Source organism: Diabrotica undecimpunctata, chromosome 6 (assembly GCF_040954645.1).
Source record: "Diabrotica undecimpunctata isolate CICGRU chromosome 6, icDiaUnde3, whole genome shotgun sequence".
Lineage (NCBI taxonomy): Eukaryota > Metazoa > Arthropoda > Insecta > Coleoptera > Chrysomelidae > Diabrotica > Diabrotica undecimpunctata.
This window is the reverse complement of record NC_092808.1, coordinates 82,040,763-82,112,851: the sequence shown is the minus strand read 5'-3', so window position 1 is coordinate 82,112,851 and position 72,089 is coordinate 82,040,763. Positions and strand designations below refer to the sequence as shown.

The 72,089-nt window shown below is 32.4% G+C and overlaps 2 protein-coding genes across 3 annotated transcripts; both read right to left on the bottom strand.

Annotated features, from left to right (window-relative positions):
- Positions 1 to 33,656: 33,656 nt before the first annotated feature.
- Positions 33,657 to 33,986, bottom strand: LOC140444502 (uncharacterized). The gene has a single exon (XM_072536260.1). It carries the CDS (start codon positions 33,984 to 33,986, stop codon positions 33,657 to 33,659), a length of 330 nt encoding a protein of 109 aa, XP_072392361.1.
- Positions 33,987 to 39,504: 5,518 nt separating this feature from the next.
- On the bottom strand, positions 39,505 to 44,608 carry LOC140442698 (venom allergen 5 2-like). Of its 2 annotated transcripts, none has more exons than XM_072533685.1 (3): positions 44,284 to 44,608; positions 42,860 to 43,152; positions 39,505 to 40,170 (listed from the first exon to the last, which is right to left on the bottom strand). In XM_072533685.1, the coding sequence occupies exons 1-3, from the start codon at positions 44,593 to 44,595 to the stop codon at positions 39,747 to 39,749; spliced, it is 1,029 nt and encodes a 342-aa protein (XP_072389786.1). In that variant the 5' UTR covers positions 44,596 to 44,608; the 3' UTR covers positions 39,505 to 39,746. The 2 variants fall into 2 exon arrangements, with proteins under 2 accessions (XP_072389786.1, XP_072389787.1); XM_072533686.1 differs by lacking the exon at positions 39,505 to 40,170 and adding an exon at positions 40,213 to 40,849.
- Between the last annotated feature and the right edge of the window lie 27,481 nt (positions 44,609 to 72,089).

Here is a 72,089-nt window from a genome sequence, read left to right as displayed (position 1 = left end):
AATTGCGGTTAATTCCCATTAGAGATAGTAAATAACAAAAATGCCAAAAGGATACAGACTCAGAACTATTCTAAATATTCCGTCATGGACTTTATTCGTAAATTAGAAAGCTCCTAACCTAACCTCCCTGTAAGCAATGCACTGTTCAACATTAGGAAATTTGTACACAAAAAAATTCAAATCTAATGTGTAATTATAAATGTAATCCACGTACTTAGCCAGACACAGCTCGGAATTAATCCACGTCACAAAAAAGGCAAATGGGTTTATAGCGAATTTTAGTTTTCCCATTTTGTGAATTCTAACTAATAATAGTTTAGATATTAGAATACTACAATGAAAATACATGACCGTTAGTCAACTTGTTTGTTATTCAACCTTCAAACTACCCTTTATGGCAATATTCAAATTTGCAACGAAACTTTTAAGGTTATAAGCACAATAGCAGTATTGCTCAAGAACGCAGTTTAAATACGATTTATGTGTTTATCAATTCGTTTGCGACATTCTGCAGATATTATTTGTATTCTTCGCAGCCACCGAGGTAATAAAGATTTTAACGCGGCCGAAAATGTATGAAACTGTTCATGCACTTTATAATTTCTATTTTCTCGTTAATGAGACTTAAAGATTGCTTGAAGAAACTTAGTTTCTCCTGTTCAACTTCTTGTTACATTATGAAAATACCAAACTCAGTAAAGAATATAGGAAATGTCTAGACTTGATTATAATATACTACTATATAATATTATATAGTATCTAAATCTGTTATGGAGTATAATTGTTTTTGGTATTATTGCAAACAATTGTAATAAACACAAGGACACGTCAAGTCATTAATATGACTGTGTATTCTCTTTTTTTTTTATTTGTTTTTATTTATTTATGCATCAAACTAAAAGGATCATTGGCGTAGTACAATTTAAAGTTTTACAATTTATTTAGTACATTTCTGGAAATAGGTATGACGACAAATTTTTCATATGAGTTCCGTATCTTACCATTACTTGTAAGGTATCTGGTAATTTATATTGAAGTCTCTCCATGCAATATAAAGGACACTCTAGTAAAACATGGCGAACACTTAGTACAATATCACAGACTTAGCATTGTGGTTTTAATTCACTCTCCAGCAAATGTTGCTGGATGATGGCGGTGTGGCGTATTCGCAGATGAGATAGAATGGTTTGATGTAAATACTTATTTGGGATTGATTTCCAAGGTAATATGAAATGTTTTACTTCTCGTAGTTTGGGTGGAATGTTTTTGTTTTCTTCAGCTTCTGCACTCAAGACTGCTAGTTTTGCCTTACTTCTTCATTACCAACAATTCCGATATGTGAGGCAATCCATACAAAGTTGACATTTATTTTCATATTTTGGAGTTGGTTTATTGCTGATTTAATAAGTAGTAGACTTGGATGGCTAGAATATCTCTTTGCTTTTGAAGTATATTTCCTGATCACGTATGCTTATCCTTACACATAATGGTTTTGCGATTTCTATTACATGTATATTGTTGAGTTTACAAGCTATTTTATAGATGAAGTTCTTTAATCTCTCTTGTTTGTTATTAAGCTTGGTTTGCTAGAGTATATGTCAGCGTATTGGTTGTTTTGAATGTTGTACGACGTCAAGCACAAGATGTTGTACAAGATTACGTTTCATAAATGTACAATTATAAAACCCACATACTAACTTCGACTGAGTACAGATCCTATTCTGACACGTTTGTATACTTTAGCCGGACAGTCTCTATGAATACTCCAGCAATAGTCCACCATCATATTATTGTTAACAACGTCTTTCACAGCGCTCTTCTAACGTCATAAAATTTTGGTGAACTCCTTCTTTCATCACTGACATTCCCAAGATTAAACAGAGTATATATATATATATTATTTAAATTAACGTGCATATGACATCTATGGTCATTAGCACGAGTTACGATTTACATGGTAATATCATATAAATTACAAAATAATATAGTTAACATTTAACATAAAGAGAAAATAATAAAAACTTGTAATATAACATTTATATTTTGTTGAGTAGTTGACTTTTCTCGAGGAATTTGATAACCTTGTTAATTTGGTCTGTGCTGTTTAAGACCTCTTTGAAGTTAGTACTGATATCGAGCTGTTGGCGTATTGTGGCATAAAAAAGGGCATTCGATAAGTATATGCCTGATTCGGAGAGTCGTATTGCAGTGCTGACATTTTGGTTGTAGAGATGATGTCATCGGGTAGCCATGAGTTAGACGGGTATGTCCTATACTCTCCGTGTAATTGTCATATTTTTTTCGAGATAAACTGGGATAGGTAAGAAGGTTCTTTGACGGTTTAATTCCATGCAGCGCTGAAGTAACATTATTCCAGTGAACCTGCCAGGTGGATAGATTAAGCATCTTTAGTCTAGCTTTGAGATCGTTCCAAATTTGTATATTGATAATGGTGTCAGTGGATGACGCGGCTTTTTTGGCAAGGCAATCAGCTTTTTCGTTACCACTAATACCAACATGCGATGGTACTCATATCAGAGTGATAGTTGTATTTTGGTTTATAAGAAACTGATATGTGTCATGAATATCTTGGACGATAGGATGGTTGGTGGATATATCATTAATGGAGTGTATAGAGGAAAGTGAACCAGAGCATATGGCTATGTGTGTATTTGGATCTTGTTGGGCATATTTGAAAGCATGTGAGATAGCTAGAAGTTCACCAGTGTGGATACTACACCAAGGAGAAATTTTAGAGAGTTCGATAGGCTGTTGTACAGTGGCTACATAATATCCAACACCACTTTCAGTCTTTGACGCGTCAGTGTAAAGAACTATGTTATATTTATTTTTTTTTTTCAAGTTTTAGAAAGAGAATTCTTAATGTGCTAATACTGGTATCTTCCTTGTTAAATTTGGTGAAGGAAATATCATGATGTAGGTCCAATAAGGATTATTGGAGAATGGTAGAGTTCTGGTTTCAGACAAATATATATCTTTTAGTAACGGTTGTAGAAGACTAGAAATATGATGTATAATTAAGTTACATGGAAGGTTGTTATGAGGATGGTGTGATGACGTAATTAAATGATATACTGGGTTGGACGGATTGGAAGAAATTGCAGCAGCATAGGAGAGAAGAAGGTTTTCTCGCCTAAGTCATAGAGGAGGTTTATTAGCTTCACAGTAAAGACTTTCTGCCGGACTAAAACAGAATGCTCCAAGACATAGACGAATAGCCGTATTGTGTACTGTATTTAGTGAATTTAAGACTGATTTAGTACCAGACATATAGACGAAACATCCACAGTCGAGTTTGGAGCGGATTCAGTAACGTTGTAAACTTTCAGTAACGTAGTTTCTTCCGCGCCCCAATGATAATGTAAGAGTGTTTTGATTATAGTTAACATTTTTAGGCAAGCTCCTTTACGTTCTTGTATGTGTTGTTTCCAGATTAATCTTGAATCAAATATCAGCCCTAATATTTTGCAATTATCAACAACCGGTAATTTGAAGTTGTTGAAAGTGATTTCAGGATCAAAAGAACTCGTTTTTCTGCTAAATTTGATGACTTTGTATTTAGAGTGGAATAGGGTATGTCCTAGAGAAGTTACTTTGTTTTGTAGGTCATTTCCTCCTAATTGTAAAATATTACTGGTATTTGCGTTGGATTTACCATGACAGTACATTATTAGGTCATCGGCATATAATACGCATTTGATTGGTGGAGCTATATTTTCACTTAACTTGCTAATCGAAAGAATGAATAAGGATGTGCTTAAAACTGAACCTTGAGAAACTCCATCATGTTGGATGTGTGGAGAAAAAAGGAAGTTATTGACAGAAACCCTGAACGAAATATATGTTAGGAAGTTTTTGATAAATGCGTATATGTTGCCAGTAAGGTTACATTCAAAAAGTTTGTCAAGGATTGCATTTCTAAAGATGGTATCAAATGCGCCTTCTATATCAAAGATAGTTGCTATCAAATCTTGCTTGCAATTTATTGAGTTGGAGATATGGGTTTGGAGCATTACCAGATTATCTCTTGTGGAGCGCTATCTTTGGTAGATAGATTGTTCCTTTGGAATAATCTTGTGTTTTTCAAAATACCATAAAAGACGTTTGTTGATAATTTTTTCCATTAGCTTACACATAGTGCATGTGAGAGAGATGGTCCTGTAAGATTGTGGAAAGATAGTTGGTTGATTTGGCTTGAGTATTAGTATACCAATAGATTTTCTCCACTGAGATGGAAATTTATAGGAACTCCAGATTATATTGTAGAAATTAAGGAGTTTATTAAGACCATAATTAGTCAAATGCTTTAGGAATGCATAAGAATATCATCAGTCCCAGCTGCAGTGTTTCTACTATTAGCTAAGGCAGATATTAGCTCATGGATAATAAAAGAAGAATTAAGGGATTTACTATATTCAGATTATAACAGATGATTTTTGTGTGAATATAAGTCATGATGAGATAAAGTAATATTGCTTTTATTACTGAACTTTTCTTCGAAATGTTTGGCAAAAACGTTAGGAATAAGTTCATGTGAAGTGATCTCTATATCATTTGAAATGAAACAACTAATTTTATTATTAGCTTTGTGACCTTAAATTTGTCGTATTTTTTTTTCCAAAGTTTGCTAGGATGGGAGTTTTCGTTGATAGATGATACGTAATCTTGCCAGGATAATTTTTTTACTTTTTTTAACTATGTGTTTGGCTTCAGCTTTGAATTTTTTGTAATTTATTAGATTTTCAAGGCTTCTATTTTTTTGGTACTTATTTAAAGCTTTTTTGGATAGACGAATTGCCTCTTTACAAGAAGATTTCTACCAAGGAACTGCTTTATGATTTGGAGAGAATGATGTTTTGCCAATGTGAGTCTTAGCAGCTAAAAGAATAGTCTCTGTTATTGACGTTAAAAAATAGTCTACATCATTGATTATTAGATGATCGAGCAAGAGAGTGTCAACAGATTTTGAATACTCTGACCAGTTAGCTTTATTTAGGCGCCAATAGCTTTTGGCAGAGGCAGTCCCATTACAATTGTTGGAAATTACTATAGGATAATGATTGCTATCAAAGAGATCGTCAGCTGTTTGCCAGCTTAAAAAAGGTGCAGATTTAGGGTCACCAATAATAAGATCTATAGGAGAGAAAGATCCAGAGAGCATTAAAATGAGTATTAGATCCTGTGTTAAGAAGACATGAGTTTGTGCAGTTTATAATATTTTCAACTACTTTTCCCCGTTCAAATGTTGATTGAGAACCCCACATAATGTTATGTGCATTGAAGTCTCCTGTGAGTATAAACGGCTGTGGAAGTTGGAATATAAGGTCTAGGAGCTTCTTCCATTAGAGAATGGTTTGGGGGAATATATAGGGGAGCAGATGGTAAGTTTATTAGGGCAATATGTAGTTATGGCAATTATCTCAAGATTCGTTATTAATGGTAGCATTGTTAAGAAGTATTCGCTGGACGCAAATATTGATGCACCTCCACTAGCTCTGAAGCAGTCCTAATGAAGTGGTGTCCTTCAAAGGATTTAGGATAAGGAATATTCTTCTTCTTCTTCTTCGTCTAGCCATTCACGTCCACATTTTCCCACATTTTCCCGGCAGTCCTTTTCAGATCATCTGTCCATCTCATAGGTCTGCCTCTGGGTCTTTTGTGTTGGTATGGTCTCCAGATTAAAATTGATCTGTGCCATTTGTTTAGATCGCTCCTAGCTACATGTTCACCGTATTCCCATTTCAACTTTAATGATTTTTGCACCACATCGGTGACTTTGGTTTTCTGTCTTATCCATGTGTTTGTTTTCTTGTCCTTAAGTGATATACCTAGCATTGCTCTTTCCATCGCGTGTTGAGTGACTCTAAGTATATTCATATTCTTTTTTGTGATTGTCCATGTTTGTGCCGTATAATCGGAATAATTAGGAATATTAAGGAATATTAGTTGTATTAAAATTAGTCTCTTGGAGACAAAGAAAATCTGGATGGTAAATTGATATAAGATATTGAATGTGTTCAAGGCGCGGATAGTATCCGTCGCAGTTCCATTGTAAAATAGTGAATTTAAACATTTATGTAGTTAGTAGAAAGAATATACCTTGTACTAATTACGTAATTTTAGAAAAGATTGATATCATTGCAGTTAGAGTCATATGAATTATTGGACGTAAGACTGGTAAGTTCGTCAGCGTCTATAGAATTTAATGTGCGTTTTAGCATTTTCGTTATTCTTGTAATGCGAATTTTAAGTGATCTATCGGATACAGTTTGATATATCTGTGTAAGATGAGCTTCTTTGAGAGGATCACTACTACCAAAGAAATTTTCAAGGAAGGCAATTATTTGTAATGCTGATAACGAAAATTTTTCAGGATACACACAAATTAATTTTTCAATTCTTGAATGGGTAGATGAATTAATTTTACCAATTTCTTTGTCATCAGTTTTTGTTTTCTTTTTAGGAGCTGATTTAGGAGTTGCGAAGGTTGTTGTGTTTGGTGTGTTATTAGAGTTTAAGTTTAGGGTGCTAGTGGTAACCAGTAAAGAAGGTGATTCAAGAATTGTGTCAGTAGAATAAGTTCTTTTTATGCCAGAGTTAGAAGGGACAGATAATGGTGTTACAGACTGTTCGTTTGGGATTGTTATGTCAGTAGGTGGGTTATTGGAATCGATTTCTTCTTTTGAGTAGGGTGAAAGAGGAGATATACTAGATTGAAGGTTCAATTGGGATTTGGCTAGAAGTTGTATTTGGAGAGGAATTGCTAGATATTTCTTGAGGGTTAGGGCAGGAGTCTGCAGTGTGTCCAGATTGCTTACATAAAAAGCATTCAAGTTTGTCCGAAGTGATAAAGATCCTATAATTTGTATTTTCATATGAGATTACAATTGAAGTATTTAACTTAAAGTATTCTTAACCTGGTATTACAAAGACTGAGCGTCGAATACTGAAGGTGTGAGTATATTCGTCTTCTGGTGAACTACAACGGATAAGCGAGATAGGGGAAGCAAGTAATCCAAGTTTATTTTTAAGTGCTTGCTCTAGGAGTGCATTTGGGATCGAAGGACACACGTTGGAAAGTAGTAGCCTCTTTGCAGGTGTTATAAGTCTGCGAATAGATATTATTTGATTTCTAACAGAAATAGCCGGATTATTTTTTAAAAGATTATCTACTACGGTTACGGAAGAAAAATAGATGCATATACGCTGGTTAGAAGTACGTGAAGCAAAATTTATTTCTTTAGGGGCAACAATTTCGCCTATTGCCTTTATGTAATCAAATAGCACTACGTCTGGGATAGCGTTCATAACAATGGCTTGAGTTCTACTGGGATATGATGTTTCTGTTATAGATTTTTTTCTGTGTGATTTTGGTTACTGCAGCGAACATAGGTTGAGCTGTTTGTGATGATGATGCCATAATTTGATTTTAATATTTTGGATGCCAACAGAAAAAAAACAAAGGTAAAACAGAAGAGGGAGATCAATAAAAGAGTGGAACGGTGACATAGAAGAGGTATTACAAAATAAGGGCAAATCTTGGCAAGAAGCAACACAATTGGTGAATAACAAAAAAAGTACGAAAATTCAGAGAAAATTCATCAAAAGCAGTAGAAGAGGAATGATTATGTACGTATGTATGTCATTATATTTCTCTCTATCTCTCTTATATTTCTCATATACATTGAATGACCTACTTGAACTGATGCATACGTATTGCCATTATACACATTCTAGATTTCGCTGACTGCTATCCAAAAACAATTGTCATTCTTAATTTTTACGATTAGACACCTAAATTTCCAAAATCATTATCGTAGTAATAACAAAATTTTATATTTAAAAAAAAGGTAAAAAGCTGTCATCTGTTTTTCGGAAAAATATTTTCGTAGTGTAGTCAAGTAGATTTTTTTCTGTAACTTGGAGTCTAATAAGGAGTCTCCACTTGGTGAAACGTTCAACGGAATCTTAATATCATTATAGGCACTATCATCAGATGTATCAAAACCTTGAAATACTAAAACTAGGATTTCTTCAAAGGAAGAAATCGGTCAAACAGCAGAGAGATTATTCGGATAACGAATACTCTTGCTTATACCCTTTGTATGGATCGTGCAAAAATATAAGTTACTTATGGGGACTCCAAATAGCAGAATTTTCCTTTTCCTTTAGTTCATTCAGTAATTATTTCCTCACATTTATAATATGCATAAGCAAAAGCTCATTTCTTATCTTGATTACCCAGTGAAATTAAAAATAGAATTTATATACATGCCTAACAAACGGTGCAATATTTCGCTTTTGTTGAATTAGTGTGTAGCAGCCACACGCAACAAAATGCATCAGAACTCTGACGGTTTAAACAATTAAATCAACTAGATGAAACCATTTTCATAAATTTAATGAACGTCTACTTATTTACTTTTTTCACAAATAATACCAGCACTGAATGTATTAACGAGAATTATAAGTCACTTCTGTCAGCAGATCCGGTTTGGTGGAGAGAATAGTGTTAGGTGATGCAAAGAGTTATTGCCTTGTATAATTTTATCTAGGTATAAAAATCTATAACATAAAAATGGCCAGTGTATAGTACGTTGCGTTGACCTGAGATATTACATAATTCTTGTATATATACGTGTCATAAAATATTAAAATATACATTGTATTATTTGACTACGAAATACCCCAAATTATTTACAAAATTTAATGCCGCAGCACAAATTTTTTTCACATTCTACATTAATCAGATTTCCATATTTTACCAATGTAAACATTTTTGTGTCACAGTTTTTAGAAAGTATTTCAACAATTTAATTATATTCTATATCAAATAAATTAGTTTATTAAAAGAAATATTTCATTGCGACTATTTTCTTCCGTTTAAAATCTAATTCGCGTCGAACCATCTAGGTCTCTAAAAATAGCTTAAAGAAAATTCGAAGATGCGAAAAATAAAAGTGTTGAATGGAAAACGGCCTGAAAACGTCCAATTACCATTGCTATGCGAGTAAAATGTATTCAGTGACTATGATGAATAGAACTTCACGTTTTCATTCTATTCCGTTTCGCTTTTTAAAAATCCCCATTGTCACAGGACTGTACTAAACAAGTTTTGTTTAAAATCGTTCGATTTTCATGTTTTTCTTTTCTTTTACTTACTTCCAGGGAAAGCAAGCACTTCGTTTAATCTTAGTTTGTTTAATGTATTTTATCGTAGTTATCATACTCGCAGTTTGTGGTCTATTTTCGGGGTTCGAAACCCCATTGCATTACAATGGTCCAGTGGTTAATTTTACACACAACCGAATTTTGGTTAAACCACTCTGGGTTGATTTTTTATTTAATCATATATCCACAATATTATCTTAAATATATTGGATAAATAATCCAATCCAATAATTGGAAATAAATATAATGGATAAATAATCTGAATCTTTTGGCAAAGTATAAAAATAATTCGCATAATACAAAATTTCTATACAGAGGTTTTAGGTTAAAATCTAATAACAAATATACTAAATAATTTGAAAAAATGCAAGGTGTACTACAAAGAGAGTTTTCGGTCTACTTTTTTCTCTATTGTGTTTAACGCAAAAATTTAATTATTTAATAATTAAATTATTATTTAATAATTTAAAAATATATATTATTTTGATTTGCAAATTTGGACCTTTTATATGTTAAATTGATTTAATATCCCTTAGGATTATTTTGCAAAAACAAATAAATTTATTTTAATTAAGATTTGATCTCAGGACTCCTTTCATCGTTAATTATAATAACTGGCTTTAAAGTATTCTTTAAGCAGTTGCCTTTGAGGAAAGGATGGACAATACGAAAAAAAATTAAACCAGATAATTTTGTGATACTAAACTAATAAATAATTTATTAAAAAAGAATAAAAAAAATTATTAAAGTCAGACAATTTTACAGTTACTCAAAATCATATCATATGCGTTAATCCGTATAATTAAAATTACCAATTCATTAAAATTCTTAAACACATTATCAATGATTGTTTGGAGTTGTATTCAAATAAAAGATACCTTCTCTCTGTTTTCTTTTTTAAATTAAATCAAGACAAAAATTTTCTTTCAAGAAATATTACTTCTTTTAATTTTTTTATATCTGAATTAAAAGATTATATTTATTGTGAAGTAAAATATAAAAAATACCAAACTAACTATGATCTAATTATGATCGTGGTTGAGAGTCTTTGTTGATTATATGGTAAACTAATCTTTTATTTTCAAGAATTCTCTACTAGCTTCTTTTCTTCTTACGACTGTGATTTTCCCATCTTTTGCTCGTAATCTCGGTTGCTCTACACACGCCTGCTATCTTCTCTGTATATATATATATATATATATATATATATATATATATATATATATATATATATATATATATATATATATATATATATATTATTTGAATAGATCACATTCTCAGCACCTTCAAATGTTGTCACGTTTTTTTATTATCTTATTCGCGTATCGCTGAAAATATTACTATATTTATTTTATACTCTACAGGTGCTATCAAACCAAAATATTAATTTATTAGTTATATTAATATATTTAATTGTAATTCAAATATCAAGTGTCCATATCATTTAACAATAGCGTATAACAGAGATATCAACCAATTATTTTATATGTAGAAGCACTGAAAACTATTTATTAATGGCAACGGTGTTTACATTTCTCTGTCTAATGGCTCTACGTCAAACTTCAAATGATGTTCCATGTTCGATGTTTGTTTACTTTTGACCCTAGATGACGAAAAGTTGTTTTTCGATATTTTGGCTGTATTTTGAGTGATATTTGTTAATAGTGAAATAAACATTATTATAATAATAATTGTGCTACAGTGTTGCATTTGCAAAAAAATGAAATATTTACATCCCGATCGCTCATTTAATTTGTAAGTACTGTTTATTTACATTATTTAAGATCAGAAACTGAGGAAGCCTGTTTTTTTACATTTTAAAATATGTCTTTCATAAGCGTACCATTGGGTTGATTCATGTTCATTAATTCGTTGAACAAGATATTAGTTCATGAAATTAGTATAGACATTTTTAAATTGTAAGTAGACAAAAAGATCTGTTTAGTAGCTTTTTAATTTAATATTTCTCATGTATTCAAATAAATTAGTGAAATGAATCAAACTCATTTATTTTTCTATGTAGGTTTCCAAATCATATTGATTAATAATGAAATTTACTCTAAACTTCAACAGAGAAAACAGTATAAAAACCTTTCAAAAGCATCTTTTTTGGTTATTAAAACTTGTAAGGAAGCTGAAAAATATTTCAAATTTTTTAATAAAACTGTAAATATCTACAACAGAAGAGTTAAAAATCTTATGAATATTTTGATTAATAAAACCATACAAAATGTCCCAAAATCAATTTATGAGCATTTTGGTGACCATATGTATGATGAAGATGCAATCGATGGTCACTTTATGCAACTTTTAAAATTGGTTCTTGACAAATATTTTAAAATTGGAATTCATCATGAAACGAAGACTACTTTAGATGTTAACATCGTGCGCATAAGAAGCGTTCTTACTAAGACTGTTTTATTTCGCAATCAATAAATTTATTTCTGTACCAACGTCTTCTATTTTGTCTATTTACCATTTTTACATTAACATTTCTGTTCGCTAAATAGCTTTCCAATAATTTATACATTTTCACGCCTACTTTTTAATAAGTATATTTGAAATTACTATTTAAATGGGAATAAGCCACAATTAAAGGTTAAAGTACGTTTATTGACATTTCAATTTCCACTTCGGAAATCGTCCTCAAAATACAAACATTAGTAAATTAAACAAATTTTGTTTTTTTGTTACTTAGAGAAAAATTCTTCTAATAATTTAATTTTATCTGACTCATCTATATTGACAATTCACACATACATTATACATTTTAAAGTAGACGACTTTAAAATAATATTGCCAATATTGTTGAGTTGCGTTCCTGGGACGACTTTACTTATAAGATAGTTTATTCGATTACATGAAATCAACTTTAACTTGAGAATATCCGTCAGAAAAGATCATAGCATGTAATTCGTCTTTAAAAAGACAAATACATGCCATGATGACAGTAAAATTCTCCTGTTAGTGATTCCATAGTTAATTATGAGGGAAAAACCAGTAAAAAACCTCATAATACTATCCCGACATGTTAAATATTTGGTCGTGCATTTAGTTTACCTTCAATAAACACCAAATTCTGATTTTATATATGTTTGTTATTTAAAAAACATAAATGATGTATCATCTATATCTATATGTTACCGACTTACCAATACTGGTATTTTCCTTTTAATAACTTCCTCTTTTAATATGGGTAACCAGATCCTACTACATTCTGCCGAGGAATTCGCGACACAATTGGTCTCATTTAGCATAATTAGAGCCGCTTTATTGATTTTTCTCTTCTTACCATCCGTTTGTTTTAAGACTATATTTGAATCATTCCATTGAACCCTATGTTCATTATCCCATGCGTGTTTACATATTTGAGATATGTAAATATGTATCTATATGTATATTATTGAAGTATTATTATCAGTATTTGTACTAGTTTTCGAAATCTTAATTTAATTAATTTTATTCATACCTCTTTTTTGATTTTAGGAACAATAACTCATAATCATCATCATCAGTAGCTCGACAACCCTTTTTGGGTCCTGGCTTGTTCTAGTATTTTCCGCCATTCTGTTCTGTTCCTTGCTTTGTTTTTCCAGTTGGTAATCTTAAGTGTTTTCAGATCTTGTTCCACTTGTTCCATGTATCTAAGTTTGGGTCTTCCCTTTGACCTTCTTCCTACTGGTGTTTGCCTCATAATATGTTTTGGTGTTTTTCACCTCTCATAACTCATAATCATAAGTAACCGTTTTAGCAGCTTCACTTATCTCATGTGAAATCAATTCCGCGTCACTTTCACTACTGATTTCTATTTTTGAAATGGAAAAGCAAAAACACTTTTGAATCATATATCGCAAGCAGTGGTATAATAAAAATACAAGTTAATATTATTTTTAAGGCCACCTACGTAGATTCAAAATTGCTCCAAAAGTAAAAAAATCGTTCCGAAAGTGAAATAAATCGTCCCTAAAATAGTTGTTTCGGTATGCTTCAAAAAATCTTTTATTATGCACTATAATTTTCTGAAATAAGTCTTAGTCACTTACAATAAAAGCGAATAAAATGGAATAGATCTTCTTCTTCTACTTCATCTTTTTATATAGACATGACTCTGTCTGTTTTTCAATGTGCCTCCAGTAAGTTGTCATTCCATCGTTTGCGTGGTCTTCCTACTGATCGTCTTCCTATTGGGGAACCGCCTCTTGCCGTCTTTACTACTCTATTTGTTGTCATTTGGCTTATATGATCGTTCCATTGTACTCTTCTATTTCTTACCCAGTTTTTGATGTTCTCCACCTTGCATCTATGTCGTATATCTGTACTTCTAGCTCTGTCCCATAGTGTCTTACCATCAATTTTTCTAAGTGTTTTCATCTCTGCTGTTTCTAACATCATTTTTGTTCTCTCTGTGCCAGTTCTTGTTTCTGCCGCGTATGTCATTATTGGTCTAATGACTGTTTTGTGGAATAGATGTACAACGAAATAGATTACTTTTGAGTTTTTCTATAAATATTCCACAATTATTATGAGATCCACTTCAGCATATTCTAAAATTTCATTAATTATTTGTCATCCCCTTAATGGGCATGTAGTCATATTTTAAAGTTCACAGTATATTTATCAATTTAGAAAAAAAGAAAAGAATTGGGAATATTCATATTCATTACATTCAGAAGTGATGCAATATAAGACTTTATTAACACCAGAAATAATGCAGTCTAATGTAGGTATACAGAAAAATGCCAAATATTCTGTGGACTGGCATAAAAACGACAGTATGTATTAAGCCATATGAATATTGAAAAAAAAAGTACAAGATAAAATATCTCAAAAAATTAAAATATTGTTACGATAAATATACTGGCCTAACTTTTATGACTAATTATTCTGTTTTATTGTAGAAATTTCGGTGGAAGTCTAGAACCAAAATTATGGTGAATGAGCCGGCTAAGCTTCTCGATCTTTCGATGCTGTTCTAGTATATCAGGATTTCGTATATAAATACAACATTTTTATATGGAGGGCAGTTAATACTCGGACGACGCGCTCGCGATAAAATGTTACGTTCGCTTTTTAATAAATTATGTATGTTTAGTGAAAATAAATAAATATCAGTCATTGTGCTTTTTAATGAATTAAGATAAGAACAAGACATTATAAATTAAAGACTTAACAATTAATAAATTCCTAACAGTGGTGCAGAAGTGTGATATAAAATAAATTGTGAAAATGGCTACGATTTATGAGCTGACAGTGACTAATTTAAGAAGACATCTTGAAGACAGAGAATTAGCTTCTACCGGAAAAAAGGCTGAGTTAGTCCAACGACTAAAGAACGCTTTGCTAGAAGAAGGACTAGATCCAGAGACTTATATATTTGAAGATGCTGTCCTCTCGTCGATTTCGAAAGTTTCTGGTGACATCGCATCATTAGAGAACAAAGTTTCTGACGATATTTCGAAAGTTTCTTCTGATGTAGCCAAAGTTTCTGGTGACATCGCGTCATTAGAAAACAAAGTTTCTAACGAGATTTCGTCCCTGGAAAGCAAAGTTTCTGCTAACATCTCTTCGGAAATCTCTAAAGTCACTTCTGAGATGTCTGCCCTCGACGATAGAATATCTTCGTTAAAAAACCAAGTTGCTGCCGATATGTCGGCCTTCGAAGAAAAGATGAAAGAGATGGAAAAGAAGCTGGAGGAAACAGGGACAGCAGAGAGAGGAAACAATCCAATTACAGCAGAGATAAAAGAAGACGAGACGAAATGTAAGTTGGAAACACGGCCGAAATTTGAAGGAAGTGGAAGTTCTGTGCATGTCAAAGTCCCAACTTTCGACGGAAAATCGTCATGGAACAACTACATGAAACAGTTCGAATCAGCTGCAAGAGCGAATGGATGGTCTGAAAAAGAAAAGGCTGTAAACCTGACTATCGCTCTTCGAGGAGATGCCTTAGATGTGCTTCAGACCATAGCCGTAGAGGAGACCGATGATTTCGAACAACTGAAGAAGAGGTTAAATATGCGATATGGCCACGAACATTTGGAGCATGTATATCAGTCGCAGCTTAAAAATCGTAGACAGAAGAAAGATGAGGCTCTTCAAGAATATGAGGTAGATATTGCCAGATTAGTACGATATGCTTATCCAACAGCTCCCGAAGACATGATGGAAAAGTTGGCCGTTCAAACGTTTATTGATGGTCTTCGTGATCATGAAATGCAGAGAACACTGCGATTAGCTCGTCACAAGACGCTGGTTGATGTCCTATCCGCCGCCCTCGAATATGAGTCAGCTACGCAGGCCTCTGGCGGGTACAGTAAAGTTAGGACTGTAAAAGAGGAAGGAGATGAAGATAAACTTGACCAGCTCATTAATATGATGAAAAGTATTACATGCAATAAAACGAAGACCATAAAATCAAGAAACTCACCATCAGGAAAACCAGAACGAGTCGGCTTTAGGGGAGCAGCTTCGACCCAAAACTTTTCCAAAGACCCTCTTATACTAATAGCTTCTTTGAAATGTCGTGAAGATAGTGTATATGTAGATGGAGACATAAATGGTAAAAAGCATACGTTGTTGGTGGATACCGGAGCGACCAGAACCATTATACGCCCGACAGTTATAAACAGCCGAAAGAAACTGTTACCAACGAGGTTACGACTTCGGACCGCTACAGGTGAAAATGCCAACATTCATGGAGAAATCCAGGTACAATTGGGAATTGGGGCAGAAAAGTTTGTCCATACTGTTATAGTTGCTGACATCGAAGAGGATGTTATATTAGGAATGGACGTAATGAATATGCATGGATTCCAATTGGATTTTAAGAATAAGGTAATCAAAGTTGGCAACGAGGAGGTATTTCTCCATCCACATAATGACAACACTGTGCAAGCAGCCATTACAGAAGATACAGTCGTGCCTGCGAGAAGCGAAACGATCATAGTAGCGCGACTACAGGGAATTGTAGACGAAGGGAGACCTGTTATGATGGAGCCTTGGAACCACGACGATGAGGTTGGTCGTGGAATCATAATTGGAAAGGAATTGGTGACTTCGGCTAAAGAAATTCCTGTGAGACTTATCAATGTCAACGACTACCCAGTGACCATAAAGAAAGAGACAAAAGTAGGAACTTGTGTACCTGTGACATCCATAATCCGTCAGGCGACAACATCTGATAATTCCAACGACAAATTCGACCAAATGGTTGCAGTCGCAGGACAGTCTCTAAATCAGATGGAGAAAAGGAAATTAAGGGAATTTCTGCGGCAGTATCGTGATATTTTCGTACCGAAAGGAGGAAAGACGGGAAGAACTACCGTTGTTAAGCATAAAATTAATACTGGTAATGCTAAGCCAATTCGTCAAACAGCTCGACGATTACCACAGGCGAAGAGAGAGGAAGCTGAAACGATTGTTCAGGAAATGAAGAAAGACGGGGTGATAGAACCTTCTACGAGTCCATGGGTCTCTCCGGTGGTCCTGGTTAAGAAGAAAGACGGAACGACGAGGTTCTGTGTGGATTACCGTTTGCTGAACAACGTTACCAAGAAAGATAGTTATCCTCTGCCTCGGATCGATGACACATTGGACACATTGGCTGGAAGTAAATTGTTTTCTACTTTAGATTTGAAGTCTGGATACTGGCAGGTAGAAATGGACCCAGTCGATAAAGAAAAGACAGCCTTCACCACAGGATCTGGATTGTGGCAATTCAACGTTATGCCATTTGGACTTTGTAATGCTCCTGCGACATTTGAGAGGCTTATGGAAAATGTGTTGAGAGGGTTATCTTGGAAAACATGCCTGGTTTATTTAGATGACATAATCGTCTTGGGGGAGACATTCGAAGATCATTTGAGGAATTTAGAAAACGTTTTTAATCGACTTAAAGCTGCCCAATTGATGCTAAACCCCAAGAAGTGCCAGCTATTTCAAGGTAAAGTCAATTATCTGGGTCATATAGTCAGTAAAGAAGGAGTGGCCGTGGATAAAGGAAAAATCGATTCCATTAAGGAATGGCCAAAACCAACTGACAAACATCAAGTGAGAAGTTTTCTTGGACTATGTACTTACTACCGGAGGTTTATTAAGAAGTTTGCAGATATCGCTAAGCCATTAACGCGACTTACAGAGGAAGCAAGAGAATACCGCTGGGATATAGACTGCCAAAATGCCTTTGAAACGTTGAAAAAGCACTTAATAACAGCACCAATTTTAGGGTATCCACTGCCAGAAGGAGAGTTCATCTTAGATACAGATGCAAGTAATGTGGGAATTGGAGGAGTGCTGTCTCAGATTCAAGGAGGACAGGAACGAGTCCTCGGATATTTTAGTAAAGTTCTTTCAAAACCTGAGCGGAATTATTGCGTCACGAGGAGAGAACTTCTAGCAGTAGTTAAATCAGTAGAGCACTTCTATCAATACCTCTATGGCAGAAAGTTTCTAATCCGAACCGACCATGCCGCCCTTAAGTGGTTGATGCAGTTTAAGAATCCAGAGGGTCAGATAGCCAGGTGGATCGAACGACTCCAAGAATACGATTTTAAGATTGAGCACCGAGCCGGAGTTAGCCACAGAAACGCTGATTCTCTTTCCAGACGGCCATGCCCAGCAGAGTGTCCCCACTGCAACAAAACGGAATCCAAGGAAGCAGCAGTGCTAAGAACGACGATTGTCAACGACGACTGGACGCCCACTAAGATAAGGGAAGAACAAGAGAGAGATCCAGTTATACAGAAAATCCGAAAATGGAAAGAGGAAAACCGTCGACCACCTTGGCAGGAAATATCAACCCTATGCTCAGTAGTTAAGACGTATTGGGCCCAGTGGGACTCATTTATCATCGAAGATGGCTTGCTCAAACGAGTCCTGGAAAATGATGACGGTTCAGAGAAAAGAAGACAGTTGGTGATTCCAAAGAGCAGAATAGCCGAAGTACTTCGTCAGTTACACGACAGTCCATCGGGAGGGCATTTTGGTGTAAGGAAAACCCTTCAGCGAATTCGGGAACGGTTTTATTGGATGAACAGTTCCGACGACGTAAAAGACTGGTGTAAGAAATGTACTATTTGTGCTACGAGTAACGGGCCTCACCGGAAAAGGAGAGCTCCTATGAGACAATATAATGTTGGAAGCCCGTTTGAAAGAATAGCTTTGGACATTGCAGGGCCATTTCCAGAAAGTGAAAATGGGGGCAAGTACATGTTGGTAGTAATGGATTACTTCACTAAGTGGGTCGAGATTTACGCACTTCCAGACCAGAAGGCCGCCACCGTTGCAGATAAGTTGATCCAAGAATATATCAGCCGATTTGGAGTGCCTTTGGAGATCCATAGTGACCAAGGCAGGAACTTCGAAAGTGATCTATTCCAAGGAATATGTGATAGACTAGGCATGAAGAAAACAAGAACTACCGCGTATCATCCGCAATCGGATGGTATGGTAGAACGAATGAATAGGACAGTTGGCAAGTATTTGACAAAGATGGTGTCCGATCATCAGCGAGACTGGGACCAATACCTTCCGTTCTTCACAATGGCCTACAGATCTGCTGTTAACGAATCAACGGGCCAGACACCAGCCAGAGTCCTATTCGGACGCGAAATGCGACTACCTTGTGATCTAGAATTTGGGTGTCGACCTGGAGAAGATGTAGCAGGTGAAGATTATGTGATCGAATTACGAAGAAGAATGGACGATGTACATGAGTTGGTCCGTTCCCACCTTCAGATTGCTAGCGACCGAATGAAGAAACGGTACGATACACAAGCCGAAAAGGGTTGCTTTAAGAAGAACGACAAAGTATGGCTGTATAATCCCAAGAAGCGAAAAGGTTGTTCTCCCAAATTGCAGCAGTTTTGGGAAGGTCCATACCTCATCATGGAGAAGATCAACGATGTCATCTACCGAATAAGCAAGATTCCGAGGGGAAAGCCGATGATAGTACACCATAACCGGTTGGCATCTTTCGAAGGTGACCACGACGTAGATGAAGAAGTGGAAGTAAACCAAGTCCAAGATGTGTCTGACCTCACGTTTGAGGAATTCATGGGTGCCTATGGAGGTACCGGTAAAGCGAGACATGGTGTTACCACTGAAGAAAAGCAAGATTTACTCGCGCTCCCCGATGATTACTCGCTGGCCCTTACCATCCCGGCCAGTATCAAAGACGCACCAGGGTTGGCATCCGTCTTTCGAAGGAAGTTTGGTCGAGTTGCAGAACTTCAATGCCAAGTGCCAGCTCCCGGTAAAACCTTGAAACTCCAAGATGCATCACGTTACCTTTTCTACCTGGTAACAAAAGACACTGCCCGTGACCAACCTACCTACCGAGATGTATGGGAAGCCTTACTTCAATTGAGAGGGCACGTACTAGAGTCCGACGTGCAAAAGTTAGCCATGCCAAAGTTGGAGTGCCGCCAATTAGATTGGAGGGTTATCCGAAATATGGTGGAGGAGATCTTTAAAGACACCGAAGTCCAGGTGTTAGTCTGTTGCAATCCGCATAGTTACTGGTGCGGAGAGAAAACCGTCCCTTGTCATTTTTATACAACTGGAAGTTGTAAAAGAGGGTCCAGTTGCCGATACCAGCATACAGTTCCGGTTCCAGTCCCGACAAGGTTCCAGGAGGAACCATCTTTTAAGAGGGGGGCAATGTTACGATAAATATACTGGCCTAACTTTTATGACTAATTATTCTGTTTTATTGTAGAAATTTCGGTGGAAGTCTAGAACCAAAATTATGGTGAATGAGCCGGCTAAGCTTCTCGATCTTTCGATGCTGTTCTAGTATATCAGGATTTCGTATATAAATACAACATTTTTATATGGAGGGCAGTTAATACTCGGACGACGCGCTCGCGATAAAATGTTACGTTCGCTTTTTAATAAATTATGTATGTTTAGTGAAAATAAATAAATATCAGTCATTGTGCTTTTTAATGAATTAAGATAAGAACAAGACATTATAAATTAAAGACTTAACAATTAATAAATTCCTAACAATATTTTGGTTATGTTATGAGAAAATGTTAAATACTAATGTTAAATACAATCTGCTGCAGTTAATAATCCAACGTAAAGTTAGGGCAAACGTCTAGTTAGAAGACGGATTTCATGGCTCAAGAATCTGCGTAAGTACTACGGAGCTATCATCAGATCGTTAGTGGGAGCAGCACCAGATAAACTTAAGATCATACCGTCATGGTTATCAACATTTTAAGACATCACATTTAGAGAAGAAGAAGTTTAGTTTATTAGTATTTTATTTTTTTCTGCCAGCCAGGCATAACAATACTTTGTTAGTTTTGAGTTCTACTATATTTGAATTTGATTGACGTAAAATAATGATTTTCTCGTTCTTTAAGGATTCAAATTTTTCATTACTTTGTTACATTCCACATTTTTTCGTATCCAGTGGATTTTTTCGGACGCTTCTAATGATAATATATTTTACCCCGCGATTGGTACCGCTTTTAAATGTCTAGCTATTGGTTCTTTGCTGTTGAGCCTTTGAAAATTATTTTGACTATTACTATAATAAAATTATTTATATATAAACAGTTATAAATTAAAAACTTAGGCCATTCTTTAAACGGATTTTATTAAAATCCTTATAAAAGAAGAAAATATATATTATAATAAGAAGCTAGTATTTCAGGAATCCGGAGAGAAATCTGCGTCCTATGATTTGGATCTGATACAATCGGCGCAAATCAAAACAGCTTCAGCTGTATGATATTTGCATAGGGGTTTCAGACATAAATAACGGCGGTGCTAAGTAAATTTATAATTTTTTTCGGACAAAAGAAATATCACGGTTTCGCACCATTTATTAGTTCGGAAGCAATAATTGGTATTGTAATATTGGGGAACCACATTCCAAAGTTGGGGGAAAATTGAAATCGAACATTTTATTTGCTTCAAAAGCGCTAATTACATTACGCAAGCTATCCTACTACAACATATGTCAATGAAAAATCTTCATAGTCGCGAATTCGACAATAATCATATCCTTCTAGGACAAAAACGATATGATCGCTGGCCTTTGGAACCTTCAGGATCATAGTCCTAGTCTTCGGGGTCATCAACATGAGGTATCTGTATTTAATAAACGTCTTCACTTTGTTGAGGACTCATATACTTTTATGCATGATTGCATAGTTTTCGTTGTGCTCCACCAGTTTTTCCGCATATGCTATTGCCTGTACACCAATGCTCACGTCCATCTTGGCTTACGGTACTCCCACCATCTTAAGCACTATTAAAAGCATTTATTATATCAAGGAAGAAAGCACTATATGCTCCTATTTATGGATATCTCTCTCTTGTTCACAATATCCTGTATTCAATGCACCTTTTCATCAATGATGATGATTACCCCGAGTGTTATCCTATCAGGTCCAAACGCTTTTCCTGATTTGGGCATTATGACCGATTTCGTCACTTAACGCTTGTGAATTCAATCACAGATGTCTCCATCAAGAGTGGCGTAAAGCTTATTTCCTACTTCTGTAGAAAAAGAGCTTTGGTCAGTTCTTTCTTCCGGCTCTCCTCGATCTTAAAGCTTTCGCCATTAATTTACCAGACCAGCTCATTCTTCATGGCTCTTACTCCCCTTTAGATCACTTGTTTTCTTCCTCTGTCTCTTGTAGTTTTTATTATTAGCTGGATATATTCTTTTCGTATTCCTTTGATCCTCTCCGTCCACCAATAGAGGAGACTATTTGCTCTCCTACCCTGCGGACTGCACTTTTTGCCTTATCTTTTATCTTGTTATATCCCTCCTTAAAGTTTCCAGCATGGCCCTACATCCCTTGGATTTCTTCTCTGAGCTTTAGTCTGCTCAAGATATTTTGTCCTGCTTTCCTTTCTTGGTTCCTTACGTTTCCTTAAATTTTAAACAAAATGTACTTGTGATAAGTGGATATTTCTCCATCCAAGATTTTCTACTCTTCCATCTTTTTACTTATCTGCCTGGTTTGTTCTCCTGACGAAGGTCGTTTCACCATTATTAAGTACCAACAAAATTAGAGTCAGAATAATCTCATTCCACATTTCTCTCCTATAGTCATTTCTTGGCTTCTCCAAATGAAATAGATTTGCATTCATGTCCCCAGCAACGATTAGTCTTTTTTCCTGCTGTGGTTCTTGCTATGTCCTCTACCAGACTCTTTTATTCTCCTAGTGGGCTATTAGATAAGATATATGTCGTCATGTGTGATGGTTTCAAGATAAGAAATCCCGTTTTCGTCCGGCAAATTTTTATTGCAACTTTTTGTTTCTAATATAAACTGCTATATCTTGTCTCTTGTCCGCGATTCAGCCTACCTGGATTGTAATCTTTTTACTTGTCTCTCAAACTAAAACAGGCCTGCTTTTAAATCCTGTCTCCTGACCTTAAAATATCATGTCCCACCTTCGAGTGAAAGCCGAGTTTAAAGGCTTAACCTTTTCCTTGCCGGTGCAGTTGCTCCTCCTTGCCTAGAGTGTTTTTCGGCTACGAGCTTACTGAACTCAGGACAATTTTCCGAGTTTGTTTTGTGACCCTCAGTGCAGATTCGGCAATTTGGCATATCGTTGCATTTCCTAACTCTGTGCTCCTCCTCTCATTAGTTAAGGCGTTTGTTTCTTAAAGTTCTTTCTTTACATTTGTCTCTGGCATGCCCGAAGTTTAGACACGTGTACCAGTGTATTGGTTGATATCTGACTGCCATCTTTGGGTACGTTTCTTTCCTTATTTTTAAGGTAAACCAATTTAGGACATATTTTGTGTTTCTTCACTTATTCCTTTCATTAAGAAAGCGACAATCTCTCCCTCCATTCTATTTTCATTCCATATTCTTTTCTATATCTTTTCTTTTTAGTTAAACAATCATGATATTTAGATCTGTAGTGACTTTGACATAATTTATCGGGCCGTGGCCATAGCAAACCTTAGTGTTTACGAGCTCTTTTGTCAGATTGTGTTCAGTATTTTAAATTTCTTTAGGACCTGCTATACCGCGTGTAGTTTTTGGCTTTCTCTCCTCTTTTCTACGACATTAAACTTCTCTGGATTGTCCATATTCTTTCTATTTTTCTACTCGGCCCTTGATGTTTTTTCTCCCGTTCTCTCCGTCGCTTTCAGTCCGCCTAGATGATCTATCTATGAAGTTTATCCTTCGTCTATCCTTCTTCTATCTGAGTAGTGTTGTATATCTAATACGTATCGTAAAAGTACCAAATGATCTTTTTGGGTTTTTGGGTGCTTTGTATTCTAGATTTTACGTCGGCAAACTCAAATTTCTAGATTCTACGTCAGTAATCCTAATATTGGGTACTAGAGTGTGAAAACGATGTTTTGAAATAGTATTTGTAAAGTATTCCGTGATTGTTTCATCTTTGGATCATAGTTATGAAGTATTTAAATGTCACTAGTAACCATATTTTGAGGTTTGGGTTTGGTACCCATTTTTTTTGCTTTCGTGAATTAATAATATAGTACCGTGTTAACTGGTATATATTATAATTTTGTAATATATTCTCTCCCTCCATTCTTTTTTCTTCCATATCCTTTTCTATATCTTTTCTTTCTAGTTAAACAATCATGATATTTAGATCTGTAGTGACTTTGACATAATTTGTCGGGCCGTGGCTATAGCAAACCTTAGTGTTTACGAACTCCTTTGTCAGATTGTGTTCAGTATTTTAAATTTCTTTAGGACCTGCTATACCGCGTGTAGTTTTTGGTTTCTCTCCTCTTTTCTACGACATTAAACTTCTCTGGATTGTCCATATTCTTTCTATTTTTCTACTCGGTCCTTGATGTTTTTTCTCCCGTTCTCTCCGTCGCTCTCAGTCCGCCTAGATGATCTATCTATGAAGTTTATCCTTCGTCTATCCTTCTTCTATCTAACTGAGTAGCGTTGCATATCTAATACATATCGTACAAGTACCAAATGATCTTTTTGGGTGATTTGTATTCTAGATTTTACGTCAGCAAACTCAAATTTCTAGATTCTATGTCAGTAATCCTAATATTGGGTACTAGAGAGTGAAAACGATGTTTTGAAATAGTATTTGTAACGTATTTCGGGATTATTTCATGTTTGGACCATAGCTCTGAAGTATTTAAATGTTACTAGTAACCATATTTTGAGGTTTGGGTTTGGTACCTATTTTTTTGCTTTAGTGAATTAATAATATAGTACCGTGTTAACTAGTATATATAATAATCTTGTAATACATTACCCAGATTTGATTGTGTACAGTCTCTCTTTCTATTTCGTCACTTATGGCTCTTAAAAAGACTTTGTTCGATTGATAGATGTTATCTTATAGCAGGATACCTTTTGTACTCTCCTAAAGGACGAGTAATCGTTGATGTTTCTTCTTATAATTTATCACAAATAACAACAAAAAAGGCAGTTTAAATATGATAAACCAACAAAAAAAAAACAAGAAGTCAAAGTTTAGTCTAGTCGACAAAAAACATCAGACGCGAAAGGTATTTGTATTAAATTAAATATGGCACTGTTAAAAATTTATAAGTACTCATTAGAATCCTGCTTTTTATATCATATTATTGCTAGGTTGTCTTTGATGCTGATGTTAACTAAAGGTGGGGGCGACTAGACAAAACATTTTTCGGGGCATGGCTGGCCAAAAACAAAATACCGTTATTTTGGTTTTTATTATATACTTTAGTTAAAATCAATTAGTTAAGTTATTGTCTGAGGCTTAGCCAAAAGCAGCAAACTTACAAAATTTAGAATTTTACTGGCAATTTCAACTACAATACGCTTTCATAGTTTCTTTATTGTGAATAATTATATTGGCAATTATTTTGGTTACACATTTCACACGAGGTAAGCCTAATCAATTTCGTGCCTGCTCAATATTTTTTTTATATTAAATAAAAATATTATTGACCATAAAAAGTTGGTGTTTGTCCGTCCCTGACTTTCTTCATTTACATTTTTATCTTTAAGAGATAGCGTCAGGCCAAGCGTTTTCTCATCCCTGGTATTGTGCACTTTTCCTGCGAATTGTCTTTTATTGACTCGGTAAAAACTAAATAGTTGATCAAACTTTCTAGGATACTGATTTATGTGAAAACATTATTTAAGGATTCAACATAAACGTTGGAGTACACCTGCTTTGGTCGTTTTATAAGTAGGTTTTAGTACTACAGTTAATATTTACACGAACTCTATAAAACACGATCTAAAAATAGATATTAACTTACCTATATCACTACATACATATTATTTTTAGATCATCGTAAATCTACTAATATTCTGCTATGGTTCCGATAACGTTTCATTTCGGTAATAAAGATGTGTGTGGACAAGACAAACATGTCATTTTTCTTGCCTATTTGTTAACTTTTTATAAGCCTTATTAGAGTTTTAATAGTAAAGTAATACCATATGCAGTGTCCTATTTTTTGTAGGAATAAAACAAATTAGTTTTCTAAAACCAGCCCTCAATTTTTTTAATTTTAATAATTCAGTTAACTAGGGGTATATAGTGCAACTTTTTATCAATATATAACACGAATTGAAATCACTGTTCAATAGTTATGACCAAAAGAAATGTTAAAATTCATCATAACTCGCCCTGTTATGATGAACTCGCCCTGATTAAACTATGAAACTAAGCGTAAATAAGGGTGATACAGTGAACAAAAAACTTAAGCCGTGTATAAGGCAAGAAATTGTTTATTTAAACGAAATAAAAATACACTTCGTTCACAAAACATATTGGCAACAACTTAACCGTGTCATATAGTTTCATTAATACATTACAAATATTTGAAAAAAAAATATTTTTATTAAATTCACCATTTCATCCAAGCATACGGCTGAAATGGCGAAAGCACTTGGAGTGAAATTGTGAGCTTACTTCTCTTGCTTTTTACCACATATATTACACATGGATTCATATTTTGAACAGTCTTCGTGCAGCCAAAGTTGGCAGCTAATACATTTGATCTAATCCACGTCCTTTTTAGTGTAACTGTAAAGTTCACCACACCCTACACAACAACAATCTTTATCGTCCACGTCGTTATCATCGTCTTGCAAGTGGATATCCAGCTGAGTCGGTTCGGTGTCAGTGGTACAGGCTTTTCGTTTTTTAGGTTGTTTGGTTTAGGCATTTCCTTTGGTAGTCTCTTTGCTTATTGCTTTTTCTTTGCATTTGGTCCACCCTTCACTGACTCAATTATTTTATTTTGTCGTTTTCTGTTTCGTAGGTGGGCGATATTTTCTGGAGAATTCACAATCTCAGCTAGAGCTCTAGAATTCTTTCTTGCAAATATAACTTTATCTAGGATACATATCGGCGAAATATGATTCATATACTTATACTTATACTTTTTCTGTTGCCACTGTTAAAGTCAGATCTGATGCTTTTATTGAAGAATACATGATTTCCTGTGGATTTTCCGCACAGCCCAGTTGTGATGAAGTGTGCCAGCGTTCATGTTCCTGATCTTCTTCTAGATCTGCTGTTGGTTTATCTGAGGAATTCGTGGTTATTTCCCAGTGCGAACAACCTGTTTGAGGTGAACTAGATCTATTTACACGTCGCTCGTTGTTTTCTGTTGTTGTGGATTTTTCTTGTTTAAACCCCTTGATCGTGCCTGTGAAACACCATTCGATTTACGGATTGAGAGTTTTGGATTTTTGTTTTTAAAATAAATGTAGCCAATTCATTCTGGCAATTTTATTTTTACATTTCTCGGCCAGTTTATATGCCATGTTACGAACTTCTGTTCTAGTCGGTGCACATCTGAATTTTTGTAATCTTATTATGTTTTACCATCATTTTCTTACATTCCTGTGTTAGACAGGAGGCTTACCTAAAGGCTTTTTTGTAGATCACCCCTTTGCTATTCTTCTCTTCAGCGTTAATCATAGAATGCCAAACTCCTTTGATGCTTTATTTAGGCATTTTGGCTGATAACCTAATACATACTCACCAATTTGGTTTTAAAAAAATTACTTTACCATTCAGCAGTGCCACAGAATAGTGAATATGATCATAGAACGCTTAGAGAACAAAATATTGTAGGCTGCAGCATTTTTGGATAAACAACAAGCAATTGTTGTCATCGTCAAAAAATTTCACAACCACCTTAATTTCCTTCAAGATTTAATTCAAGTTGGATTATAATAAATACTGAAAAATCTGGACAAATCACTTTCACGACCAGATTATAGCTTGTGTCCTAAGATACAATTAACATTCAACCAATCCTAGTGAAGAATGAAATCAAATATTGGGATTTCATCTTGACGAAAAATAACCGTAGAGGGCACATATTCGAGCAAACAAGCAACAACTTAATATCAAAACCCAACAAATAAACTGATTCATTGGCAACAATTAAAATTGGCATTAGAACACAAACTAATAATATACAAAACTATACTAAAACGTTCTGAACCTACGGTATAGAATCGTGGTGTGTGTAAACCCTACAATTATCTTACAAACATAACAGACAAAAATTTTTCATAAATACGTAAGAATACCTTTCATAAAAGGTACATATACGAACATGCACCTAAACATAAAAATAGAAACTTAAACTACGACAACGAACTGATTTAAGTCCTTATCAATTTTGCAGCAGCAATTAGAAGATTGAAGAGACAGTGGCCAAAAGATCTGGTTAGATCAATCAATATGATGTAATGAGTAAATTGTAAATAAACAGTTAAAAAAAATAAATAATCTTCTTATACATTTTTAGAGAAATGTACAATTTATTCAAGGTATAGCATTGGGGTTACAATTTTCTACCCAGCTGAGGTAAGATTCCTTTGAAATTAAAACGATAAATTATGAAGGGCATTTGTAGGCCATATCTCAGTAGAGTAAATCGGTTTCACTGTTCTTGAAGACTCTTCTGCTGAAGTTTGTTTCGTGCCACACAATGAACTCTCGATCAATAAAGTCATCCTTGGAAAAGCGTATAATATTACTTAGTAACCAAGTTTAGTTGAACTGTCAGCGTGTCTTTTGTGACAGTGTTTATGCATACTATGAATCACCATTAAATGATACTCGTACAATTTATTGGTGCGGCTTTCTTAAAACATCTCTGTGCCTCATACGATTTCGAACTATGCCATTTATACTTAGAATTTCAGATATTACGTTCAGCATTCATTGTTCCCAAAATGGAAACGTTGGCAACAGCAAAACATTGTTATTCAAAGTTACTTATAGAATACCCACACATAATTGTACCACTTGAGTTAGTTGCCACGAGCTTGTTAGAAGAAAACACGTGGTGCTAATATTAATTTTGAGTTCTAGTTACGTTTCAATTAAGACATGGATGAACTTTGAATCCAAAAGTTTTTATGGTAAGTTGGTGGCAGTTAAAAAAAGGAAAATACTTATTTAAAATATATATTTATACACATAGGTCATCTATATGAAGGCACCCACATATTTCTGATAACTACACTCGGCGGCGTGTAAGCTTCAACATCTGTAGAACCAGTAGATATTGTTAGCTTTTCTTCTGATTCCGCCGATGAAGGTACTAAAAGCAACGAGGATACTATTAACGATGAGGTGTTAGATATTCCTGATGTACCAGACGATGTACTCAGTGAAGTATAAATTCATGTTTATGAATCTTCTGGCATGGATAAGGAAGAAAATATATCGGTCCAACGTAAATGGAAAAAGCGTGACCAGGTTGGAATTTAAACTCAAGCTTCCACGCCACCAAGAGTAGGCGATGAATAGTTCGGAACAAGGATGAGTTCGAAATGTTTTTCATTATTTTTCGCACCTGACATAATTTAATTTATTCGTTATAATATCGAAATCTATGCTCAGAGAGATAGATAAAAATATTCACAACTTATAAATATTCCTCAGAAACAATACTGTTTCTGAGGAAGAAGGTTAGTTTTTGGGGTTACTTGTGATAAGCAGATATCTTCCTAAGGAAGATGTACTGTATGCCAAAGAAACACACGCTTAGAATGTTCCAAATATGAAAAGCATCCACATAAAATGTTTTGTTTTGATAAATAGCATACAGCTTGCAAACGTGTTTATTTGTAACATTAGGTTTGCAGGTTTAATTTAAATTTTGTTAGTTATTGAGTTTTGTTATTATGCAAGTAATACAATATGTCTTTATTGCAATAATGTAACTTTGTTATATAGTTGTAATCTATAGATGCAAATGTTCCCATTTTGGGAACATGTTTTTTCTTTCGAAACACAGTATTATATTTTGTTTTTGAAAAATAAAATAATAAAAGATACCGCAATAATATGTTTTTACGGATATTTGTGATTTTTTTTGCAGTTTTTAATGAGTCGACGTTGAAAGGGTTAAAGCGTGTACCAACTTTATTTTGAGTTCTCTAATTTTCTAATTTTTTGTCTGTTATTTTTAATTGTCTATACATCTTTACTTATTTTTGGCAAGGACACCACCCTTATGCTCTTTCAGCTATTTTTATATCGCGGGGAATTTTCCGTAAGTTTTTTCTCTTCTAAAACTAGATCGTTAGTATTTCTTTTTTCTTGCTTTATGATTTGTGTTTTACATGCATGTAATTCTATTGTTTGATATGTTGAGATTTTGATTGTTATAGACATATTCTTTTCCTTAACATAATGATTAATAATCCCCCTCTTTTTCATTCTCTTCGCCTTCTCTATTCTTCACTCTTCTTCTTCCTCAGCTTTTCCCTTTTCAGGGGTCGCTGTTTCTTACTGTTCATCGCCACTCATTTCTGTCCATTCTATAACTAAACCTTTCTCTCTCAAGTCCTCTGCCACACATTCCTTTCATCATCTCCTAAGTTTCCTCTACTTCTTGTTCCCGTCAAGTTTTAACAGCTGTATCCTTCGTCCCACATAGCTTTCATCTCTACGTCTGACATGACTAAACCATTGCAGTTATTGTTATTGAATCTTTTTTGAGTCACCCGGCTCTTTTCCTAATCAAGTCGTTTCTGATTCTGTCCCTTCTAGTCTCAGCCAACATCCACCGTAACATTTTTATTTCAGCTACCTTTATCTATTCTTCCTGCTCATTTTTTACAGGTCACAATTCACCTCCGCACACTCTTCTTTCTGGCGTACACTTTAATGGCTATTCTCTAAGACTCCAACTTCTCCTCCAACATTTCTTTTTTCTCCTCTACTAACGCGATATCATCAGCAAAGAGCATTGACCAAAATGCACCCTCCCTTACTTTCTCTGTTAGTATTTCCATAACAAGATTAAACAGGTAATGACTCAGTGAAGAGTCTTAATGCAAACCAACCGTACTGCAAACCTTTTGGTCAATCCGATAGCAGTACTTAATTTAGTGTACGTTCCCTCATACATATTCTTCACGATCCTTTTGTACTTCTCAGGAATTCATTTCTCTCTCATACATCTGCATAGCTCTTGTCTAGGAAAAGTATCGTACGCTTTCTCAAAATCTATAAATATCAAATGTACCTTTTTTTTCTTCTCGCTATATCTCTCTTTCAACTGTCTCAACGCAAACAATGCATCTGTTGTACTCCTTCCTGGCATAAACAAAAACTGTTCTTCTCTTATCGAGTCCTGAATGTCCCCTTTACCTTTATTCAATCTTAATACCATCATATTCTCTCCTCTTCATGCATTGTGCATCTTTTCTTCCTCATATATTCTACTCATCATTTGCCACAAAATATCTCTCCAAACCTCCACCGTTAGGTATTCCATCAGGTCTTACCGTTCTTCGTTCTATTTAACGCCTCGACAACTTATTCTCTTTTTTGAGTTCGTGCATCCTCTGTCTCCCCTCTGGCGTTCTTCATTTAGCAACTTACTAAAGTATTTATACCATCTTTGCTTTATTTCAACATCGGTTCTTAACACGCTTCCATCCGCACTCTTAATCTGCCGCATGTGGGTCAAATCCTTCGATGACTTGTTCCTTGCTCTAGCAATGCTGTATATTTTTTGCATCCCCTTTGGTTTTGCAACTCTTCATACAGCTGTGAAGGCGATCTTTTTTTAGCAATAGTTACAACGTCCTTTACCTCTCTCTTTGCCACCTTTTATATATCCATATCTTTCTCTGTTCTAGGCCTGTCATACCTCTTTTATTCTTGCGAACCTTCTATTGCAACTCATTTTTCCACCACCAAGTTTCTTTGTCTCTAAGAGGCCCTTTATCAGATGTTTTTCCTAGACTTCCTCCCCCACTCGCACCACAATTTTACTGTAGGCTTCCCACTAGTTATTTACCTCTTTTTTTTTCAAAAGCTCTTTCAGCACTCTACTCTTAAATACTATTGCCAAATCCTTATCCTTTAACTTCTACCACTTTACTTTCTAGTGTCTTACTTGTTTTTCTTTCTGCCTCACCTTTATCTCCGTATCCACTATTAACGGTGTGTGTTGACTAGCTACACACGCACCCTTTATCACTTTACAGTTGATAACCTCTATTAACTGAATTCTTCTACAAAGTACAAAATCTATATGACTTCCCTTCCCCCCTATCGTAGGTAACATTTTGGTATTCAGCCTTCATATCATCATCAGCCGTTTTGAGTCCACTGCTGGACATAGGCCTCCAGTAAATAATTCCGATGCATTCTATCTTGAGCACCCTGAATCCAGTTGTGATGAATGCGCTTGATGTCATCTGACCACCTTGTAGGAGGACGTCCTCGATTACGATGAGCATCGTCTAGGTCTTAATTCCAGAATTTTTTTCGTCCATCCTCCATCTTTTAATCTCGCAACATACCCCGCCCAGTTCCATTTCAATGTTGTAATCCTTTGAACTGCGTCATTAACACCAGTTTTTCTCCTAATTATTGTATTTGATACTCTGTCTCTGAGGGACATATTCAGCATTGACCTCTCCATCGCTCTCTGTGCCTCTTGTATATTATTGATTACTTTTCTGATAGGGGTCAATGTTTCTGCTCCATACGTTAGAACTGGGAGTAAACATTGTTTAAAGACCTTCCTTTTCAAGCACATGGGAATATCTGATCTAAAGACTTCTCTCAGTTTTCCGTAAACCGCCCATGCCAGTCCTATTTTTCTGTTTAGCTCCGTTGTTTAATTATCTCTTCCTAATTTAATCTCGTGGCCCAGATATTTATAGCTATACACCTGTTCAATTTGCGTGCCATTATTTGAGATGTTTTTCGCCAGTACTATGTTGGTCATATTATATTGTGTTTTGGAGAAATTAATTTTAAGTCCAACTCGCGTACACGAACTCTGAAGGTCTTGAAGAAGCTGACAGGCATGATCTACTCGGTATGCAATAAGAACTATGTCGTCTGCAAATCTCAAGTTGTTTAGAAATTCTTGATTTATGTTGACTCCAATATTCTCCCAATTATTGTTTCTCATAGCGCTCTGCAACAAAGCGGTGAATAGCTTAGGAGATATGGTATCTCCTTGCCTAATACCCCTCTCGAAGGGAAATGTATTTGTGTTGCCATAATACATTGTAACTCCAGCTGTTGCGCTATTATATATATATATATATATATATATATATATATATATATATATATATATATATATATATATATATATATATATATATATATTATATCTTTACTTTACATAGTCCTAAGCCTTTCTACCGTTAGGTGTACGGCTATATATATATATATATATATATATATATATATATATATATATATATATATATATATATTCGATAGAAGAGTTGTGTATCTATGATCAATATTTCACTATTTAACATGGAGCTATGCTGGACTGAGTCAAATGCTTTCTTAAAGTCTACAAATATTAATATTAATGGCTTGTTGTATTCTGTAACTTTTTCTATTAAGGATTTTATTACTTGTAGGTGGTCATTCGTTCCAAAGCCACTTCTAAATCCTGCATGCTCTAATGGTTGGTGAAAATCCAGTTTAGGTTCCAGTCTGTTAGTAATTATTCTCATAAAGAACTTATATAAATGAGATAACAAGCTGATAGGTCTGTAGTTTCCAATTGCTGTTACATCTCCTTTTTTGTGCAATATTATCATAACGGCACTATTCCATTTTTCTGGTGTAACTACTTCAAAGAGGCAGGCATTATTAAGGGTTTTTAAAGCATTTATGACGCATTCGCCTCCTAATGTTAGCATTTCACTTACAATGTCAGTTTCTCCACGTGATTTGCTGTTATTCATATCTTTCAACGCTGATTCGATTTCGTCTTCGGTTATATCTGGAAGTTCCTGTGATCCTTATTTTGTATGGCTGGAATTTCCACCTCTGGAATGTGAGCATCTCGAGGATATAATGTTCCACAGTACTCTTCGATAATTTTCATAATTTCTTGTTGTTCATATACAGCATGTCCTTGTCTATTTTTTAGCTAATAAATGTTCCTGGTTCCTGTTTTCAACTTTCGTTTTTTAGAACTTTAAGGCTTTTATTTTGTTCTATGGTATTAGTTATTTCTTTAGTCTTTCAGCCTTCATAAAGAACGTATTAATGACAGCAAAATCCCATACCACTGCAAAGTTAATCACACTATTTCCTTTATCATTTCTTATTCCCATTATTAAACCTCCATGGACTCTTTCTATTTCTGCTCTTTCTGTTCTAATATGCCCATTTAAAGCACCTTTAATAAAATATTTTTCGTCTACTGGAATCTCGAGCATTTCGCAATCAAGGGACATCCAAAATTCTTTCTTTTCGTGTTCTTCACAACCTTCCTGTGAGACGTAGGCACATATGATGTTCACGTAGGTGTTGCCTATATCCAGTTGAATATTCATTATTCTATCACTTCTTTTTGATACCCTTAGGTACACTATGTTACTTCCATTCGTTGTTTAAAATAATACCTACTCCATTTCTGCCATGACTGTTCGAACTACTATATATTAACTTGCATCTATCTCCAAGATTTTTCGACTTATTACCTTTGCAACGAGTTTCCTGCACACAAAGTACACCAATACCTCTCTTCCTTTACCTATCATGCTTCCGACGTTGAGAGTTGCAACTTTCAGGAATAGCTTCTTTGGCCCCTTCTGTACTCTAAGGGGTAGCCCTAGCTTATTTTTTGCAGGGCTTTAGCGTATAATCTATTTTCCATATTCCTTCTTTCCATGGTTTTAGCAAGTCTTTTACTGCCGGATGCCCTTCCTGGCGCAAACCCTCTTCCTTTATCCGGTCTTGGGCACTGATAGTAACAGAGCTACTTAATTTACCCAGCAACTACTAGAGGCAAAGTTCCCCTCTATTTCTCGCTGTGACCTCTAAATACTTCCATTACGTCTTTGAACTTGTAATTTCCCTCATTAGTTCATATTATTATCACTCTCTTTTATTTCTTCTCCCATTGCTATATCTTATGTTTTTACTTGGTGTACAATCAGACCAAATCCGCTAACTTTCCCTACCTTTTTTTAATAAAATAAAATAAAAAAGTACTTCTTTGTTTCTATAAACTTTTCGAATATTTCTACCCATTTTTCAATTGTTTTCTCTTTTCGTCTCCATACTCGTTTGCTTCTTTCTTTTTAGCATCATAGTTTGCTTTATTGTTATCTGTCATTTCTAATATTTATTCTTTATTTCTCTAGTCTAGGGCTCGCTTGTATACTTTGTCCATCCAATATTCTGTCTACTTAGTTTTTGTTTTCCTATTGATTAGATGTGTCTTTTTTAATTTATTTCTTTCTTGGCGATGTTGGATTTGATATAAACTATTTTCTACTTGCTTTTCGGTATCACTTCTTTGGTATTTCTCATATATTCACCTCACATTTCATCTGCCTAGTTTAAAAACTATGTGATTTAGTAAATCTTATAATTCTATGTTGTTCCCTGTATAGATCATTTTTTAAGGAAGTTTAAATTTCAAAATGACATATTAGACTGGGCAGTTTTTTGTCTGTATACTTTCGGAATATAATGTTGACTTTATCAACTTTAATGCATATTAATCTGGAAATTTTATGTACCGACATGTCCTGACGAATTCAATCTCTTTTAAGTGTATTAAAAATAAATAAATATTTATCACCGTAATAAACCATAAATATTTTATTAGAAAACAATTTAAAACAATTAAATCGATAAACCACAAGCTTGATACGTTCTTCGGTCAATTAAAAACGTCGGATCCATAAAACAATAACTAATAAAAACATTCTTCTTTTTTCTTTATAAACCAATAAAGCATTTTTGTTCTAGTAATTTTAAAGTTAATTTTTATCTTAGTCGACATATACTTCTTTCCATCGATGACTTTTATTTTTCCTAGTGGTCTGATTATTAGTAATTATTATCACCATGTATGTAATTTAACTACTGAGAGTGGTGGTAGGTTTTCTCCCTTTAATTAATTTATTGTCACTGTAAACGTTATATGTTTTTTATATCTACACTAAATGCGTTATAGAGTAGTAACGATAATGTGATGACAAAACTCTACTGAGTTTTTTCTCTACATTGTCGAAGTGTCTAATTTTAATTGACTGGTTTTCTTATGTTCAAAGAAAAGATAACTTTTCAACGTTATCGTTGGTGATTATTTAGCTCTTTGCGTTGCGTTTTTTCTCATGAAATAAAGACATTGTACATTCACCAACTGAACAGCTAAATTAACTATAATGGGTTGACGTTTGTGTATGGAAAATATCTTTCCATCTGATATGTTAAAACTTCATCGTGATTATTTGCAGCCGCAATACCAAATACAGATATGTCTTTATATAGATGCTAATTATAGTATGGTGTCATCTATTAGATATATTGCGATTTAAATGACGGAAGACAGAAAAACTGCTTTTTACGTCTTTCCGTACAATTTTTTGAAAATTATCTTTTACGTAAACTTTTATTTGCCTTTTAGATTATAACCAGTTGTTTAAATTTAATTTTCAAAGCTGAAGTTAACAACGTTATTTTGTAAACATTTATAAAGCGCCAATTTTATCCCCGATCGATATTACATAGAAATGCTTCGTTTACTTTTCACGGTTCTTTCTCGGAATGATATAAAAACAATTCTGGAAATCCTGAAGAGAAATGATGAAGCCATTAGACTCAGGTTTCCTTATTTGAATAAATAAAAAGCAGCGCCAACTTTTCGATTGAAAAATCACCCACAGATAAAGGGACGACATGGCCAATAGGATTTATACCAGAAACGAAGTGACAAACAGATGCTGATAAGTATTTTACTATATTTGCTTGATCCGTCGAACCAAAAAGGCAGATTTTTATTAGATTTACATTACATACAGGGCGATGTTTTTCTTCAATTGGACATTGGAAGCATTACACCGACAAGTTCTCACGAAAGGAAGTGGTGATCTAATATTAGACGTTTGTATTATATTTTGTGGTCATTGTACCATGCATATTTAAAAATCTAGAATCTATTCAATTTGAACTTAGTGCGTTATTATGTTACTAAAGAGTTAATACTTACAACATTTTACTTATGTGTAACTTATGTACACCCTGGATAACAGTGAAATCTGTGTAAAACAAAATCATATTCATTTTGAGTTTTAGAATATTCATTTCTAAAAAACTTGTAATTTCTCTGGCTTGCCGCTGAATAAATTGCTTAAATGCAAAGCAATTATGATACCTCTCCTTCATAAATCATTTCAAAACTCAGTTTCATAAATTTTTCTTTAACACAGTATGAATATCATAATGATATAATGATGTTTACTTTGCGTTATTTTAAGGCCAATTAAGTAATGCCGATAGTTGGCATTTTAATGCCTTTTATTAATAATATATAAGTTCTCAGAATTTACGGGTGGATCTGCTATACTAGTATATAAGCTCTCCGCCAATGTCAAGATAGATATTTTATTTGAGACTGGTATACCTAGGGTCCTCGTATTGATAAAATCAAACTTTTTCGTAGCAACAGTAAGTTTTGCCCAACCTGACTTATTGTGCTAAAGGTTGGCCTGTAGAACCATGATTGTGATGATTAAAACGTATTTGAGTCAGATAAATAGTCTGCAACCGAACTACGCTCCCTTAGTATTGTTCTGAAGCTATTTTCTTGTTCAATTTACTATTTTTACTGGAAATAAGCCACAATTTTACTTTAAAATAAGTTTGTTTTGACATTTTGATTTCCACTTCGGAAATCGTGTTTAAAATATAAAAAAATAATAAATTAAAATTTAATCTAACCCATTCATATTAACAATTCTGACATATATTATAAATTTCAAAGTAGATGACATAAAAATTGAAAATTTACTATGAGATCCTATACAGGGTTGGAATAAAGTATGGAACTAAGTTAATATCTTTGAAACGATAAAGACGATATTTATGAAACTGCGTGCAAGTACAACGACACATAACACATACTACCCTACTTTCGGTTTCACCGGAATAGTCTCAATTTATTTAATGTAAACAGTAGACCCTGTATAATTTTGCAGGTTTTAAAAGAACTTTTTATTTCCAATTGACATACCAACTTTGGTAAAAAATTGTTAAAATGAAAAGTCAGTCACTTTATACTTAAAAAATAGGTAAACTTATTTACTATAAGCAATGAGAATAATAATTTAAAAAAATCAGTTTAGGTATTTAAAATGCTCGCCGGTCATAAAAAGATAGCTTTTACGTATTAATTCCCATTTATCAATAATTCTTTGTCTCAAATCCTGTAAGAATGCTGGTCGCTTAATGTAAACAAGTGATTTTATATAACTATAAGAAAAAAATCTAAGGGGTTCAGGTTCGTAAAACGAGCAGCTTACTCTATGGATCATCCACGCCTAATCCATCGATTTTGGAACCACTGAAACCAAAAACTGACTAACACGGAACACTGAAACCTTGTCACCCGCCAAGTTTCCGTCTACGAAAAATGTGCATATAAGCCTATTTTAAGCCGTTAAATCTGTCATTTGAGCAGAAATTTCCTCATCGGAAAACCCTACATTATGTGCAAAATGTTCGTTGTCATATTAAATGTCCATCAGTCTCTCGAAGAACTCAAACAGTCTTATCCATTACCTTATTGCTTCACCATAGGCCAATCAGACACTATAGAGAGTTCCACGTTAAGAAAATAACATTGCGGAGATAGGGCCGTGTAATTCTTATGGACGATAGAGCGCAGCGATGCCACGATGAACACAAGTACGATTCAGGGTTGTATTATTTGTATTTTCGTTTCCACAGACATGAATTAAAATTAATGTTTTTTAACGTAATGAAAAATGGCCATTCGAAACACGAGATGAAAAGTAGGGAAAATGATTTTAATTAAATAAATAGTATTTACAAAAGATAATTTTATTTTATATTATTTTAATTATAGTAACTACAGTTTATCTATTTTTCTGTGAGAATACCATATGCTATGAATCATGGAAATCAGTAGAAATTATTTCTTAACTAAATCATGCATTTTGCCGGCTGTTAAAGATAAGCAATTAAACGGACTGCTTTGCATATATCTAATTACTAATTGCAACTTAAAATAACACGGTGTGCGTATGTCAGCAATTTTATGTCGTTCTTTGACTACATAATGATAATAAGGCTTTGAGGTTCTTCAGTAGTTATTCTGACTTTACAGTTAAATGTTAATTGAAAATGGAAATTCAAAAATTAAGCCAAGGGAATATCTTGGACATCCGTGTAAAACAAATTGTTTTAAATGTATTTAATTATTATCTAAATTTAGAAAGTGGTGAAAGTGTTAGAAGTTATCCGATAAAGTAAGTGCTATGACGGGAGTAAGTTTTAGTACTATTTCTAAAATACTCAAAGAAGCTGCGGAAGGAGGACTAAGGCCCATAGAAAATGTACCAAAAGTAAAGTAAACAGCAGAAAATAAGGTTCTGATTAGAATGAGTCATATATCGACAATCTAATAACAACATTTGCCTGAGAGTTTTGGCAACACTGATCACCATAAGCTCAATGTTATTTTCTTAACTTAAAACAAAGTAATCAATGCTGCAGATTCATTTTAGAACTGCTGAGTTAGCCTTTTTTATTTTTCTGTACACCGAGCCAGCCTTTGAACACACATTAACTAGAGCATTTCAGTAGTGAACTAAAATGCGACCGTCCGCTTGGCTATCTGAGTGATATAATATATATATATATATATATATATATATATATATATATATATATGTATATATTCTTCCCGAGAACTAAGTAATTTTCATATATATATATATATATATACGCATACAAAGTAAATGATTCAGAATACCTTTCTGGTAGCGTAGAAGTATCACGGATATCTATACCTTAGGAGAAGAACTGTCCTCTCGGTTGAATTTGTAAACACCAGCATATTACGATGCGATTTTAAGTTTATTAGCTACTCTTATACATGCGCAATTGTCTACAAACTTAATTCCAGACACCGTCAAGACCTATCTACATATGTTTCCACATAACTAGGGTAGTTTTCTTTCCTAGTTAAAAAAACATACAACGTATAAACGACTTCAAATACTCTTACGGAACTTTTTATTAAGGTTCAAATAAGTAAAAATATAAAAAACTTTAGTCTAACAAGTAACACAATATATATAAAATAATATAATAAATAAGTCAATTTCCATAGTTGTTAGGTTTTTAGTACCATTTTTAACTTCATACTTTACATATTCTGTTTTGGTACATTTTTTCTTTTTGTCTGTACAGTCGATATCTTTCCGGTCGTCATTTATATAAGTAGTATTTTTATTAATGCTACATAATCCTAAATATTCTGTACCACACCCCAGATATGTAGGGCATCGTGTGCAAGGTTTACCAATTTTATATATCGGTTTTCCTGGTATGTTCCCTGTGGGTCCATAATTGCATAGAAAATGCTGTCTATACGAAGTTTTTGCTCCGTTAACATGTTGAAATAAAATCCTTGCACAGCCTATTTCATAGGTTTCGGCCCAAAGGACTTGCGTACATTGTCGAAGAGGATACTTTAACCTACAAATTAACTTTACTGTACCCATAATCAATATTTAAGCAGCTCGAACATATGACGTAAAAAAATCCGTACGCACCAATAGAAAAACTTTTAAAATTAAAAATTATAGAGCCCGCATATAAAAAGTATACTAATATTGTAAAATACCGTAATACAATATTTTTAAATTTTCTGGCCATAATTGCGTTAATGTCCTGTTTTGTTTAATCCAGTCTAGTAGGGAATTAATTAGAAACAGTTTTCAGAAATAATCTTACGATTTTTTTTTAAATTTATACGAACCTACAGCAAATCAAAAAAATAAAGGAGAAAGTAATGTATGTATGATATTTGGAGCTACAATTTCGAAACTCTGCTTTGATATAACTAATATTTTTCCTATTTTCATTTTTTATAAAATTAAAAGGTCTGTCTTCAATTTCATAACTAAATTCGTTCTGGCATAAACCTGAATACGTAATGCTACAGCCTGTTCCTTCTGGACAGCTTAAACAAGGAGTTCCAATTTTATATATAGGCTGTCCTCTTATATTTCCAGTAGGACCATAATTGCAAATGAAATGTTCATGGTAAGAAACATTCGATTCGTATCCGTTCTCAAAAACAATTCTTGCACACCCAATTTCGTAGGTATCTGCCCAAATAAGTTGGGTGTAGGATTGATATGCACCAAGAGATCTAAAACAACGTTTAATTTTTTGGGCTTCTATTGGAGAAAGTAACATGTGTAATAAATTATTGATACTAAATAAGAAATATCCTGGATTTAGAAAAATAAAACTATAAATTCTTAATAAAGTAATTAAACAGTTCTTTGTTTAATCTAAAAGTAATTTTTCTAAAAATAATATTTAAATATATGTGTCCAAAATTTGTTAACTTAAATTATGTAGTTATTTTAATTATACTATTAAAGTAAATTAAACAAATAAGTTAAGTGCATCATTTGCAACAGAATTCTGATTCTTGCTAAACGTGGAACATAATACATAAGGCAACAGAAATCTTTTGATGCAATAATTATATAATATTGATATTTATTTACAAGCCGCATCATAAATTCTTAAAAAAAAATACAATGATTTTTCTTCCCATGGTACTTGATAACATTGATTTTATCGACCAACAAGTTTATTTGTATATTTTTACCCAAAGTTTTAACTATATTCTTCTTCACAGATAATAATTTATTCATTAAGCTTTCAGCATGGTCTAAGAAGATTATATATTTAGACATCATAATCGTCAGACCGTTTTAAGTGTTATGCAGTATGGAAAGTCTTCCTGTTTAGTTTATCTATTCCTGGTCCATATTCGGTTACCTTGCGTATCTACCTTCCATCACTCATCCTTGGCACCTAACCAGGAGATCTCCGTTTTAATCTTCAAGCTATCTCCAAAACATCTGTATCTCTGGTTCTGTTTTGAAGGTCTTCGTTTCTCATCTTGTCTTTTATTGTTACTCCTATCATTGAACGCCCCATCCTTCCTTGTGCTATTCTTGTGATAACCATGTAATATGATACTACATTATATGTTTCATTTGTAAAAATTTGAGAAAGATTACTGTATACAATTTTAATAAATTTATTCACTTTTCTTCAGTCAAGCCTTTTTAACTCTAATAGTTTTCCAGGCTCAAAAAGACTCCAGAACACAAAGAATATTCAATAAAATTTTCACAATTATCTGGCAACTGAACCTCACTGAAATGATGATAAAGTATTTTACGACGTTTTAAAAATGTTCTACAATTTCTCAAAATTTTGCTTTCAAATAGTTTTTTGTAAAGAGCAAATGAAACGAGAATGTGCAGTAGTGATTTTTGAATTTGAAAAATTTAAATGAGAGAATGGGCGTTTTTTTTTAAACCCATTAATAAGTATTTATTGGACATAATTAAAATTAAAATTTTAAGTTTATTGAAATTCATAATGTTAACATTGATATATGTATACACATTATGCTGGTCGATTTTCCACCAAACTTGAAATTTAAAAGTTCTCAGAGCAAATTTTAATAAATCTTTAATTAATAGATTTTAAAACCTCTTGTTTATTAAAGTAAATTTTTAAATTTTTTTATTAATTTTAATAAATTTAATTAATAATAATATTTTTTTCAGATTTTTTAGAGGATGTTATTCCCTTTTATCGATAATTTATTTATAACGACTTTGGCCAAAATTCAAATATTTCTGACCATTAATTTGTAATATGTAGTCAGGGAATAATTTATTTTCGTCTCAGCAGTTTTCCTCTCAATATAATTTTTATTTAACATTTAAGAACTTAATGTTAATGAAGTTATTTAAGTTAACAGTTCCAATTAACTAATCTAGATTTATCTAGTGAGCTATTTATTACAATATTTTTGTTTCCACTTTATCAGTTACATTTTCTTGTAGCTCTTGAAAAAGAATGTAAACACATTTGAAAGCTCTAGTAATAAAAACTAGTCTTCTAATAACCCTTTTATTGACTCCAACCCACCAAAACTGTATATATATATATATATATATATATATATATATATATATATATATATATGCAATTATTATGCTGCACCGTAATTGGAAACGGTTGATAAAGCTGCACATGATGATGATGATGATATATATATATATATATATATATATATATATATATATATATATATATATATATATTATATTGTAAAAATACTTACGTATTTTGGTAATTCAAGACATCACTGGCATTTATCCATTGTATATTTTTGTACCAACCAGCAATGAACGAAATATCGTAGTTCGTTGCAAAGGTTCCTCTGGCAATATTTTGCCCTACAGGGTATTTGTCACTATCTCTACAGATATCGTGTGCATAAATACACTGGGAAGCCCATCGTTGGGCTGTGTTAGCGAGTTCACTATTCCATTCTATTTCTCGCATGTTGGAGGCTTGCGGTTGTGGACCTGGATTTCCTCTGTATTCTAGACCAAGGGCTACTCTATTCCTTATCTGTTAACATAAATTAGTTTTACTATTGTTTACTGAGTAGAGTAACGAAAAGTATAATACGGTAAATTTCTACTAGAAATTTAAAATACAGGGTATTTCGTTACAGATTTTTGGATAAAATGTTATATAAAAGTTGGTAAAATACATCAAAATGATTTTAAGCGCGGACCAGAAAATAATTTTAACTTAGCAGTTTAAAATACAAGATTAATCTCCGATTTTGTATAACTAAACAAACAATTTACAAACCCCGTGCAGTCGTATTAGATCAGGTGATTTAAAAAGCCCATTACTATTTATTATCGTTATGGATGATCTAATATTTGAAGTTTGCAAAGAAAAAGGATATAAAATTTGGAAAAGTTTGAATAGTGTAATAGCAACTGAAAAAAGCAAATATGTCTACTTCTAAAAAACCGATACGATATAAATTGAAAGTTTATTATAATGCTATGTAAAAAATAATGAATAATAAAGATATCTAGCTACAGCGATAGATAAAATAACACAAGACGCCAAGCTGCAAAAGTCGATAAAGCAAGAAGCTATTTAAAAGTGGAGAAATAATCATCATGATATAGACATTAAAACCTAACTAAAATTTAAGACAAAAATACTCCACATTATCACGTCCGCTGCAGAGACAAAGCCTGATACAAGTAGAATAAAACGAGTAATAAAAACAAAAAAAATGTAAATATTTAGAAGAATATAGGGCAAAACTTTATGTGATAGGAAAGAAGTGAAAGCAGTAGTAAGCAGCGCAAAGTAGATTCGATTAGAACATGGGTAAAAAATAAAGAATGGAATAAACATATTGATAAAGTTGAGCAAAGTAGAATAGTAAAAATATCTCGTGATTGCTCATCAAAATTAACTGACAATTTGCTGTTAAAAACGACATAAAAATGTGTGTTTAGAAAACGACCATCCGAGTACTTAAAAATTTCCGAAATCAGGAATATATTTATCCATGTTAAAATAAAAAATTAAAAGAAATGTTGCTTATCATATGGTCCACCGCTTGTATAAAAAATACCCATTTTATATCAATGATGTATATAATATTGTTGACTTCCAGTAAAATACATCTGCTAAGTGTCGTTTAAAACTATTCTAAAGCAAGCTTACTGTATTATGAGCATCAACTATGGCGTCTATTTCTTCCTGAGCAAAAGGAATATCTAGCACACCTTTACAGCCAGAACCATACGTCTCCTTTGGATATAAACACATGGTATGTTTTCCACAAATTTTCGTTAGATATTCTTTACTTGTGTCTATACAACAAACAGAACAATATCGGTTCCTTAACGTTCCCCCTTGGGTGACATTTTTGAACCATTCTCTGTTTTTTCTTATTGAAAGGTAGTTCATTGGGTCTTCAAAAGAGCAAAGTGATATTGTAAAATATATATAAAAGATACTTCTATATAAATACATGATTTTGACACTGTCAGATGACATGTCTTTCAGTTTAATCAAATAATATTTCCGCTAATTCTAGGATATAAGTATAGAATATACTAAACCCCATCCGCTTAGGTCGGGCATATTTTGACAGATTCATTGTCGGAAACCTACAACACAACAATTCCTACTTCTCAGTATTAATAGCTAAAGTATCCTACTATTGCATACTACTTTGTTTAAAAAAAGAAGAATTATTCTAAATAGTGGAAGTGTATACTAAACACATCAAATTTTGGGTAGTATATATTTAAAAAATATATTTTAGTTGTTATAATTTAACATTAATATTTATTATATGGTGCAGATAAATAAATATTTATTATCGGTAATTCGCAAAGTTCTATTTTATTTACTATTTAGTTAGTTTACTATTAATATTGACTATGAGTACGTGTGCTTGGTTGTATAGTAATTTCCAGCCACTTTTAGGCTGTCAAAAAGTAACTAACTTCGCAAAAAAAAATTACTAAATTCACTAGACAGTTCGGACTGTGAATAGCGAACCGAGTTTACATTGAGTGTCATGGCGTTTACTTAGGGTTCGATTTTAAACAAACCGAATTAACTACGCAATTTGCATAAGAGTTCGTCTGAAAATATTTGTAAATATACTTGGATATATTATGGAAATCCATTAAAAAGACGTAGTCTTTTGCTCGTACAAACACTGTTTTGCTAATATGTAGATTAGGGTACCCTCAAGTATTACTATTAAAAAATCTTAAATGTTTGATACATTTTTTAATAAACGATTATATAAGAAAACATAATGTAAGACGAAATAAAGCAAAGAACATCAATAGAAACAGACATAATAACATACATAGAACAAGAAAGACTAAAGTGGTATGGACATGTAAAAAGAACTAGTTACAGCAGATGGATAAAGAGAATAACTGAATGGAGCCCCATAGGAAGGAGGAAAATAGGACGACCCCGAACATCCTGGAGGAACGAAGTAGACGACGCCATGAGTAAGAGAGGCCTAAACGATGGAGAATGGAACAACAGAGAGAGAGATGAAAACGGTTGAGCGAGGGAAGGCAGTGAATACTGTAGTATCCCTGAATATATATATATATATATATATATATATATATATATATTATAAAAAATGGAAATCCGTTTTTGAATAAATCCTTAAAACATGGTAGCATGACGGTATATATACTTGGGTTCCCTTGAGAACATTGGTAACGACTGTCAACTGTTGTATTTATTTTGTTTTTAATCGGCTGTGGATTTATTGTTCTGTAGTGTTTTGATGAAATTTTGTCAAATATAGATTTGCATACACTTACCCAGAGGGTAAATATTGCACTTACACTACGGGCCCACTTTTACAGATTATAAAACTGTTGATTTGTGAGTGATTTCCATTTCGTTACGAATAGCTGATGATTCAACTGCACTTATGATATTGTTACGAAATTTCTGTTAGGTAATCCCATATAGAAGAAGTCCCTTGACGAAAAAGAAAAAGTAATAAAATTATAGAATATTCAAGATATCATCGAAAAATTATGAAAAGTCTAATGAAGTTTGAAACTTCAGAAAGTGTATATTAAAAGATGTTGTTAATAGTTTGGAGGACAGTAGTAGGTATTTGAGTTTTTGAAGTTTATAGATGTCATTAACGTATTGTAAACAAGTACTTTAATAATGTTGGTGTTAAATTAAATTAATTTTAAAAAAGTGTAACCTTGGTGATAGCGGTGCGACCAAGAAATATTTAATAATTGTTAATGGTAAATACAACATTATACTGATTTTGATAAAGAAATGAACACGTCCGCGTCCGGACCCCCCTCATGGTTTTTAAAAATGGAAAGATAAATAGGAAAATCGTAGGAAAGAAGAAAAACTTAGAAAAGAGGAGAAAAGAAACGTAGACAAGAAGAGAAAGAGGAAAATGAGAAGCGTAGACCAAAAGAGGAAGAACTGTGGGGAAACCGTAGACGAGATAAATATCTAAAGGTGAGGCGTAGACAAGATAAATATTTAAAGAAGAAGCGTAGACAAGAAGAGGAAAAGAGGCGTAAACAAGTAGAGGTAGCAATCATGAGTCGTTTATGCCGAATTCACGAAAATTTGAAGTTGGAAATAAGTCAAATTACTGATATTAATTTGACTAAGAGAATATTATATATTAACTATTCTTTACTAGAATAGATAAATTATGAAAAAACAACAAAATGATATATAAAAAATTTAAAAAATTAAATTGACCAACAATAAAACGATTTACAAAGACAATGTTTCTTTGTCTAATATTGTTTCAGTAACTAACTTCAAATTTGAACAAACCGCTTTATCATCTTTCATCATTAAGCCAGGTACAATTACAGCCAGAAAAATTTTAAAACATCGATGGCTAAGCAGCATGGGAAACCTATCGTTTTCAATTCGAAGCTGCAGCTAGTAGTGTCGCTTTGAGGATAGGCAGCAACTGTCTTGCAATTTTTTCCCCAGACAAGGAATTGGATTTTGTAAGTTTGGAATTTTGTACCTGTAACGTATATAAGCCAGATAATCTTAGTAAAGATATATACAGGAGTTGTCCAAAAATGGTTATGTCTATGGTTACACGATTTTGGGTTAATTATCTCTTCTTCCCTAGCGGGTTTATGGAGTTTGTCTAAGTAGCTGTGATCTATCCTGAATGGTTTGAGTTTCTGTGATCCCAATTTTGGGAAGCACCAGCAGTTTATCTGGGATAGATATTCTCAAATATATGTAACTCTGGATAATGTGAGGAGTTAAATTTAATTGGTCCAGAATAGTCGTTGCCTCCAATGTCAAAAATGAATTATTGAGATTCCTGTTGATATTATTTTTTTACTTTATTATTTCTTGGTTTTGTGTTAGAAATGTAAATCTTTGCTTGTACCAGGTTGAGGAGAATTATTCCTGTGTTGTCTTTTAGGTCCTTGGTCTTCAATTCCTTTTCGATTGTCAGGGTAATCTTTCTCGGGAAGATTCAGAATTGTTTTTTTGACTTTTGAGGTTGATGTTTTATATTTTCTTATGAACTGTAGCTTTCAATGTATTAACAGTCACTTCGTTATTAAGTTTTCCAGAATATCGCGGAAGTAATTTGTTTTTGGTGACTGTTTTCCGGGTATAAATTTTTGTGCTTGGTTTATACGTAATGGGGACTTGTCTCGATTTGTTTCACTTTTCGATTACTTTTTCTTTGTTTTCTTGTATATCCTGGTTAACTTCCTTGTATAGTTCTTTAGTTATCTCTCTATGATTTTGTACATAATTATCTAGTATTATTTTCGATAATAAAGTCGATAAATTCTTGTACTACCCCATTTTTGAATTCTGTACCACTATCGGCTACTATCATTGTGGGGAGTCCATGGTGTGTTACAAAAATTAATAGAGCGTTGAGTGCATTGGATTATGAGGGAGATCTATGTCCAGCAGTGGATAAGCGAAGATTGAATGATGAGTACATTGATGGCATTTTGTCCATCTATTGGGTAGGCTTGTCCATACTTCGAAAATGCGTCTATTATGGTTAGAAACTTCTGTCCATTGGCCTGAAATAAATCGATGTGAACTATTTCTAGCGGTTTAGTAGGAGTTGGTGTAACCATAAATTTAGGCTTGGCAGGAAGTCTATCATATTTATTTTCTTGGCATATATCGCAGAAGTTTATGACATCTTCTATGTCTTTCTTCGTATTAGACTAGTAATATCGTTTTCTTATTTGGTTTTTTGTTTCAGCTATTCCTCTATGGTTAATTTTTCCTTCATGATAATTCCTTATAAGTTCCTTTTGATTTTCTTCGAAGTTAGCATCTTCCAATAAAAGATTACATTTTATCAGGTCATATGCGTTGTTTTTACACGTTTTTCTGATAATTTCGTAAATTTCTGCAAAGACTTCTTTTTCATCTTCAAATAAAATCACATACTTCTTTTTCGGGTTGAAATGCTCCTTGAAAAATTTTATAGTATCTATCGGCTTGTAACTGGTCTTTCAATAGTTGAATATGATAACGCTTTTTATTAGGAAAAGTTTGAGCAATTGTTGGAGGTCGTGGACTGTAGTGGACGGGTTTGATAATAATTTGGTTATTGTAACAGTTAAGTGGCTCTTGTGGCTATTTCCGTCTTCGTCTATGTTTTAATCTTCTGTTTCAGCCATATCGTCTGAGATATTTTCTGGGAATAATTGATTTGCTTTTTTCATTACAATCTTGTTGACTATTCGATCTTCATCTGGATTATTATATGTTGACCATTTATCATCTTCCCTGTTGCCTAAATCATCAAAAACTTCCATAATTTGTGAATCAATGTCCTTACTCTTTTTGTGTGTATTTCAATTCGAGACAATGCATCTGCTTTGGTGTTGACTTTGTTTTTTTTTAAATTAGCTCGTAGTCAAATTCTTCTAATTTTAGTCTCCAACGTACTAATTTGAGTTCGGTTGCTTTAAGGAAAATAGGTATTGCACGGGTCGGTGATCTGAAAGTATTTTAAATTTCCTTCCAAATAAGTAGATTTGGAAACACTTAGTTGCTTACACAATTGCTAAAATTTCATTTCCTTTACTGTTGTTGAGTAGTTGGTTTCTGTGTCATTTAATGTTTTGGAAGCGAAAGCAATTGGTTTATCACTGCCAATTAGTCCTTGGGAAAGTACTGCTCCAATATCGTAATTGCTGGCATCTGTTGTGAGATTAAATGGTTTGGAAAAATCCGGGTATTGCAATAACGGCTTGTTCGTTAATAATTTTTTGCATGTGTTAAAGTATTCTACAAATTCGGGTGTATGTTTGATTTTAGCATCCTTTTTCAAGCATTTTGTTAGAGGTTTTGCAAAATCTCGAATTAACTTCCTATAATATCCCAGGAGTCCAAGAAATCCTCTTATTTTCTTTGCTGTTTTCGGAATTGGGTATTTTTCGATCGCTTCTATTTTGACTGGATTTGGTTTTATTCCTTCTTGTGTGACTACATGTCCTAGAAAATTGACTTCCTTTTTTGAGAACTCACATTTATCGACTTGGATTTTTATTCGGGCTTCTCTTAGTTGTTAATATACCTTTGTGGGATTTATAATGTGTTCTTGCAGTTATGCCGAATACACGATTACGTCCATGTAGACGAGACAGATCTCTACTTGCAGTCCTTTTAATATGTTATCCATCATGCGTTGGAAAGTAGACGGAGCATTCTTAAGTCCAAATGGCATTCTTACATATGCGTAGTGTCCATTTTCCACATTAAATGCTGTTTTGGGAATGTCTTTCTCAGTCATCTCAATTTGATGAAATCCGCTCGATAAGTCGAGGGTAGTAAAATATTGACATCGTCCCAATTTTTCAAGCAAATGGGTAATATGAGGAATCTTATATCGGTCTAATATTGTTTTCTCGTTGACCGTCCTATAATCTACCACTATTCTCCACTTTATTTTACCGGAGGAATCTGTTTTTTTTGGCACGATACATATGGGTGACGACCATGGTAATTGGCTTGGTCTCATGATGCCTTGATCTAAAGTGAAGATATTTGTTTCCTTACTTCTTCCTTATGTACATATGTGTACCCGTATGATTTCGTATATACTGGCTCTTCATCTTTGGTTTTAATATGGTGTTTAACTTCGTTGGTAAAGCTTAGAGGAGTGTCTGGTTGGTAAAATATATCAGAGAATTTTCGGCATAGGCGGCGAACTTGTTCTTCTTCTTCCTGGTTAAGATGTTCGGTTTTAATCAAGTCGTCGACGTCTTGGCTGTATTCTGGTCCGGAGGTTGTTTCCATAGAATATATATGAAAATCTTTAATGTATATTTTCTTAGTATCAACTGGTTCCGTAAAGGAAAGATGAATAGGTTCCAACGTGAAGTTGGCAATTTCCGTCCAATCGAGATGGTTTTCGGCGTCGGTAAGAGATTCTTTAATCTCTTACCAACGCCGAAAACCATCTCGATTGGACGGAAATTGCCAACTTGCTTGTAAAAATGCCTTGTAAAATTTGTCTGGGAATAATGATAGTTCCATTTTGTTCTTTTACTGAAACTTTGACATGGCTAATGGAATTTGGTTCCAAGTAAATGGTATAAAATTGTGTTTTATTTGTTTCATAATATTTAATAGCAATTGTGGAATTTTTGTTTAGCTAGAAGTGTTAAACTGTTGTTAAACTTCCTGGTCTCATTGTTCTAATGTACGTAGTTCTATGTAGTTGTTAATACAGCTTAAAAGTCCCATTCTTTTTTTGTAAAAATGCATAACAGATTCTGTTGAACCTTGTCTTAAATTTACTAGGTCCCTTGTTAGCGAGTTTTCATCTCTCTGATCTGCAAAATTTTGAATTATTGCATCTTTTATTTCATCCCAAGTTTCACATCCATATACAGATACTACTTCTTTTGCTCTACCTGTTAATTTACTTAGAATACCATGAAGCAAAAATTGATTTTGTATATTAGCTGCATTAAGTCTATCATAATAATGGTTTAAAAGTAATGTCGAAACTTTAAGTAATTCATGTAGTTCATTGGGATTTCCGTCAAAATTTGGAATAATGCATAAATTTTTTACGTCAAATTGTGGAACTGCCATATTTTTAAAATTATCTATATTTATATGTGATACTCTTAAATTATTTTTAAAATTATCTCTATTTATAGGTGATACTCTTAAATTATTTAATCTTTCTATTAAATTTATCTCTTCGCAGTTATTTAATTTTTTGTTTAAATCAGCTTCTAAAACTAACTCAGTCATCTAAGGTCTCAGAGGAGTTTGACATAAATCTTTTTCAATAATATGTATCTTCTTAATTCTAAGTAACAAAATTCGCTTACAAGATAAATATGGATGCTAATGTGCATTCCTTCGATCTTGAAGACTTCTAATTTCTAGTTCCCTCGGGTGAACTCTCTACAGGCGGTTTCCCTAGGACTGATTCTTGGAATAGTGGACAAACACTTAAACGTGACGAGGATCTTTAAAGACTCTTCCACTTCCTTACTGACTCTGCGCCCATTATGAATGTTCTTTTAAAAAACACTTTTTTAAAAAGCACGAACACTTAAATTAAACTTTTATTTACACTAGCAAAGATTTTAGTTAAAACTCAAAGTATATTATTCAGACTTCGAATACAAATATAGCAGATTATTATCACATTAATGTCAGACTAAAAAAGGTAGTTTTACAATGCTTTATTTATAATCATTACAGTTGCTGAATTTGCTGTTTTAGTAAGTCGCAATTGGTGTCGCAAGACTCTGGAATATTCGGTGCTGATACGCGGTAACTTCTGATTGAATTCGCGTGGCTGAATATACTGGATTCTAGCGGTCATTGTACTATAACTCGTATCCTCAGCACCCAAAGATTTTTCTGGAATAAACTGGTTTATAGGCCTTTGTAGATGGACCACAGGTTTTTAAAATGCAACAATCTCTTGAATTACAGTATCACTAAATGAAAAATGAAGCACTAATATTAGCACAGGGATATGAAGCGGAGAAAACTATTTCCAGATTTCCTTCAAAATTAAAAGAAATGGGATTTTAAGAAAATGAGGATATCACTACTGCTGATAATCAATAATTTATTTTATTCCAGATGTTAAGTATATTGCAAAATCCTAAAAAAAATCTCAAACTGAAAACAGAAAATATTTTAATTTTGAAAGAATATAGGACATTTGCATAATAATTGCAGAAGCCAATCCCAGACAAGAAGGGAATAACCAAAGAATGAGGTCAGAAGGTCGCCTAGATTGACATCTAGAAGCCTGTCACGTAGTCCTATTAAAAATACTAGTAGAGATAGGTGTCTAAGAAATCGATCTCCTACAACTCACTACAGCCGTGCAAAGAATAACCAAGGAAACAAAGCCTTATATGTTAAATAAAAATGAACAAAATTTATTACATAAGGGCTACGTTGACAATCAAAAATTCACCTTTATTATTGATACCGGTGCAACTATATCCTTTAATAGAACTGGATTTCTTTATAGAGAACTACAGCCAACTAAAACAAACTTAGTTCTTGAAACACCTTTAAGTTACACTATTTCAATTCATGTAGAGATAACGGCAACAATACAGATTGGTAACACCTTGATAAGAAGCTATTTCGTGTATTTAATGTTTGAGATGAATACGTTCTTGGAATGGATATTATGCAGAAAAAAAATTGTCATAAATATTCAAAATAAAATTTGGTTTACTGAAAATAAAGAAGTTTTCCTAAATTTGGAAGAATCGATACTATACGTAAGAGATATAGCGAGTAAGAATACAGAAATTTCTCAAAATGCTGAAAGTATCATCCTGGTGAGACTGAGTCAAAATCCTGAAGGTTTTCATTTCAGTATAAAGCGAGAAACCCGTTAGTGACGGAATTTTAATAGCTAGGATTCTCATTGATACAAATAAAATGATTCCAGTAAGGATTGCTATTTTGTCTAAAAAGTTTTTTAATTTTAAGAAAGAACAACATTCTGTTACCCAATTGACGCTAGCCTCGTAAAACAACTAATCAAAAAAGTTGATCACTTAACAACTGAAGAATTAGACAAAGTCAATGAGTTTGTTAATTAAAACAACGAGATTTTGAATCCTAGAAAACACAGGGCGTACCAGTTATCCTTCTAGATGCAGGGGCAATTTGGCACACCCCACGGAGATTGCCATTTGCTAGACAAAAAGAAGTTGACAACATAAGACAAGACATAATAAATGCCGATATCATGGAAGAAGCGTCGGGCCCCTAGTGTTTACCATTAGTCATAGCAACTAAAAAGATAGATCTACTCGATTTTGTGTAGACTACAGAAGATTATACCAGGTTACACAAAAACACAGTTAACCATTGCCACGAACAGCTAATACACTAATCACTTTATCAAGTACTCAATGGTTTTTAATCCTATATTTAAAAAGCAGCTACTAGCAAATAGAAGTACATTCTGATGTTCGAGACAAAATAGATTTTTCAGTTGACTGTGGTCTCAACAGGTTCCATGTTATATCATTTGGTCTTTGTAATATTCCTGCTACGTTTGTACATATAATAGAAATGGTTTTAAGAGGACCTACCTGAAAAACATATAGTATATCTTGATGATATTATGATTATCTCCAAAACTATTTAGAACATGTCATTTCAGTAAAAGGCATCAAAACTGACCCAGAAAAGATTTCAGTTATTAAAGATTAACCTAAACCAGGATATAAAAAGGAAAATAATTTTTTTTTGGACTTTGTTACCGAAAATTTAAAAATGTTGGCCGCATTTTTAAATATTTTTATCGACTAACCAAAAATAGCATTGAATTTGACTGCCCTCATGGATTAAATAAAAAACGACTTACAGCAAGCAGCACCTTTCCTAGCCTATCCACGAGGAGGCAAATTTATGTTGGATTGTGACGCATCTCAGCATGGTATTAGCGTTGTATTATCACAAGAACAGGAAGGCAAAGGAAAAGTTATTGCATATTTTAGTAAAACAATGAGAAAGGTTGAAAAGAATTATTGCATTACCAGAAAAGAGTTCCTAGCCATTATAAAAGCCCTGGAACATTTTTTAATTTCCTTTTAAACAGAAATTTTATAATAAGAACTAACCAAAGGGCGTAACAGTGGATAATGCTAATGCATTTAAAATCCAGACAAGTTGCTCGGCGGAGAAAGATACTTCGACAGTGTCACTTTGACGTAGTACATGGAGAAGGGCATCTCCATCCCGATGTCGATATTCTTTCTAGGCGAACCTGTTTGGAACGACAATTCCAGTACCGTAAAAGACTCGAAGATAAAGATTACATAAATGAAGAAGTCTCCAGGTAAGAAGATAGACTTCCCGAAAACATTAAAAAGAGCCAACAGAAAGATAATGACTTAAAAGTCATGCAAGAATGAATTTAAAATTTGAGTCCTATTTGGCCGGAAATAACCAAATACAGTGAAACTACAAAGCCCTACTGGGCTCAAAATGGGAATCTGTGTATCTTTCCAATGGTCTATTATATCGGATAAGGGAGAGTTCTGATGGAGTACGTACAGTTCAATAAGTGTTGGTGCCAAAATCAAACATTAAAAGTGTTTTACAAAAGCAGCATTTCGGAAGGACATTTTTGAGTTAAAAAAACATTTGCCATTGTTCGAAACAGATTTTACCGGATCAGAAACTTTTTATTTTTAGTTTTATTAAAAAAAGTTATTCTTTTTAAAAAGTTCTGCATGTTCCAAAACCTAAAATACAATCATCAAAGTAAGATGTTCTTACATTATGTCTTACTACTGTTACTGGTTTTCAAAATTGCTTTTGGCTTTGGAATCTAAAAATAACCGCGTATTTTGCCTATCTTGTTAACTTTATTAAGACAGATGATACCCCCAAAAGTAGTTTACAGCTTATATTGTATTATATAAAAAGTTCGGTTTTACTGTCAAGAATGTTGGTTTCTAATGAAATAGTACATAATAACAATGAAAAAAAAATCAATTTTCTAAGAAATTTAAATATTTAAAAAGTAATTAGATTATAACTGATTATTTTGATATAAGCTGAAAGTTGATCAATAATTAAGAGCCTTAAAAACTGTATTAAAATTAAAAGTTTATTAAGTAATACTAGATTTACAAATTAATCTTTTTTTTTTCAAAATATAAACACAAACAAAAATAAAATAAACACGAAGCTGAAAGTTAGGTTAATTTGAATAAGCTGAAAGAACTTCGCGATATGACAGAGCCGTAAATAACATTTTATGAAATTTTCTGCTGTAGCTTGGCCATTTTATAATACCGTTTATTATTAATATTTTAGCTTAACTTCTCTCCAACCTTAGCCCAACCGAACTTTTAGCTTTGTGTTTCTTACTGTACCGTATGGTAAGTACGGATTAACCCAATAGAAATTGTAAATATAAAGGAAAATAATGTAACAACTTAACAAATATACTATTTATAAAAGTATTTACTGCAAGTCAAATTGTGTTCATCCTAATAATTGTTTAAGTAACAAATGATAATAACATATTAAAAAAATCGCTTATAGCTTTTTCTAGAGTTTGAATCTAAGGATATTCTTACCTCACGCTCCAAAAATAATCAGCCATCATATTATGTACATCCCATCTACCTTGATACTCTTCCTCCACGCCTTTCAAATATTGGTGGAATCGCTCACCCTACTCATCTCTAACTGCAGGAAGTAAAAAATACAGAATTATTCTGGGTTTTCTCCAAATCATGGGGATAACAAACGAAAGTTTATTACGTATTCCCTTGGTTGAGATATGTAAGCTCATCACACGCTGCTTCCACACCTTACAATCGGCCCATGATGTATTTTGGTATTTATTTTTCACTTTAAAATAGGCAAATAGGTAGGCTTGCCTGAATTAGTAGAGGAAGACATAAGGAAAGGTTTTAGTACTTAAATAATAACTATTCTATATACGAAAAAAGTTTTATACACTTCAGTTAATAAATACTAAATAGTACTAACCTTATATATAAACAAAACTCAGACCCCACGTCGGAATCCGCGGCACTATTTCATAGCAACTCACAACATGTAACTACAGGATCTCAGGCGTACCTGAACAAGTCCAGTTTCTAATATAGAAATGTTCACTATTATTGTATGAGATATCTATCAGAGAAGGTTAGTGTGATCCAGTAGGGGAACAATAGTGCTTCCTACAATCCACGCTAGATTTACGGGTAGAGAACAAGATTGATGTGTTAGGGAAAAACTAGTTACAATTATGAAACCAACATGCCAAAATATATATAAAACAGCTTAAAAATCAACAGATTTTTTTTAAATTGTTCCCCAATGTTATACATAAAAAGTTAACCACGGCACTAATTATAAGACCGGCTCGTTTAGTACGTCTTTCACTTTCATTAAAAACTATTATTTTTTATGGGAAAACTTTTGATTTTCAAATTGCAATTAAATCTTAAATTGTAGCTTATTTTCAGTAAAAATAGTAAAATTGCAATAACTTTGCAAATATAGAAAATGCATATTTGAGGTAAAGCTCCTAAAATGCAATGATATACACTTCTCAACAATTGAAGTGGATATTATGAAAATGTGTATTTTATTTTTTGTTCATAAGGTCAAATAAAAAAATGGAGTGATATAAATAACGATTTATTTTTACTTCGTATTTTCATACAGATGAACCGAAAGAAAGAAATTTTTTAAGAAAAAAAAAAATAGAAAATAAACAAAAATTTTAAAATTAACAACCTAAAATTTCTATTCCTGCTCAATTTCTAATATCCTGAAAAGAAAAATTAATAGTGTGTGGGTCCATCTCTGTGTGGCCTTAGTGCTCTAACTCTACTTGGTAGACCTCTTATTAAATTATTGATGAACTGCTGCGGTATACGTTCCCAAATCGTGCGTATTGTATTGGCCAACTGACCTAAGATTTGGGGCGGTTGAAGGAGCCTATTTTGTTGCCTAGACATTTAGGCCCAAACATGTTCAATGCAATTCATATCAGGTGAACACGGTGGCCACTCCATTATTGTAATGCAATGAGCTTCTATTCACTAGTTGACAATTCTCGCACGGTGAGGGGGAGCATTACCATCAATCAGAACAAATTGTTCGCCTATTGCGCCAAAAAATAGAACAACTATTGGTACTATGACTCTGTCTCGATATCGTGTAGCAGTCATTGTCTCATTAATAATTAAGACGACGAAGTCCGTGCGACCGTCAAAACATATGCCTCCCCACACGCAAACGAATCCACCTCCAAAAAGAGTGGTTGGGACTCTCAGATTTTCATTGTACCGCTGTCTTTTTTCCCTCCAAACCAATATTTGGCCATCATTCGTATACAAACGAAATCTGCTCCCTAGTTAGTCGTGGATGGGTAGCGCGCCGTCTAGCCCTTAAACTGGATGCATGTAACCGTCTTCTGACAGTTTGACTGGAAATCGCTCGTACAGTAGCATGCCTGAAAATAATGTTAATTCTGGAAGCCGTGAATGTTGGGTTTCTTCTTGCCGTCAGAACTACAAAACGGTCTTGCCGACGAGTTGTAGATCGTTCTCTTCCTCCTCCATGCCTGTATGTTGCAGATACAGTTGCTACATACCGATTCTATGCACGACTTATCACACTTTGCGACACATTTAGCCTCATAGCAACCTTTTGTTGAGTTATGCCTGGTTGGATCCAACGAACTAATTGCTCGAGCTGCACTAGTTCTTAACGTCTTTGCGGCATAATGGTTTTGTGATAAAAAGATTTCTTGACTTATTGACAACTGGTAAAGCCAATACAAGCACTTTTATACGAATGGCATATTCATGTTTGAAACAACATGTCTCTCTTTGTATGAGATAAGGGCCGATAAGAATAGGGAGAAAAAAACCACATGCAAAAAATATTGGCAATAAAATAGTATATAGAGTATAGTACAGGCAATTATTTTAAAAATAGTTTTATATGAAAAAGACAGCAAAGATTTGATTTCACGTTCAAAGCGTCTATGTATCTGTTGATACGTATTTCGACTTAATAAGTCTTATCAGAACAGATATTCATAGCCGTTCTTAACGTTAAAAATAATCTTCTCTGTCTTTTAGAAAGCAACAATAAAATGGCTTCGTTATGGACGCAATAGCGACATCTGATAGAAAAATCGGTAAGATAGTTTCGAAACAAATTCAGATTTCTGCTTTAATCTGAACCTTCTATAAATGCAAGGTATAACAGACGTTGATAAAGATGTTAATAGAGACATGGGGAATCTAAAATTTTCATTCTACGACATGTCTATTAACTAAGCAGAAATCCATAACGAATTTGTTTCTTGTACTCATACAGAGTAGATCCGAATAAAATGAACAAGACGGCAAAGATTTGATTTCACGTTCAAAGCGTCTATGTATCTGTTGATACGTGTTTCGACTTAATAAGTCTCATCAGAACAGTTATTCATAGCCGTTCTATATGTTTCTCATAGTTTTATATGTTAATTTTGGGAATTTTAAAATTATCCACTTCAATTGTTGAGTAGTGTATATACACGAATGCAATGAGTTTATGTAACAATGAATAATAAATTGAAATTTCAATTTCGCGTTAAAATTTCTATTAATAATTTCAATGTTTGTCACTAGGTTGTCGAATTATTAAATATTAAAAACACACGCCGTTATATTATTTCTGGCTGTTATTAAATCTCAATATAACCTAAAATTTAAATATTTGTATATATGAATATAGTTTAGGTATTTCACGGTCATAATTCAAATCGATCGTGCTATCACGCAATACAAATTTTGACAAACGGATCATTCGCAATACAAATTGCAAAACATTATAAGTTATAGTTGATCATTAATCCACAATTTAAGTTAAATATAAAAGCTACACTTACGTCTAATTAATTACAAGAACTGCTTGTTTTATCATATCCCTTACATAAGCACTAAAAGTAAGATCAGGTGAATAAGAACGGCAAAGAATGCTTGTATACAGAAAATCTGAGGGTCTTCACGAAATTTACTGGCTACTATATATTAGCAAACTAAGTTTGACTGTCTATTTCCGCATGACTGAAAATAATATTCCATTTGGGTTATTAAAATAAACAATATGGAGAGGAATCCAGACAACTTTTAGGCCTTATATTTCCTGAAGCAATTATACTTAAAAAGTTTTCTGATATCACTGGCCTGATTTAAGTCTTCAAATATTTAAAGGGGATCCTGAAATTTTAAAATTACTTAAAAACTGAAAACATAACCAAATCGGATTTCTCAAAATTTTTTAAGACGGAAGTAAAGGTGTAAATAAGGAATAACTCAATAAACACCCGATTAACTGAACACACTTGCAGTTTGGCTATAACACATATCTATACATACACAATGCACACATGCACAAACACGAAATACACATACACGCATCCACAAAAATACATACAGGTTTGTTCTGCTACTATTACGCACGTAGCTTCGGCAGAATTTATTTACACTTTGAGAAAGTTTTATTTAGCCTTAATACAAAAACGCTGTATATACCAGAGCCAAATGAATAGTCCATCTCGGTTTTTCCATGAGACTATATTTTTTATGAGGTTTCTAAGGTGATAATGATCATCATCATTATCACCTTAGAAACATAATAATGACAACAAACCGTCATATAACAAACGAGCAATTGCACAATATCACATCAGCATTTTACGAAAGACTTGTATACTGCCAAATAGAACACGGGAGGCAGTTTAAATATCTAGTTAAATAAAATTGGAAAGTAATTTGGTTTTGTTTTGTGTAACGAAAATAAATATAATCCTTTAAACCGTTTAATTCTAACTTTATTCGTCACAAATGTATAAAATGAGGTTAATTAGAAGTAGTTTTTTTTTTAATAAAAAATTAACAAGAATAAATTACGTTCTAAATTAATTTAACTAGATTTTCAAAGTGCATCCTGTCTAGTATATGGCAGTAGATATTCAAGTCTATCGTAAAAAGCTGATTTGATATTGTGCAATTGGTTTTTTGTTATTTTACATGTTTTTTCGCTAATCTGTTGCTAGGATGATCAAAATGATCAGGTTTGGTTTTGTACTTTTAAAATAGCCTCAAAAAAATCTTCTGGAGATATGAAGATAAACCTTGGATGTAATCACTAATTTCGGAGTCCTTTTTTGGTCCATTTTTTTTCCCCCCGACTCAGTGTCCTTTTGAGTCCTCCGAGATGGCACTTAATGCGGCCATGCAGACCATGCAACCAACTCTCTAAAGCATCGTGCAGGCAACAATTACCTCCTCTATCATGCACTCTCTTCTCCCTTGGCAGATATTTTGCACTTGAGGGGCGTAGTAGTCGCAGAACAAATCTCACCGTATGTTGATCTGGTTGTGGTGAGACTATCTAAAGATTTGTCAATTAAACTAGGTGTGGATGTGGATGTATGTATATTTTATGTGTTTGCATGTGTGCTTGTGTGTATGTGTAAACGTGTGTGTCATATTCAATCAGCAAATGTTCTGTTTATCAGGGGGTGTTTATTTGGTTATTCCTTATTCATACCTGTGTTATTGTGTTAAAAAATTTAGAACAAAATTTAATTTGGTTATACAATTTTTAATTTATAAGTTGTTAATCCCCTTTAAATAGTTCTAGGAAATTCGCTAAAATAAGGCGACTGAAATCAGGATACTTTTGAAATATAATCGCGTAAGCGATATACGATAAAAAGTTGACATGCTATCTCTCCACCTTGTTTCTTTTAATAATTTGCAGAAGATATTTGCAATCGTACCTTCAAATGCAAGAAAAAATCTTTATTATGAAATAATGTTTTCCCATATGGAGAAATGGACAACAAAATTCACTCACTTTGCTAATAGTTGCTAATAAATTTCGTGAAAAGTGTCACGAGCATCACTAAATCTTTTTATTTACCTGATCTAACAACTTTTAATGCGTACGTATTACGTTTAGACTAAAAAGGATAAAAAAAAATGAAAATAACAACTTCGCAAATATGGACGATAAAAAGTTTGCGATAAAACCTCTAAAATTATAATAATATGAATATATGAATTCAATGATTTTTTATAACAATTGAATGTTTTCCAGAGATATTTCAATTTTGCGTTTAAATTTCTATAAATATTCTGAGATTCTGGCCCAAAATAAAGTGCGATAGAATCTGGGGACAAAGATGACATTGCAAACTTACAATTTTGTCTTTATGGTACAGATCGAACAGAAATATCGATATTTTTACTTTTATAATGACTTCTTGTCTTTCAGAATAGCTCTATATACAGGGTGGCCCTTAAGTAATTGTACAAAAAGAAATAGTAGATTTTACACTTTTACATATTACGATTTAAACCAAATTGCTTTAATAAAATGTTGATATTAAGAAAGATACAGGGTGTTAAAGTGCAAAATTAAAATTTTATTTTTCGCTATAACTTTCATGTTTGTAAACATTTATGTATAAAAATTTACAATTGGGTACTTTTAAATATGAGAAATTATAATTTGATGCACACTTTGATGTAACTGATAGAGGGCACCACTTATGCCACATATGTGGTATAAATTTGCACTTAACTTTTTTGCTTTTTAAGTTACCGGTATTTTTGATAAAAAATATTAAATATACATTATTTTAACAAAAAAAGGTATACCTGTTAATAACTTCAAAACTCAACAGTTTTCGAGATAATCGCATTTTAAAAATCAGCTGCATAATTCTGATCTAAGGCAATTACTCCAGGCAACGAAGAAAAAATAGTCAAAAACATTAGTACTTCTGAATTTTGGTATAAAATACCTTTAACTAAAGTTAATAGTTAACAAAATATTAAATAAAATAAATATATTAGCAGATTAATAATAGGAATTGACAAAATAACAGAATAATAGGATTTTACATCAAACATTTTACGTTTTATGTTAAATTAAAGTCATAATCAAAACATTTTGTTTACAAACCAAATTAAGAAATAGATAAACTAAATAACATAACTTTTTGTCAAAGTAAGTGTTCGATATGTTTACCATTTTCTTTAATTCATTTGTCAATATATTCCATAAAAGATCGTCTCATATTAAATAGCATCATTGGTTCTAAAGAAACTGCTGCAGTATTTATTTCTGCCCATAGTTGGTTGCAACTGTTTATGGGATTCTTATAGACACGTTGTTTTAATGCGTTCCATACACTAAAATCAAGCGGATTAAATTCTGGGCTACGTGGTGGCTATAATGTATAATGGATGAATATATTATTTTGGATACATATCCAAATCTTATGCTATATTATGGAACTACATCTAATTTAAACTTTGATCAGATAAAAGGCATATATCGAGCACAGTTTAATTAAATCTTGCCCAAGTACTTTCGATCCCTAGATCATCTTCAGGGGCATCTGAAATAAGCCAAGAAACGTTTTTTTTTTTTTTTTACATCTAATTTGTTGCAGAAGTTAAATAATGTATTAAACTGTGATGTATCTCATTTATTGGTTACTTATATATACACGGAATAACCTATCGATGACATTATTTATTTATATGATTACGTTACAGCTTACGAGTAACTATAATTACATCTCGAACAAAAAATGGACTATTATGATTTACTAACGAACTAATATTATGCTGAACTAAATTGCCTATGTATTTACTATATTTATAACAATATCGGTTATTAGGACAAAGATGATGTTTTTGTAAAAATACTGAGTCTTTTAGGTAAGATTTGTAGCAAAAGTATATGAAACAGGACACATATGTGTTATTCAATACCTGTGTTCTAGTTTCTATCTGTCCCAATAAAAATGGGTAAAAAATTTACGTAATGAACAATGAGTATTCCTTTCGGATTTTTTATTAATTAAATAATTATATCAATATCTCACCACATTGCCAAGGAATATGACTACCACGACCAATCCAACTTTCAGAAAAGTTGTATTTAAGTATGTTCTAACTGCCTTCTCTCTAGAATGTGGTGGTGTACCATCTTGCATAAATCACATATTTTAGGTTTTTAGCATTTTACAATAGAGAAAAAGTAATACAACGCCATTATAGAAACTTAAGAAGCGATAGCAAAGGGAAATTGTAAACATGATGACGACCAACGTCTGAATACGGACACGGCACTTGACAATAAGACATTTAGCACCCATAACAAAGCATTTTGTGACGTTACATTATCATCTTTGAGTTGTTTTAATAAAAATAAACTATGAATTATGCTTATCTACAGGTATTCAGTGCTTTGCCGCAAAAATATCAAAGTAAGAATTATTGTTTAGCTGACTTATAAAATGCATTTATCTTGAAAACGGTTAAATTTTCAGGTTACTAACAGGTATACCTTTTCTTTCTAAAAAATAATGTAACTTTAATAGTTTTTAACACAAATAGAGCTAATTTAAAGAGTAAAAAAGTTAAGTGCAAATTTATAACACATATGTGGCATATCTGGCGCCCTCTATCAGTTACATCAAAGTGTGCATCAAATTATAATTTCTCATATTTAAAAGTACCCAATTGTAAATTTTTATACATAAATGTTTATAAACATGAAAGTTATAGCGAAAAATAAAATTTTAAATTGGCACTTTGACACCCTGTATCTTTCTTAATATCAACATTTTATTAAAGCAATTTGGCCTTAATCGTAATATTTTAAAGTGTAGAATCTACTACTTCTTTTTGTACAATTACTTAAGGACCACCCTGTATATATATATATATATATATATATATATATATATATATATATATATATATATATATATATATATATTGTGACAATTGGGGTTTATAGAAAATAATTTATAAGTTATATACTACATAATATTAGATATAAAAAAGTATTTGATTATTTTAAGAAGTTATATACTAGAGAATTTAATAAAAATATATTTATGTGAGGGCATTTTTAATAAATTAGCATATAATAAGTGTAAAAAGTTGTATTTTAATGTTGTAAATATATTTAAGTGAGCCATGTGCATAGGCAACCAACTATACAGTAAATTGACAGATAGAAATTAATCATAATACGAATATAAGTGGGGTTATAATAATAATGTTAGTTTAAAATGTTTAATTTATATATATTTAATGATTTAAATGTTTATTCTGATCTGAAAAGCCTAAATGTCAACAAAATTATTAATAGAAAAGAATGGAATTCTCTGGATCACCGGAGATGGCCATGTTTGCGAAATGGTTTGTTCCAGAAAATTCAGACATGTATTTAATAGAACAAATTGGAACATGATCTCTTACCAGATGGTTCTAGAATATCCAAAAAGATATAAATACCCGTGATTTGGATTCAAGATGGCAGTTTTTAGTCAGAAGTCAGGCCAGTTCATTATGAAAGTTAGTAGACACATTTAGTTAGTGTAGTAAATTGTTCAGAATTTTCAAGAAGTCAGTCAGAAAAGTTTAGTAAGAAATATGAAAGTTAGTTGGAGTCAGTGAATCAAGTACAAATAGTCCAATTGTTTAATATAATTAAAAAAGGTATATTGGAAGAAATTAAATTATGTTATGGTTGGAGATTAGTATAAATCAACTTATAATAATTGGATATTGGTTTATTGAAAAGAAGAATAAATATAAATGGTGTTTGCTGGTTTGCTTGGTGGTGTATAAATGCTGGTGAAGAAAACCATATCTTAAATTGGTAGAAGCTGATAATTGGAAAAAGTAATTTTACAAAAACAAGGATAACCGAAGTACGAAGACATTCAGTGATGATTAGAATCTATATAGTGGAAAACAGTTCATTTAGGCATTCAGTGAAAGAAAGGTACAAAATTTTGTTAATATAATTTAGTTAGTGTCATAACAATTTCAATTTTGAAGATAGTTTGTTTAAATTTTACATTGTCTATAGAATTTAATTAGTTTTATAAGAATATCAATTTAAAGATAGTTTATTTTAAATTTACATTGGCTAGGTTAGATATATATGTGTGTTTCATAATAGTTATAATAAAGATAATTTAAAAAAGTACTTACAAGCTAATTCTTTGAGAACCGCGATAAAAACCCTATATATTATATTAGTAAAAATACTCATTGCTCATCATTCAAACAAAAAACACATCATAACAATTTGGCACCCAACGCGGTGGCTCTCTATTTAAAAGAATTAGTTTGGGAAGATAAGTGCTCTCATATAATTAAATTAATTATCAGTAGAAAGAAAAAGTATAGATTTTAATTTTAATTATATTTGAACAAGTAAAGTCTCAAAATGTCTCAAGGAAAGAAAGGTACAAGAAGCAAAAAGAATGAAGAAGATGTGGAAGTAGAAACACAACCTATACAAGAGGAGAGTTTAGTTCAAGTTCCACAAGATACTGCAGAAATGAATCCAGAAAGAGAGGAAAATGTCAATATGGCAGCTTTGATGTCATTAATGATGCAGATGAACAAGACAATAGAAGAGAATTCAAAAGAAGTCAAAGAAGACATGAAAAAAATGGAACAGAAAATGGAAGAGAATACGAAGAAAATGGAAGAGAATACGAAAAAAATGGAAGAGAACACGAAAAAAATGAAAGAGAATTATAGAACATTAGAAAAGAAAATAGAAGATAATAATAATAAAATTGTAAAGCAAATAGAAAAACAAATGGATAAAAAACTTGAAGCTGCAGAGAAAAAAGTAGCAAATGAAATAAAAATTATACGGAATGACTACAAGAAAAGGATAGAAAATGAGAGGACAGAAGTAAAGAGGATTATTCAAGATAATAAGATAGATATAGAACAGAAAATAGAGCTACAGAAATGTAACTTAGAAGTAAAAATTAACGAAGACAGGAGAAACACAGAAGAAAAATTAGACGATATACAACAAAATATCCAAATAAATAGTAATCAAATAAGAAATGTGGAACAGAGAATAGATGATATTTCACAAATGAGAGACATAGGGAGACCTTACTTAAATTTAACAAATGAGACTGGGATTAAATTCTCTGGTAATAAAAAAAATTTGCATCCTAGAGTATACATAAATAGTTTAAAACATAAATTAAGATTGGTGAATAATATTAATGATATTAAAGATTATATTAGAATGACATTAAATGACAATGCAGCAACTTGGTTTGCTAGTATTGAGAATGATTTAGATAATTTTCAAACATTTGAAAATAAATTTTTAAATTATTATTGGGGTGAATTAGAGCAAGCCAAGTTTAGAGAAATTCTATATTTTGGAAAGTATAATCAAAATTTAAAATCAAATATGGTAGATTATGCATTGAAATTGATAACAGTTGCAAAATATTTAGAACCACCACTTAGAGAGGATGAAACAGTCTTAAATGTATCTAGACATTTTGATGCTGATGTTGTGCAAACCGTAACTGTACAAAATATTCAAACAATAGATAGTTTTATTAATTTTATTCAAAGAATACAAAGAGGCAATATGACAAGTAATAATAACAACAGAAAAAACAACAATAACTTTCAATATAATAAAAATGATAATCAAGAATATAGACAATCATATAACAATAATACTAGGTATGGTGATAGTTTACAAAATTTTAATAATACTAACAGTAATCCAAATAGACAGAACTTTAATAATAATACTAGTTATAATAGACAAAATTTTAATAATAATACTAATTATAATAGACAACATTTTAATAACAGTACTAATAATAATAGACAAGATTTTAACAATAGAAGAAATACAGAGCGACCTAACTATAACAGACAGGTAAATTGTGTTCGAAGGAATAGAAGCTGCGAAGACAGGGAACGAAATAGTACAAGGCAAGAAAATGTGAGTAGAAGTCATAGTAGGGAAAGACATAGGACATCAGATCCAAGTGGTCAGATACAATCTGACAATTCTAATAATCAAAATTTTGTGCAGTAAACTTTCTGAATTACAAGTTAGGCCATTGCTATTATGAAAAACCTTCTGAATTTATTTCTTTAGATGAAGAGAAAATTATTGAATCTATTAATTTAATTTATATAAATGCTTTGGCCAAAAATAAAATGATTAAAATTATGATAGATACTGGTTCAGAAAGTACATTAGTCGGGGAGAATTTTATTTTTAATACATTAAAACTATCAGATATAATAAAGATTCCAAAAATTAAAATTATTGGTGCAAATAATAAGAAGTTGGGTGAAATTGATAAACTAGCCAATTTTAAAATTAATATTCTTAATAAAGAAATTAATATGCAAGGATTTATTGTCAAGGATTTATGTGTTGATATATTAATGGGAAATGATGAATTGGAAAAGAAGAAAGTAAAGATAGATTTTGAAGAAAAAATGGTAACTTTGGAAGGGCAAATAATTAAATTTATGCAGAAAGATGAGGTGGAAGAAGGAATAAGAGTTGATAGGATATTATTAAAAGAAAATAATGATGTTTATGAAGAGGAAATGTATTTTGATGATAGGGAAATGTCCCAAAAGAATGTAAAGAATAATTATTGTAGTGAATATTTAAGGAATGGAAATTTTAAGCAGATGGATGCCTACGAGGCGGAGTGCGTAAAATTGGAAGCAAGGAATAATGAGTACATAATAAAGAATAATTTTATTTGTAAAGAAGAAGATATGATAAAAGTTTTAAATTGCCCTGAAGAATATAAATCAATAGTCATTTCCATATTGCAGCAACACAAGGGACTTGTCAATAAAGAAAATAGAATTGCACAAAATTATATCCATAGTATAAAAGTTAAAGAAGAAAAAGATTTTAAAACAAAATCATACCCAATACCATATAAATACAGAGAAGAAGTAAACAAAACAATTAATAATATGTTAGAAGATGGGATCATTGAGAAGGCAGACACACGTTTTATTAACCCCATAGTAGTAGTACGAAAAAGATCAGGTGAAATCAGGTTATGTTTGGATGCAAGGAATATTAACAAGATTACTGAAAAGCAATTTGAAGCACCAATGAGTATAGATGGAATATTAGGAAGAATTACAGGAATGTCATTTTTCACTAAAATCGATTTACAGCATAGTTTCTGGTTAATACCTCTAGAAACAAAAAGTAGACAGTATACAGGATTTCAGATAGATGGAGTAGTATATCATTTCAAAGTAGTACCATTTGGACTTCAATCATCTTGCAGTGCTCTATGTAGATGTGTTCATGATATTTTGGATCAATATGAACATTTTGTAATTCACTACATTGATGATATATTAATTTTTTCTAAAACGGCTGAAGATCATGAGAAACACCTAAAAATTATAATAAATAGATTAGACAAAGTTGGACTAAAAATAAATCAAGGAAAATGTACAATTTTTCAAAAAGTAATGATATATCTAGGTTATAAACTTAACACTAACAGCTTACTGATATATCCATTTTATTCAATAGACTTGATTTGTTAAATAGATGGTAGATTTCATTATTTTGAATCAATTTGACATCATATTTATTGTCTGATACATATGGAAATTATTTTGTACCCTAAAAATCATAATTTGGGGTTAGATACAAAATTGATTCTATAAATAAATGTCTTTCTAATATAATAAAGTGGAAAAACTTACCAATTTATATTGATGAAAGTTATTTTGAATGGAAATACTTCCTAGATTTTGTCTATAAATAAACAGAACACAATATAGATTATATTTTTAATTAAGGTTATATTTTATTCTCTGATAAAATCCATTCTCTATTTGACATGACAGTTTGACCATAGAATAGCCGAACTGTGCTACGTTGTTCTCTGCTTTGATATAGACAGCGAACAGGGATGTATTTAACACATTTTAAATAAAAAAAAAATTGATTTATTAAATTTAATAAGGTACGAGAAAATTAATATTTAAAAAAATAATAAGTAAATTATTTATTTTAAATATTATTTTGGGGTATTGTGACAATTGGGGTTTATAGAAAATAATTTATAAGTTATATACTACATAATATTAGATATAAAAAAGTATTTGATTATTTTAAGAAGTTATATACTAGAGAATTTAATAAAAATATATTTATGTGAGGGCATTTTTAATAAATTAGCATATAATAAGTGTAAAAAGTTGTATTTTAATGTTGTAAATATATTTAAGTGAGCCATGTGCATAGGCAACCAACTATACAGTAAATTGACAGATAGAAATTAATCATAATACGAATATAAGTGGGGTTATAATAATAATGTTAGTTTAAAATGTTTAATTTATATATATTTAATGATTTAAATGTTTATTCTGATCTGAAAAGCCTAAATGTCAACAAAATTATTAATAGAAAAGAATGGAATTCTCTGGATCACCGGAGATGGCCATGTTTGCGAAATGGTTTGTTCCAGAAAATTCAGACATGTATTTAATAGAACAAATTGGAACATGATCTCTTACCAGATGGTTCTAGAATATCCAAAAAGATATAAATACCCGTGATTTGGATTCAAGATGGCAGTTTTTAGTCAGAAGTCAGGCCAGTTCATTATGAAAGTTAGTAGACACATTTAGTTAGTGTAGTAAATTGTTCAGAATTTTCAAGAAGTCAGTCAGAAAAGTTTAGTAAGAAATATGAAAGTTAGTTGGAGTCAGTGAATCAAGTACAAATAGTCCAATTGTTTAATATAATTAAAAAAGGTATATTGGAAGAAATTAAATTATGTTATGGTTGGAGATTAGTATAAATCAACTTATAATAATTGGATATTGGTATATTGAAAAGAAGAATAAATATAAATGCTGTTTGCTGGTTTGCTTGGTGGTATATAAATGCTGGTGAAGAAAAATATATCTTAAATTGGTAGAAGCTGATAATTGGAAAAAGAAATTTCACAAAAACAAGGATAACCGAAGTACGAAGACTTTCAGTGGTGATTAGAATATATATAGTGGAAAACAGTTCATTTAGGCATTCAGTGAAAGAAAGGTACAAAATTTTGTTAATATAATTTAGTTAGTGTTATAACAATTTCAATTTTGAAGATAGTTTGTTTAAATTTAACATTGTCTATAGAATTTAATTAGTTTTATAAGAACATCAATTTAAAGATAGTTTATTTTAAATTTACATTGGCTAGGTTAGATATATATGTGTGTTTCATAATAGTTATAATAAAGATAATTTAAAAAAGTACTTACAAGCTAATTCTTTGAGAACCGCGATAAAAACCCTATATATTATATTATTAAAAATACTCATTGCTCATCATTCAAACAAAAAACACATCATAACAATATATATATATATATATATATATATATATATATTATTATTTTCAATTATTGCTTAAAATATTATAAATAAAGAAGCGTATGTCGGAGATATAAGCGACTGGTCTAGTTGCTTTGGTGGAGGCGCCGATCGGAAGGTTAAAAATTGATTACTAACGGTTTTCTATCGAGTCATACAACTAAATTCTTAATAAAGTTACTTCTTCATTATTTTGAAGTCATATTAAGAATCTTTACGGTTTATCATTGAGAGTCAATCTGATTTTTAAATGAGAGATCATGAAAATTATACAACTGTAGAACTATACAGTTAATTCCATAAATTAAACCAACAAACATTGATATTTCTTGATGAATACGATCAACGATTTGCAGAACCGTTACGAAACTTGTTCGTGTCCCTATGGTAAATACTTTCAGCAGAATATACAAATTAATAAATAAACACAAGTTTTATCTTTGATACTATTTATACAAGAAAATGTGATAATATTTGATAAAGTAGCTAAAAACAAATTAAAACAAATATTTCAATTCAACATTGTAAATAATGGTTCATGTCTAGTGCTTCAATTATAATCGTAAAACGTGTTTGTATTATTTTACCACATCCCTCATTGCCAACCATTCTAATGCATAATAAAAACAATTACTTCGCAACAACGACTCGTTACTCGAAAATGTCAACTTAGCCCCTAGAGAAATTTTGGCGAGTCCGCTAGAGGAGAACAAACATGAAAATGAAAACGTAAAGTTGAAAACTTTTCATGCATATCAGATTTTGTGTCACACAAACAATCTGATTTTCACTGACCTTTTTCATCTAAAAATTGCGTGATTTGTTCTTGCATTGTTCGCTTCTATCGTTGGATTTTAAACACTGGATTTTAAAACAATAATTTTAATAAACAAGGACAATTTAAAATGATGTATTTGATTAAGTTCGTGATATTTATACTTACAAGAGAAATTATCCTATATTCTAACTAATAACCAACGAATAGCTTCCAACTATTCTAAAATTACAATAACCTAAAAATTAGAACGTTAACTACCCCTTGTTTCTTTTTTCGCAACAACAGTAGCAACAGTTGGATTTTTAATAGTTTTCTCCTCTGAGTTGTGTCAACCAAAACACAGGAGGCATAATACAAGACAATTAACGAAACACATGCACTTGTAAGAAATTAAAAATGATCACTGGGAACGCTTTTTTAAAGAAATGGAACATGATTTTTACGGTCTGCAAAAGGAAATAGGGCGCTTCATAAGAGGTCAAAGAACGGAGTTAAAGAAACTAATAGAAACAAAACACATAGAAAAGGATACGTGGATTGACTTCCTAAAAAAGCCCTATGCTGAGTAAGAACAAACGACACTAGAACCGGAAACACCAAAAATTATCACAAATGAAGAACTATAAATATACAGGAAGTTCGTAAAATACTTGAAAAACTGAAGAACAGAAAAACAGCAGGTAAAGACGGATTACTCAACGAATTACTGAAGTATTATGGAGCAGCAATGACAGAACAATTAAAATTAATTAATAAAATTATAAAACACACACACACACAGAAATTAAAAATGATCACTGGGAACGCTTTTTTAAAGAAATGGAACATGATTTTTACGGTCTGCAAAAGGAAATAGGGCGCTTCATAAGAGGTCAAAGAACGGAGTTAAAGAAAC

Excerpts from the sequence above, each read along its gene's own strand:
- LOC140444502 (XM_072536260.1), bottom strand. The coding sequence starts at position 33,986 with ATGAATATTCAACTGGATATAGGCAACACCTACGTGAACATCATATGT.
- LOC140442698 (XM_072533685.1), bottom strand. The coding sequence starts at position 44,595 with ATGTATTTATATAGAAGTATCTTTTATATATATTTTACAATATCACTT. Across the intron at positions 43,153-44,283 it reads TAGTTGATGCTCATAATACA|ATAAGGAATAGAGTAGCCCT; the intron begins GTAAGCTTGCTT and ends TTATGTTAACAG. Across the intron at positions 40,171-42,859 it reads GTCTTGAATTACCAAAATAC|GTTAAAGTATCCTCTTCGAC; the intron begins GTAAGTATTTTT and ends GTTAATTTGTAG.